Source organism: Chelmon rostratus, chromosome 2 (assembly GCF_017976325.1).
Source record: "Chelmon rostratus isolate fCheRos1 chromosome 2, fCheRos1.pri, whole genome shotgun sequence".
NCBI classification, from domain to species: Eukaryota; Metazoa; Chordata; class Actinopteri; order Chaetodontiformes; family Chaetodontidae; genus Chelmon; species Chelmon rostratus.
Window position 1 is genome coordinate 21,410,649 of NC_055659.1, and position 69,890 is coordinate 21,480,538.

A 69,890-nucleotide genomic window follows, 5' to 3' on the forward strand; every position below is an offset into this window, starting at 1 on the left:
AAAAAAAATCTCACCACTCTTTCTGCTGCGTGTCCAGTAAGGCACGGCTTCGATGGTGGAGACAGCCTCGACAGCTCCGCCATTTACAGGCACAGTGATGGTGGTTTTGGCCACTATGGACTCATTCATCTGAATCATACAAAAAAATATATAACCAAACTGGTGGGCATCTGAGTTGGTTTATACAGAAAATATTTTTAAGAAAGACAGATAAAAACCCAAAGCAGTTTTACGGACACAGAATGTTTTCTACGGTTTGTGTTATATTGCACATTCAGCTGCAGAGGTCAGCATTACCCTGTCTGATTTGCGTCCAGTGGAGCGAGGTTTCTTCACTCCCTGTGGAGGAACCTCCGAGAGTTTTCTGGAGGAGCGCTGTGGATTAAAATGTACAGAAAACTTCGAAAACACTGGATTGGCTGCTCAAAACAGTACAACAAATAGCAAAACAAAGTTGTAGAGAAGTATAGAAACACGTGAATCAAACCACTGGCTACGTTGACACCTAACCTGAGAGAAATTAGCAAAATTACTTAATGCACGCAAGGAGGCATCTATTTAAAAACAGACGTGACTCACTCGTTTCTGCCGTTTCCGCAGTCTCACAGTCTTCATGACAGAGGAATCCCAGTCCTACAAGAACAGTGGAGAAACAGACCGCAGTATTTACAAGGTCAGTTCATTACAAGGGTCCCTGAATGAACATTGTTGTGCAACCATTTGATCCTCAAATCATCAGTTCTCCTAAAATATACAGTAATATACAATGAAATGGGGTCAATATACCAGAGAGTCGTCTGTTTGGTCATAGCTGATGTCTGACAGCAAAGAAGCCGATTCATCGATGGTAGTTAACCTGTAAAATCAATTCAAGTCAATTCAAGGGCATTCAATCTTCCAGTCTGAAGTACTTCCTGTGTTCATGGCTAGTAGGAGAATGACAATGTTTTGTTGAATTATACAGGTTTTAAGATCATAATTCATATTTTACATGTTTAACTATATTCCCTACAGTCTACAGTCTGTATGCAGCACAGGAAATGGCAGACAGTGTATTCACCATCTAAACAGTGCAACAGTACAGTACCCTTAAGAAAGGATGAGGCACAGTGGAGAGATGAACACCTTAAATTGTTATTTCTGTTGTAAGTACTGTCTGGGGAGAATAAAAAAACATAATGGTTGTTTCAGAACAAGACATGGAGGATATGACCTTCGACTGGAGTTGAGATTGTTTTTAGCAGCCTGTGCTGCCCTGGAGTGGGTACTGAGGAAGGCCAGGGCCGAACGCTGCTCCTCGCTCAGGTGGACACTGTTGCCATTGTTCTCAGATACAAGCAGCTCCCGGATAAGCTCTAGCTGACGTTCCTATTACACCCACAAACCAGCAGGTTAATGATCCGTAAACAAAAAATATAGACAAATGAGGAAAAATCCATTATTTAGTGATAGAGAACAACTGCTAGTTACGCAAGATGTACTGACATATAAGATGAGCTTTACCAAGTGTACTGACAAATGGCATTATCTGAAAATTAACTTCTAGCTTTTTCCTTTTTCTAACTCCCAATGTATCCCTTACACAACCCTGCAGCTATACAAGATTTAGTAGTGTTGCACCAACCAGCTTCTCATAGACTGCCTCAGCCTTCTGCCGCCGCCGGATCTCCACGTCCACCTGGTTGCGAGCATGCTTTAGTTTGACCTCCAGGGATCCCCTCTCAGTCTGTGCTTTAGCCAGCACCTCTTTACAGGAAACCAGCTCCTCATCTGTCTGCAGCCACTTCTTACGGCACTCCTCAAAGTTAATTGCCATCTGGAGGAACTCTGAATAAGACAAAAGAAGATTATTATATTTCCCACCCCGAAAAAACATACCACTTTTCTCTGCAGTGGGCATGTGTAATAGGCCTCCAAAATCCCACTGGTTTTTACTGGCAATGATGCAAATTAACTTTAGAAAGAGGACAAAAAGACAAAGTACTCTGCTGTAAAGTCTAAAGACAGGGTGCTCTGCTGTAAAGTGCACAAATGAGCAACAATGCTTTAATTGTTAGTTAAAATGCTGCATTATCTGGACTATTGAAATGGAAATTTTTACTACACCCCAATAGCTATTTCGACCCCCATTCGTGTCATGGTCTGTAGCATCAGTTTCCACAGCATGTTCGTAGTCCTGGTCACAGCCTGTACTTACTAAGGAAGAGGTTCTGTACTCAGTATTGCTTTTGCATTCACTGTCTGTGGCCATTATTTCATTGTACCAACAAACACATTTTGGGACGGAAACGCACCTTATAATGGTGCTGGTAACGTTAGCATCATGCCACCGCAGACCATCTTTACCGCACTAACGCTGCAAAGTACTTAAACTCCATTGTGTTTCACTGACAGGATTCTACAGAGGTGGCAAATACCAAAACAAAGTGTGGAAATAACTTACGTGGTTCAATGCCCTCATTCAGACAGTCCACCTGGGCCCTTAGACTCTGAAACTGGTTGTACAGGTTCACCACAGACGACTCCATTGTGATTTAGTGCAGCTGGATAAGCTAAAGTTGACATCAGCATAGTAAGATTAGTAGAGAGACATGGGTGAGTTGGATAATCGTGCTAGATGCGTTGCTGTTACTTTGTTTTGTTGAGGTTTTACATTGTTATTGGAGTTGAATGAATGTAGACCCGGTCGGGACTAACGTTTGCGTTGAACGAGCAGTAACGTTAATTTACAACAATTGTTACATGTCACGTAAGCAGGGTAACGTTCAAAACACAAATACTTGAAACTACAAAAGAAAAACGACGTCACTTATTTTAAGGTTACCTCTCCACTGTATTCAATACAGCTCCCAAGCGCGTTAGCTTAATTAATGTTACGCCAGGTTTAACGTTCCTGTGCCTGTGAGCTATCGGCATGCTAACTTTAACGTTAGCAAGTTTAGGTTGAGCTGACTTAGCTACCTATCGTTACGTTGGTCAAAACAACAAAACACACTTACCTGTGCAATATGTTTCCTGTTGCAGTGCGGCTGACATGGACTGTAACAACGTCCGATGTTAAAAGCAGAGGTTAGAGGTTTATTCCCACACCAGCATGAGCAGTGCCACACCTGTTTGAGTAAGTTTGCACATTCTTCTTCAAAGTTCAAAATCAGCGCCGGTTTTCTTCTTCGTCAGCTGCTGTGAGGGAGGTCAGAGCGCTCTATCGCCCCCACACAACCAGGGTTGTAACTGCAGCGGAATGTGGTTTATAAGTTTCGCCCTATTATGGCATCATATATCATTAGAGCAGATGATCTCAGGATGTTTAGATTATAGTAAGCAGAAAGTGAAATTGCACTGTATGAGATAAACAAAAATGAATTTCATGTCTCTATGTATGTATGTGTATGTCCTGAAGTTGCAGATCGTTTAGCTCTCAGAATTCTCTTTTTCCACGAATCACTGTGTGCCCTTTCTTAAACCGAGTCCACTGTTGCTGTGATCTGCTCATTGTAATCTGGCATCAACCAAGTGCATCACCAAGAGAAAAAAGGGAAATAATTCATTTTGCAAAACAAAGCAGTTGGTTTCAGGAGACATGACCTCAGGAGGCTTAGATTATAGGAAGCAGAAACTGAAATTGCACTGTACGATCTAAACAAAAATAAACATTTCGGCCTCCATAGGTTGACATATTAATTTGCTAGAAAAAAATACTATATTGATCTCTGTTTTTGTTGTCCAATTCATCATCAATTATTAAAGTATATCCATGTAAAGACTTCAGACTTTCTCCATACATTAGAAAACAACATCATGGTCTACATTATATTGCTTATAATGACCCAGTGTATCTATTAATCTACTGTAAACTGTTTAGAGAGACCACAAAACATTTTCAATAGGGATGTCAGAGGTCACTTTCTTTCAAACCTGCTTCTAACCTACTAACTGTACCGAGTAACCCCATTATTAATATCAATAACTTTGGTATATGAGCCATTTATTTCACAATAAATAGGACAAACAGCTTTGCTTGAGGTAAGTCAGTCCGGTATCTGTGCCTCCTGCTCTCCTTGCTGTGTGTCAAAATATGCAATACAGTATTGTGAAATTATGTGTGAAATCATAAAACCCTTTGAAACGGTCGGTGAGTGTGTCCTGTTGTCATGGCCCTGGCACATGGGCTGCACACAACAGCACCATTAATCAGCCATGGATGGCATATCTGGGTGCAGCAGCAGCTCAACTGTGCAACATTTAATGAGGGTAACACACACGCACACACATTCAAACACTAAATCAGTTGCAGTTTACATGTATGTGTCCATAACACTTTGAGGATTTTTAAGCAATTCAAAAAATAGACTATAAATGATTGGTGTGTGCTTGTGTTTTTATATTGCATTGGCAGTCTGATTTAACATTATACTTGTCCCAGGAACATTGTATATGCTTGTGTGTGTTCTTAATAATGCAGGTCCATTACAGCTGATTTGAGATTATAGGATCTGTCAGTCAATATGTGCTCTCTGTCTTCATCAATTATTCATCTCTCTATGTGTATGTTCTCCAGTCACGGATCATTTAGCTGTCAGAATTCTCTTTTTACACCAATCACTGTCTGCCCTTTCTTAAACCGAGTCCATTGTTACTGCTATCTGCTCAGTCTAATCTGGCATCAACCAAATGCATCAGCAAGAGAAAATATGGGAAATAATTCATTTTGCAAATCAAAGCTGTAGCAGGAGACATTTTTTTCATTGACCATTATGTTTTTGAATGTGATTATAACATCGTGCAATTAGATCTTAATTTATTGTTTATCAGATCAGACAACATATTGTGAAAGGCACGTTACCAATTTGCAAGTTTATTCAGAAAGGCAGCATAAGGCGACATACACTCCCACAATCATATAAAGCGTTGCACACCAGTCACTTGTACTGTAATACCTGCGCATATTTTCTTTGATTTACAAGCACTTTTTAGGACAGAGTGTTTACCTGAATAATGAGTTCACAGATTTGTAGCTGTCTGTCTACAAGGTGCATTGATACGACAACAAGATGGTTCAGATTTCATAAGTGCATCTCATGAGTGAACAAAGTATCAGGAGGCTCCAATGCACTGAAGTTTCAGAGGAGGCACCTGCAGGATGTGCTGACAACAGGGTTAGGCCTCCTCAGTGGCACGATTGGAAGGGTAATGGATGTACAAACAGCCTCATGGGGAACACTTGGCAGATATACATCTACTTAGGAGGATGTATTGAAGCAGAACACACCCTCTTATACATCCTGTGCGTGTTTGTGCTCACAAAGCAAAGGGAAGTTAAGGGTCTGGATACAAATAAAGCAAAGAAGCTTTTGATATAGTTTTCCCCAACATCCCCATATTGTTTCTGTCCACTTTGGTATTAATCCCATAAATGAACAAGTGTGCTTATCTATTATTGAACATAATACTAATTATTCTGAAACTGTGTCTCTGATGGGGTTGTATTAGATTACAATTTATTGTAAGTGTGTCTCTTATTCAGTTCAATTAACACCTTCCTGACAGAATCTTAACAAAAAGTGAACATTTCCAGCTTCACAAAGGTGGTTTTTATTGCAGAAATATTAGATTGACTTTCATTGTATTTTTAAAGTGTACATTTCCTTTTCTGTCAACCCCCTGATAGATTTGACAGTCTGGCACCAAAAGTCGATTTAAATATAATATGTCCGGCGTTAACAGGATGTTTTTATAAAATGGAATGGCACACCACTGGCAAAACTACTTCCATCATCTGTGTAAGGATGCCAGATGAATCTGTTGGTGCTAAGTGAGTCTGCAGATCTGTGGAAACGCTCTGGCCAAAGAGTATAGGGAAAAGATAATGTGCATAGGTGCACTCAAACATCCCATCAATTGGATTATAAGTGGAATATATCTCTCAAAGAGTGTTTACTGGAAAAAGGCTCCCTCTTTCCTTCACTGCTTCGACAACAACAAGATTTTCATCGTCCTTTTTTTTTTTTTTTTGAAAACTGACACTTAGTAAACACTCCACCCCAAACACATTCATGAGTGGATTAAAGACCTAATATTTTCCAGTTTGAAAAATGGGAAGGAACTCTATAAAAATATTTTTCTTGATTTAAGCTTGCTTTATATATAATACTTTGTTGCTTAAAGGAAAGACAAGAACATTCAAACTAAAAGAAAATAAAGATGCTGCTCCTGTCCACAGAATCCATTACTAATTATAAACTGTAGATGTAAAACTCTTATGTACTGATAAAACTATTATAATACATAGAAGGGAGATAAGCCCTGTGGTGTTCTCAAGGGAACAGCAAGGAAGAGTCAGGCAGTGCTCAAGGCTGAAGCCGTTTGACAATGCATTTGTAACAGTGTCATTTCCCAGAAAAGAGCTGACAAAAAGAGAAAATAAAAGAAATTGATGCTTTTGAAACAGCTCAGTATTATAGTTTCAACATATCCTCTCAGAGTTGTTTTAGATTTAAAACCTTCATCCTTATTGACTTCCTTTTGCAGCCACCTGAAATTATTAAGAACAAAAATCATGAAATAGGTGACAGTAAATGGGAGAAGAAACTTGGCATTGGAGATTATTTACAATTTGTTGTAACTGCATGAGGGAGTGGTTTCAAAGTAAGCTACAGTTTGAATCCTCCAGTTTTTATGGAGTCATAAATAAAGTTGCTGCATGCAGAGAAGTGTAAGGAGGTACTGAATGTTAAATGATCACTGATCCAACCTTAGGTCTACTGTCACAGTCTCTCATCTATTAGTCCCCACGAGAATGGCGTGCAAGTTCCTGGGTACAGCACAGCTGCTGATAATGAAGAAATCAAATTTTGTTTAACTTTCTGTGAGGGTCTTCACGACCCCATGGTGCAAATGGGAATGACGATGATGAGAATGATAGCCACTGCAGTGCCAATGAGTGCAAGCAGCTTGCAGACCTTGGCCCGGCGGAGGCCAGCCTCCTTACGCCTGAGTAGAGCGTCGTAGCCCGGAGTGTAGATGTCGTCCATCCAGAACTCCATGTTGTTGGGGTTCAGAGACTCCTGGGCCTGAGGAACATGATGCCATTTAAAGAATTTTAGAGGTGATATAACTCATATGGATTAAAAGCAAATTCTAATCTAATTCAAGAAATTTAAATATCAAATGCTCTTTCGTGCTGTGCATCGTTCATCTGTTTTGAGGTTATTTTAATTTCACAAGACTGCATTTTACTCTGTTTTTCTTGAGCTTGCATGATGTGTTTATCAAAAATATGTCTTAGTTGAACAATCCAGAAACCATTTGGCCCCATTTAGCCATGTATAGACTACGATCAATCACTGACTTTCTATAGGAGACATGGCAGGAAACAGAATGTAATTAAATGACAAACTGTAGCCCTTTTTAAAGTCAATAAGTCTTACTTGTAAATCCAAAGGGGTGACTCGTGCCTCTCTGTCGTCTACAGTCCATATGGGCCTTCCTCTCCCCTCAGCCAGTCTGGAGTCCATGATCTTACCAGAGGCGAGCCCACCTGTCAGACTACTGTCTTTGTGACGGAACAGGGACGAGTTAAACACTTGTTCCACCAGGTTGGAGGACTTTTGGGACAGTAGATTAGAGGTGCTGCCTGATTGATCTGCCTGGAAGAAAAACAGTCCAAACACATTTTATATATACTGTACATACAACAATACCTATTTACACTTTTACAATGTGAAATTCAGGCAAAGTAGACAATATTAAACAGTGGCCTGATTAGCTCGTCAACCGACCACATGATTAGACACATAACCACTAAATGTGTCTACCCAGCAGACCACAGGGCAAGCTACAGGCCTAACACATTATAAGGTTGCACAGCATGGATTTACACATGGTGCAAACACTGTACTTTTGCCGTTGAAATGGATTCTGTTTAAGAACTGATGCTTACATCGTGAGAAACCCATCTCTCATCTGAATTACTCTACCTGTCCATGTGAAGCTTTGCCATCTTTACTTCTCGAGAATGACACTGTCCAGTCTCTTGCAGAATTAGAAGCACTTGGCTGTTTGGCATCAGAGACACTTTTCTCTTCCGGCTGGGTTTTGGAGGCACGACGTGACGACGCATCCTTCTTCCCCTCTTTCCTCCCTTTTGAATCAGCCTGACTTTTGCTGCTTTCTATTTGCTCCCCAGGAGTGTTCCATCGGCTCCAGTCCAGACTACTAGTGCTGGTCCCTGGAAACAGATGCCCAGATGCAGACAGAGGCTGAGGCTCGGATGACTCAGACGGGGTTAGAGGGTGGCTCATAAAGGAGGAGACACCGCTGAGAGGCTCCAGCCATCTCCCACTGGTGCCTTGTCCACCACTACTGATAGGCTGCTGGATCTTTTCATCCAGTCGCTGCAGAGCAGACAGTACCTGAGATATCTCAGACTTAACATCATTCAGTGATTCCAGTTGTCTTTCTATCTGGCTCATACGGAGCAGCAGCTTACAGACACTGGCCTTGAGCCCATCATCACTGCTTTCCAGAGAGTGGAACAGCCTTTGGAGTTGACCTAAGCGGCCACGTCTGGCCTCAGGGGTGTCCTGATTAATGGCCGCCGATCCATCGCTGGGGTGCAGGACTCCCGTCGAACCACACATGCTTATGTCATCTAAGAAACGGAAGATGGCACTGATGTCATCCTCACCAAACTCAGGGTCGTCTAATGAGGTCATGAAGGAGAGGCGATCAGCATGCACCAGGCTACGGAGGCGCCGGGGGTCCGGTGCATCTGTTTGGGTTCCCTGAGCCTTGACTGCATCTCCTCCACTTGGCAGTCCACTGTCCCCACTCTCACCTCCTGAGGACTCTCCCAAACTGCTGATAGCAGGGGTTGATCGTCTTGGAAGTTGCCCCCCTTGTGATTCCATCCCCAGTCCAATGCTTTCCCGGCTTATCCGGTCTTCTAAACTGTGACTCTTGTTGCTCCAGATGGGTCTCTGGGTCCTGGGAGGTTGAAGGTGCCGGGGGGACCACTCTGGGACTGACCCAGGTCCAAAGTAAGTTGAATCCTGTAGGTCGTCAAGGCTCTCATGTTTAGCCCGCTGCTCTGGCGATTGGTGGATTGTTGTTGGTGAGGGGTAAGGATTTGGGATCATTTCAAAGCTCTGATTGTCGAAGCCTTTCTGCCCCGTGCTGGGGCTTGGAGAGTCACTGTTAATGGTCACCTGGGGGATCAGAGGCGGCTGGTTATGGAAGTCCTTTCGAAAGATGTTTCTCCTCTGGTCGACAGATGATCCCTGTTCGGGTTCGAAAACCTCCACAGGCGCAGAATCTCCACTAGACTCACTGTCCGTCTCCAGGGGCAGGTAGATATTCTTCATGACTTCGTTGGGGATTTGACCACTAGGGTACAAAAGTGTTGTGTGAGGCAAGTCGAAAGACACAGCCCTCGCCCGGATTGGAGGGGAAGACACGAGTGAGATCGGATCGGGGGGAAGACTTGCTCGCTTGCGGGCCGAGTAATTAGATCTTGGAAACAGCAAGTGCTGGTCGATAGGCCTGCCACTGGAGTCAGAGTGGGAACGTGTTTTTTCTCGACCATAAATGTTCAGCTGGTGGATTCCAGGCAGGCTGGGGCCTGGAGACTGGTCGACAGGGAGGACCGCTTGGGCTCTCATTGGTTGGCCGTCATCAGTGGCCCCACCCGTCATCTGAATAAGATTGAATATAGTTACAATGTCAGCAGCGACGCCTATGGGTGATAGTCCCTGGCCTCTGGCGGAAACCCGGTCTCTGAAGAGAGTAGCCGGGAAACAGGGGTCCCGGCTGGCAGCAGCAAACAGCAAACTCCTGAGCTCGATGAGGTGCTCCAGGTCAAAGCGGGTGCTGACCATGCGACAAAGGTCCTGGAAAGTCAGAAACTGGCGCATATTGGCCAGTTCCTCCAGGATCCCCAGAAGGACCCCAGGGTATTCCTGCTGCAGGTTAGCCATGGCTGCTCACCTGAGAGGGAGGAGAGGGCAGTTAGCACAGCAAAGCAACATTATTTGTACAGCAGCTTTCAAAAACAAGGTAATTCAAAGTGCTTTATAGAGCACAGAAAAAGTCACTAAGACAAGATGTGAAGACACAAACATGATTGCATTAAAGTCCCACATCCAATCTGAAGTGAGATAATAATATATATTAATAATAGTATGTTGTGTATTATTGTGTATTAATACTACACATTGCTAAGAATAACTAAGCAATAATGACAAACCATTACTGGACATTATCCCTCACTGTATAATATTTGTTTATTTATTCATTATTATATATCATTATCAATGCATTCCGTGTATTACTTAACCATACAACAGTAGTAATAATACACACATAAATTTGACTGTCTTAGATGAGAAGTTTCGCTTAGATATACCATCAGCAGGGTTTCAGATTGATTTAGTCCGCATAGAAATGGACGGAAATATATCAGTCAAAGCAGACTTTTTCCGCTCGGATGGAAAAAGCCCTTTGAGGGGGAATCTGGAAAGCGACCTTATTTTTAGGCCCTAAAATAACCGATCATCTGATCTGATGACGCCGTCACATTGCGCACATCTTTGCCTCACTGGACGTTTTTCATCTTCTCGTTTCTACTAACAGCTTCAGGGCAAACTCGCCACTTGACTGAACAAATGCAGGATGTATCGATGAATGCATTAATATGCTTTTAGTAACTTTATTCCAGGCTCCTTTGAAAAGGAGTTGAGGATGAAGGACAGGACGGGACATTTTCTTGGAAAAGGCGCATCAGTCTGTCCTGCGAGTCCCCTGTTGTGTTTGCGCACCAGCTGCGACAACATCAATCACAGTCCTGCGAATGAAATCTGGGTTGTAAACATCTTACTAAAGGTGTAGCTCACACGAAGGTGAACCTGGTCGCATTTGCACTTACCTGAACCTATTGAGAGAAAATAACAGTCACGGCTGCGTCCATGAAAAACGACAAATAAAATCCTGTTTTACGCAAACAGCGAGGCCATATTCCAGATGGATCCGGGTCGGCTCATACTGTCACACTCCTTTCGTGGGCTTCTCCGTTTGTAGCAGCGACTAGCCGAAAGCCCAGGCAGGAGAGGAGAAAATTAGAAATCAGGTCATCTTCCCACAAGTCCCTGCAGGCCCCTAAGGGACCTTAAAATACATCCAAACGGTTTCCCCTCGCCACAGATCAGCGACTATACATGCAAAGTCAACAGTGCACCTACATTTCCGATTGATACATTGTCGACTGACACACACTCCTGGCAGGACACTCCGGTGTGTATGAGTGGGTCTGGTCCAGGAGCATATTTTCTCAGGGTCCCATTGCAATAATTGGTTATGTGTGCAAGTTGAGCGTACGACTAAGGGTCAGATTAAAAATTGATGTTTGCTAATTGACACTCCTAAAAGTCCAGACTGACAGTTAACCATAAGGTCTAGGGTAAATTGCCTGCTAGACTGCTGGCTTCATGCAGAACTGTCTGCCAGACTTCAGCCATCCCACACTTTTCACCATTACTCTGCATTATCATCCATAAAGGGTTGTACTTAAAGCCCCATTAGAGCAAGAGAAGGGCAAGGCTTTCATCGCTGAGTAGTAGCACTCTGCTACAATCAGACTGGACATCTCTAATTCACCTAACAACTCACAGAGCACCGCATCCATCATCCCCTGTACTCAGGGATCACTGGGAATCAATGCAGCGAATGAGCCGTGGTATGAAAAGCAATGTAGGTGTAGGTGTGGGGAAGTAATGTATTACTGTCAGGCCTGTAGCAGAATACTCCTGTATACCAGGTGGAAAAAGTACAAAAAAATGAGAAGGCTTTCATTATTTAATAGTGCATGGTATTTACATAAAATACTGTTTTTGTTATTGTTGCAACTTTTCAGCTCCAGAAACATTTCCAATCAGACTGAAGAGTCCATTTACACATAAATTAGGGACAGATCCCTCTTGCATAATGCAAACAAACCTAGGGCTCCATCCTAATAACAAAACTGGTACAACAGACAGGTAGTGGTAGTTACTTTATAAGAGTAAATTCTTTTCAGGGCATTATTGTTGGAATATATAAGACTGTGTTAAGATTTCAGATGAGATGAGATTCTCGTTCCCTTTTCTTCTTTGGTTTTGACTTCACAGCTGGAGTTACAACTGTTGGAGTCAGCGAAGGATTCAAGGCTGGATCTAACGCTGGGTTCAGGGAAAGCAGGTCCAGTATAGTAGCACTCTCATTACCTGTGAAAGAATTAAATCATGAAGGACAGACACAGACACAGGAGAGGCGTGTATGTATTTTTACTATATGAGGTAAAGGTGTTCACCAGTGTTGTCCTCGTCATCGCTGGGCTCTGGATCCGGACTGTGGAGTGGAACCCGGGCCAAAGCTGCCAGCTCAGTTATGAAGCTTTCTTCTGCCTCCTAATGGACACAGAAACACAGTGCTGACAGACAATAACAATGCAAGCTTGTAAACCAAGTCATAAACCTATTATCAGGGAGAAAAGCACAGACGACAGGAAACATACTAACCAGCAGCTGGGCTTTAATCCTTTCCGTGGTCTGATCCTGGGCTACTTTCTTCAGCCTCAGTTCCTCGTATATCATTTCCTGCTCCAGATCATACTGCTCCAACACCTTCCTTTTGTGGAGTTCAACCCTGACACATTATATATTATTACCACCAAAAAAAAAAGGAAACAACCAAAATTGCATGTATTTCATCCATTTAAGCCTGACAAAAGTGTGCAGTGCAGAAAGGTAGTGTAGTGCGTCATTGTCGTACCTCTGTTGAAACTCAGCAGAGGTTGGTTTCTTGCCCCAGTTCACCAGCTCCCTCAGCAAGGATCTGTTCAGCTGACTGCTGCTGTCTTGTTTCTCATTCTCCTCTGAAGGAAAGGTTTACAACAGAAAAATGAACACAAGGGAGTCTTTGTCACTTCTTGTGTTTTATCTACTCAAACACTATACCATTGTCCAGTTAAATCAAGCTGCCTTAACAGCTAATAATGACATAACTCAGGTTATAGGTTATAACTCATACAAGATTAATAATTTGCTCCAAATCTAACAAAATGCTAGTAATCTAGTCTGTTAACTTACTAATGAAATACTGTGAATGTAGCATCCATTTGTGTAACAGCTGACATCTATTAAAGTTTGCAGCTGTAACAACATCAAAGTCAGAGTGACAGAGAGTTAATACAGATGTAGACATGTGCATACGTGCTGTCATCGTCTCACCATAGTTAATGTCTGACTGATCCTGGTGTAGTTTTTTGATAACGTCCTGCATGTGGGAATGGTAGCTTTGGACCAGTGCGGTGAGAGAGTCTTTGGTCACATACACGCTCTCCGAGGCAGCCTCTGTCAGGTGGTGCTAAAGAGAAAAACATGTTACCGTAATGTGCTAAACAAACATACCTAAAGCAACAGAAAGTTGATTCTCATTGATGAGTGATTAATAAAATAATCCTCAAAGAGAAATAAAACAAACCCTACCTTCAGGCCGTCTTCCTGTTTGGGGGAGGTCTGTGACTCGGTGGGCGGGGTCTCCATCATCTGCTGGATGGCGTGGCTGAGGGCGTTGCCTAGCACCAGCTGCGCATGGCTCTGAAGAAGCTCCGTCCCTGTTTCCAGTTCAGACAGGAACTCCTGCTGGAAGCTGTGGCCCACCAGCTGACTCTCTGGACCCAGATGCCTCTCAGCTAGGCTGGCGTTGCTATTCTGTGACTGGTACAGAGCAAAAACAGTGTTCAATCTCCTGTGAACTTGAAAAATACTGTACTTTCTAGTGCTTAGCAACTTGGTTTTGTTTTGGGCTGCTTAAAAAAATGTATTAATAAAAAAATACATTTTCCCCACCTTGAGATTTGAATTGACACATGGCTGGCTTTTACTGGGATCTTCCATCAGCCCAGCTCTAAAATCAGTCTGAGAGAGTGCCTTCAGCTTGGACAGCCTCATCTCCTTCAGCATGTGCAGGCAGAAGTGCCTGACCACAAAGTACCTCTGCACCGCTGCCAACAGGTGCTCATGTTTCTTCTCTATCAACCTCCCCACTTGGCTGAGAAGAAGATTGCATTGCATCATTTCTGAGTAACTCATAAAAATTGATTTAGATACTGCATAAGTGGATAAGGCCAAATGGAAGAAAGCCGTACTGTAAATCTGTTGTTAGTGCACATTTAATTGTTGTTTTCTTCCACACCCTCAATATGCCATAAATACTTTTTGGCCGAGGTCTTGCAATCTCACCTGTTGAGAGTGTAGCTCTGTCTGGCCACCATGACTCGGAGGATCTTCATCTGTTGTTCACTCAGATGTTTGAGACATGCCTGCACCAGAGCCATCTCCTCACTCCAGACCTACAGAAAAAGAGGCTCACTTACTGTAGAAGCAACGGAAAGCCTTTAGTACAATTTAACTCTTAGATGGACTTGCTTTTAATTTACATGAAACAATGTTTAAAAATTAACTTATGACGATTTGCCAGATGGTGTGTACCTGTCCATCTTTATCCAGCTGAGCCCTCATGTCCTCCAGCTGTAGCTTGGTAATGCACTCGGCCTGCTGCAGCTGTGCAGCCAGCTCCTGCTCCAGGTCCAGCCACAGCTCCTCACAGCGCTGAGTGGAGAGCTCTGACTGGGCAGGGACAGAGGTGAGAAAGACCTCCTTGGATAGCTCTCCAAGCCTCTTTGACCAGTGAGCACGGAGTTTCTGACGATACAAAAACACACAGTAATACACTTGCACAAGTATATGCACACATAGAAAATAAAGTATTCGACCGCTTACCTTCCAGTGATCACAGAGGGCCTCAGCCACCCTGTTGTCCTGCTGCAGCTCCAAGTCACAAATCTGCTGCCTGTGTTTCATCAGCAGCTCCTGGTACACCTGGAGGAAGGTTACAGCTCACATTTAGACAATAGTGGACTTACTGTATATGCGCCTGATGTTTTTCTACCTTGTTTGCTTTTTCATCTACTGCATATATAATGACTGATAGTGAGCGTAGAGACTTGAGAGCCAAAAAAGACGATTAAGCAGGAAGTAGTTGCTTGGCCTATGTACTCCCTGATCCCTGATCTTCATACTGAGGTAAGGGGAAGCAAAATGTTCAGACCTTGGTGAGCTGCTGGATGTCATTGTGAGCCTGTCTCAGTTCCAGGGCACAACTCTTCTCCTTGGTCTGGCTCCTCAAAAGCTTCTTCCTCTTGGATTCCATTCTATTGCACTTGTCGTTCAACAGCTCCTTTGTCTTCCTCGTGCACTCTGGAACATAATCCATCACCTTTTGGATGAGCCATGGCTTGTCAAAATTACTGCAGTTTGTAAAGCCAGCTGGATGACTGTAGTCTAACTGTTCATTTATATGGATTGTTCTTGTAATAAAAAAGCAGCTGCACACCAACTTTTTGAAGTATAAATTGTATCTGATTTTAATGCATCTCACAAATTATTTTGTGATGTTGAATTGCGATTAACTTTATGGTCAGGTTTATGCATGTGGTTACAGACGGCAAAAGCAGATAGATTTTTCTGATCTATAGTGACACCTCTTCTTAAAGGTCCTGTTGTTGCATATTGCTTTATTGTCTAAAGGGTCTACTGACAGTGAAAAAACACCTCTTTCCTATGAGGTTCCTGAATGTGAATGCAAATGCTCATGTCTTTGATTCTAACAGACATTAAAATATCGTTAATTATTGTTTTAAATAGTTTCAAGGATTTCATTTCTTCATTATCAATCAACATTTGTACTAGGGCACAAGTCCTCTGAGAGAGAGAGAGGCAGCATGCTAGCAAGAGTTCATCACCCAGCAAACCACCAGAACCACACATCAGTCAATGAAAGACACAAGTTCGTTGAAGACTTTGTGGGTGTTAGTGCAAAGACAGATATTCTGTTGGAAAAATGAAAAAGCTATGCCCTGTTCTGGTCAGGCATTACAAACAGGAGGAGCATTATCTCAATGTGAGAGTAGCCTCCATCAGACCCTCTTACCTGCTGTGTTTAAGCTGTATATAGAGGCTGTCCGGCAGAAGATCCATTGATAAAAATAATGGTGTGTGACACCAAATTCATTTATTATATTTATTACATTTTGAATGTTTTCTTATTGAACTGTTGACGTTTTATTCATCCATCACATGACTAAACACTCCCCCTGATGACAAAATGTCCTTAAATCGTGAAAAACTGAATTCAGAAAAATGGAAATGGAAAACATGGAATTTGAGAAAAAAGAAAACGGAATGTGGAAAAAATGAAAAAGGGCCCTGTAAGAGGGAAACTGTTAAATCAAACATGATAAGCGTGCCTTTTATCACACAGTAGATCAGCAGCAAAAATCTGTGTCAAGTGTTACAGTATGCTGAGAGGTTGTGCATGAGAGTCTGAGATGCAGTAATAGAAATGATATTCTATTCTGTCCTGAAAGAACCTGACCTTATTTAAGGAGCTAAAGAAGATTGCCAGAAAATGGTCTATTTTGAGAGAGTACATCATTTAAGTCTGATAAGTAGGCTAGACATTGTCCACTGCTACCTGGCACCGAAAACTAGTTGAGTATAATGTCAGAAAATGGCACACATATTTGGTCAGTATTTGGGTAAATGTGTTACTACAATCACCTTGCTTAACCCACAAAAAGCTTACTGAAAAATTCCAACCATCTTTCGTCTATTGTCTTTTGACCTGATAGTGCCTTGCAGTGAATTTCCTTAGATGAAACTGAACTTTTCACTTCACTTGTCTTACCATCCGTGCACTGCTGAAGGCCTTCGGTCAGAGTTGCCTGAACCTCTGAAAGTATCTTTTCCATGTGGCTAAAGGTCAAGACGTCATCGCTGGTGAGCTGCTCCAGTGTTCTTGCTATCAAGCCCTGCCTCAGAGACACTTCCCGCTTTAGCAAGGCAGGTTGGGACTGAAGAAGCCCCGTCAGCTCCTCCCACCATAGCAACTTCTGCTGGATCCTCTAAGAGAAGTGGAAAATAATAAATACAGATCAACATTTTCTTTGCTATATCCAGTTACTGACATGATGACACAAGTGATGATGCAAAATGATTGGTATTCCAACCAAAAATTCCTACTGCTTTACTTTTAGATCCGCTTCTTGTGAGTTCATCAGGTGGCTATCTACTAACACGAGAGTCTGGATGAGAGAGAGAATTGAATCCAGGGCTTCATCTGGAGAGAAGATGCTGGTCTTCCTCAGCAGATGCTGGCACAAGTCCTCCACCTGCTTGCTGAAACGTTTGGACTGCGAAGAGACATGAACATTAATTTTCCCTTCAGAACTATCAGTGTAAATGAATGTGGTCTAACACTAATATGATTAGTATAGTTGTTAAATAATTGTCTCTCGGTTGTTACCACTTGAAGGCCACGTTCAAGAAGATCTTTCTGAGCTCTCTCTATTTCCTCCAAAGTACAGGGAGCATCATCATTTTTCTCACTGGCAGCGTGGCCTGTTGGCAACTGGTTCTTCAGCTCATTCAGTTCCTGAAATGAGAACATACACTTTCACATGGTTTAAAATCTAAATGTAAGTGTTTCTATGGACAGTCAATCAAGAACAGCAAAAAGAATGTATTCTGCATACATAATACTTCAGTAAAAGATGTCTGGCTTCACCTTTTCTTGCATTTGAAGAATATTCTTTGAGAAGTCAGCATCATTTTTGTCTTTTGGAAAATGGCAGCTAAATATTATTTTCACCATTTGAAGAAAAATCTATAGCAGGAAAAAAGTAATAAGAGAGAATAAAACAGCCTCATGAACGTTGACACGCTTAAAGAAACATACTTAATAACTGTTTTCTTAGTGTGACAGACAAAAAAAGTCAAAAACTCACCAGACATTTTTCTTCCTGAAGCTGGGAGCAATGTTGTTGTATGTCCTGCAGGGCCAAACAGTAAAGGCTGATCCTACCTTCAAAGCTGCAGAGATAAACAAGAATCTTAGGACTTTCAACACACTTGAGTTTGTGCATATTTGTTGTAAGGTTAAGGAGTATCATTATGGTTTAACATTTACAGACTACTAGCTCCTACCCCGGCTGTGTCAGCGTGTGAAGGTAGTGAGAGACCCTGGTGAAGCTCTGGTTCTGCAGGCTCTTGGGGACCAGCGAGGAGGAGATAAACTGACTGCTGTCATCGTTGTCCTGCTCTTGGCTAAGAGACTCTCCATCCGAGGAGGAGGACGATGACTCCTCGTTAGGCACTGCTGGCAACTTGGAGTGCTCGTGTAGTGATGGATTGGACGCTCCGTCTGCTAAAGGCTGACAGATACAGCGAAAGGTAGTTGGTAAGATTTCAATCTCATTTCAGTGTTTGGAAAAGTAAGACAGCTATAATCATAAACTAAATGATGGCAACAAAGTATATTATACCTTAATGATGCTCAATCACCTATGGATTGGATTGGATGTTAACCCTTTGATTAAAAAGTGCTGTGGGCAAATTATTTAATACTATTTATTCTTCTAAAGTCAAAGTACATACCTTACACAATTATTTGTGCTTAACAAAAACATAAAAAGGCCTCATAAAATAAGTGACCCAGGTCTACGTATTTAAGCCATTATTTCTGTCATTTTTAAGGAGTCTTTTACTATGTATACCTGGCAAAAGGTGTGTGGTTATTGTGGTGAGATGTTGTACAACTCGCTGTAAAATGTAAATAAAAACAGAATGCAATCGTTTGCAAATAAACTGTGTTTACCAACAACAATGGTTTTACGAATGTGTTCCTGTGCCCATGTGGTAACATCCTTTTTACAATCATTATTTGATACTCCTGTCCCAACTTGTTTGACTTGTTTGTGTTGCTGGCATCCAATTCAGAATGAACATATATTTACATAGAAATCAATGAAGATGATGAGGTAAAACATTAAATATATTGTCTCTGTACTGTTTTCAACTGGGCATATGTCAAAAAAAGATTAGCACGTTATCACATTCTGTTTCATTGCTGTTTTACATAGCCTCCCAACTTTTCTGGAATCAAGGTTGTACATTTATGACAGACTTACTCTGTATTTTTGATTGATGGGATAAACCACCTTTGCTCTAGATGCAAATGCAGCCACATCACTGTTCATGGGTGGCTGCCTCTTCTCCTGGGCAATGAGGACACAGACTTAATAGGTTAGTGGGAAGTTAATTAGTAAACATCAAAAATAGGCAACCCGGAATGAAGCATCTGTTTGGCAGTCATTTCCAGGTATATGACATCACTTTGATAGTATAGATTTCATGGAACTGTGACATCCACCTGTGTAAAGCTACAGAAAGTCTCAAACAGTGTGGACCTTGTCTTGGATGATAAAGAGAACAGTACTTTGTCATTAATGGTGCCACTTGGAGCTTCCTTTCTGCCGTTGCTGATACAGTCACTTTGGTTGTTGTCTATTTCCCCATCATCAGGTTCAAGCAGCCGCCTTGCGTTGTAACCCTTTGGGATGATACAGGAGAATATAAACATTCGCATTGAATAAAGTGTCTCGATGAAAAGTGATGAAACCGAGGCTGCGTGCTGTTTGCTTACTTGTCTCGTCAACAGCAAAGGTTTCAGGCAGAAGACGTACAACAGCGCAGCAGCTAATATTCCCGAAAGCCCTCCACACACCGTGGCCACTGTTAAAAGTCCCGTGTATACGTGCAGCGACTCGGCGAAACTAACCACCACATCTGTGCCGCATCCCGGTATCAGGTCCTGCTCTGCCATTTCTCATCAAGCTGCAGTAAAACTAACGTTTTAAGTGTTAGCATTTTGAGGGCGACATCCAGCTAACGTTAAACGTATCTACTCGACGAAAGTAACGTTAGCTCCTGGCAGTTCTCACTGTTTGCTTCGCGTACGATTTGAAATGTTTTTCTGCTTAAAATGTTTTTACATTTAGAATTATTAACCACCTACGATTCATGAAATTTCGTCAAGCAAAACCCCTTTTCCCCCGAAACGACAAACTTGGTGTATATTTGAGCCAATAGGTGGACGAAGATTTCGGAGGAGGACCAAACTGCGTGAAGACAGTTTAGCTAGCTAGAATTACACCGGAAGCTAGATGAATTTCCCTTCAATGTTAAAGCGCCGTAGTGATTCGTGGTAGAAAAGGAGATAATTGTTCTTCACAATAACATCGACATAGATGCTGTGTGGAAGTAGCAAAAAACACTATATATTCTTATTATTTATTAACATATTTATCTATTTTTAAGGTATCTACGTGTTCTATGCCGTTTTAATTTGAAAGCCAAGACCAGAAACAAACTTGCTCTTAACTGCTCTCGAGGACTTGCCCGTTCTTCCAAAGTTTTGGAAACGTTTTCTGAAGTTATGCTGCGACAGTGATTTTGGACTTTGTGTTCGAGTATAAACCTTTTGAAACGGCGTCCATACTTACTCCTGAATTATTAGCACACAAGTAAGATGTTCTTGTTCGTTCGAAACGCTGCTACAGTTGTTATTTCTCAAGGCAAAGCTGTGGAAAATGTTTTCATCGCGGGTTTTTAACCGTGGCAACGTTCAGAAACAATGCAGCCCGTTAGCTAGCGGCTCTCCTTGGTGAGGGTGGCACTGCAATATACGAATGCTTCAGGTACATTTCATCGCGAAGAGGGTCACGATATGGTCATTTATCTTAAATGTTCAAGTGTCATGTTTGCTTCCACCTCCTTCATATTGGTGTCACAATGTAACCCGGCGCGAGACTCAGCATGCCGTTGTGTTGGAGTCCAATGCTCCACATCAGCCGAGTTATGACGGTACATCTGGGCAAGCATCATGGCACACAACACTACCACCTCTTCCGTTCTCGGAGCCACAGGAGGTGAGAGGCCTATTGGAAAAATATTTCTTTTCCAAGTCAAGAGCCTAGAATTGGTGTAACTTCAGCCCCTAATCTCTCTTGTTATGAAGGTTTAGTCTTTCAGTCATCACCTGAGATTTTTTCTCAGGTGCAAGTTTTTTCAGTGTAGACATATTCCTTCGCCTGGAAATTGAAATGAATTGTTCATTTTGTTGTGTCCCTGAACCTTATTATAGCAACCAGTATTTTGAATGACTGGTGATGAGTAGATGTGGCTTTGGCTCTGAGAGGTCCCCTTGTTTATGCACGTCTGTAGGCTGTCATTGGATAAAGCTATTTAAATAAGCAGTTAACATATAAAATATGCAATACTAAATGCCCCTTTTCTGTTATTCAGAGGCTCTCCAGTATTCATGTGAGGAAACATGACCCTGGTGGGAAAGCAGCAGCTCTAACATTGCTTCACATGGATGGTTTGTTTGGAATTTTATACATCAGCAATGCAGTTAATAGCACAACTCATATCTGTGCAAACACCAGCTGAACAATTGTACAAACAACTCCATGATAGATATTTAGTCTGATTATCTGATCATATATTCCAATGTTGGACATATACACATGATTGAAGAAACAGTTTTAGATCTGTAGTACATCAGTAAGTACAAAATAATACAAAAGTTTTTATTTTTGCATTAATTGTCAATTTCAGCGTTTTTAAACTGTGTTGTACTCAGACTGTTCAAACACATTATCTTTAACCTGACAGGTATGATGGAAGTCATGGGGCCCACAGTGTTTTGTGCAGAGGGCCCACTCTCTTCTTCAGCTCCTGCTGATCCATGGGGACACTCCTTTTACACTTTGTTTACCTACATGACAAACATCTTGCACGTGCGGAGCCGCAGAAGCACACTCACCAGATACAACCTGGGCCACACTCTTCCTCAGGTGTGTTTCTGAAAGGTGTTTTGGTCATTGTACACAGTGACTTTTCATGGAGTGTGCAGGTATGGTACACAATTCAACTTTAATGCAAGTGGTAATTCATGAGATTTAGTTTATTGAGAAACCTTTTATGTGCATTGTTTTATCTTTCTTTTGCATGGTTTTCTATAGGATAGATTTTTCCTCATGTGTTTCTGTTGGGTCCCGGTTGTTTTAAAAAATAAGGTTTTATAAAACGAGCATTTGTTGAATCGGCACTCATATAATAAACTGTTGCATTATTATATCATATTACATCCCTTCCCCACACTTATTTCTAACATTACTTAACATGATTCAAATAAGGATTATCATGTCGGAAGAAGCTAATTGTACATTGTGTTGAATGTTTCTGCAGATTCAGAGCGTGCCCCCTCCAGCTGCATTTGGGGTTAAATTTCACAAGTGTGCACAGGTATATCAGCATCACTGTTTGAATACTGCCCATTTTATCTTTGTGAGTTTAATTTCAACATATTTTGCTGGGCTGATTTTAAATTGCAAATGAACATGCCAAAGACCATCCAGTGATTTACATTCTTCCTGCTCAATCATGTGGTCCCCAGGTGAAGCTTGACACGGATCCACCTCAGCTGACATTCTCCCTGCTGATTCATAACATGGGCCCAGTGGGTGGCACCAACTTGTCTCAGGTGGCTATCCGGGACTCCATATCTGGAATAGTACCCCTAAAAACTGAAGGCAGGGTGGTGGAAAGAGGCTACCAGACATTTGCCATTGATTCACTGTCTGGTATGTTTGGGATTGAAAAATGTTTTAAAAGATGATTCTACCACATGCCTGGTTTGAACTTTGAAAATGTCAAATATTAGAATTTTCTGCACGCTGCATCCACGAAGAATAACATTACTGATTTTACTTCTTTAGCTGGATCCCAGGTTGTTGTCAACTATACTGCTCACATAAGGAGTCATAAGAGTGAAGTCCTGGACCTTCCAGCTTTTCTCACCTTCTCTAACGCCTCACAGGTATTTTTTCTACTGCCCTATTTCTGCCCTTTGTAACTTGAAAAGCAAATAGACAACTTTGCTAAACCCAAAGATTAATCTGTTGTTGTGGATATTTTCAGTATAATAAGAACATTTTCTGTCTTTTGTGTATTGTTCCCTTCACTCCATAGAATGATGTCAGTATGTTCGGTCCACTGACAGCTAATCTTACTTTGAGGGTGAATTCCACTGACAGAGTAAGTCGTTTACAGTTCCGTAACTAGAAACACACCTGCAGCTTCTAGCATCTCGTGTTTGTTCTTGTACTGTTTTCGAGAAGTCTGATGTTTCTGTCCACTGTTTTAGATTTATCCTAACCATGGGGTCCATTTTGCTGGATTTGTTGTGGGGTTCTTGGTCACATTGGTGCTGCTGTCACTGGGATTTCTGGCCTTGAACCTGATAGGTCCCAGAACCAGGCTAAACCTTCTTCAGCAAAGGGTATCACAAATGCAAAAATCTATGTGTGTTGTTCCAGTTAATCACAATAACAAAGTGTCATTAAAAGAAAAAAGTAGATATGGTATGTATTTGTGTTGTCAGTTTTATGTTAATACACTTTGCATATTTGGTCTTGCTTCAGAGAAAGAGAGCTGATTCAGACCCAGAGTATGCAGACTGCAACATGAGTGAGACGGTAAAAGATGAGGCAACATTTGAAGACAAAATGGTGGACACTATGGTGCTGGAGGATCCCCAGAACATGTACCAGGCTTTGGAAAAGTGAGTATATCAGTCAAGAGGGAATTAAATATCTCTCCATAAGCCTTGATATCCTGTAATGGAAGAAAAACGATCAAAGAAATGCTTGTGGAGAAAACATATTCACATATGAACACAATCTATTTAACAGAAGTCTGCCCTTTAATTTAATATAGTTGGTTTATTTTGAGGCCAGCATCTAGCATTCATAAGACTTAATATAAAGGCAATTGTGTATTGGCTTCAACATTCAGTTACAATGGTTGTTGGTCCTGGCACTTGCTGAACTACTGTTTCACCCAAATAAGTATTCGTTAAATCATCTAATTCCCTCACACAACATTGTGGCATTTTCTGATTTAAAAATTTTTATTCTCACAAATGTTTAACATTATAGTCAAATCCACCAGGGAAAATGAATGTTATTAGCTTTTTGCAATGCACTTCAGCAAAAACCAGCTTGGTACAAGTTTACTCTGCTTGTTCTACCTTTTTATTCCCGTAAGCCTTGAAATGTCTACTCTGCTGCGTGCCACCAATAACCTGGAGGCCTCCCGGATTCAGATCTATAAGGACATGATGTCCTCCCTGCTGGGTGGCCTGCGGTCCCGGGGCCAGGCCAGTGTCCAGGCCCAGCAGAGGCTCCTCAGTGTGCTCCATGGACAGCTGCTGGGTATGGAGGGTCGGCTGAAGGAGGAGCGAGGGGCCCGCATGGCTGCTCTGGCCGACCGGTGTAACCTAGAGACTCGCGAAGAGATGGAGGCAGAGCACCGCAGAGAAGCTGCTGAGAAGGCCCAGGCTGAGCTGCTGTGCCAGCATGCAGACCAACAGGTAAAAATGTCATTTGTTTCAAGATTTGCATTGTGTATGTTATTTTTGCTTTTTCTTACTTAAAGAACAGCAAGAAAATAATTTTCAAGTGTCAACAAAAAGATGTATTTACCTGTAAAATAAAATAGAAATATAGAGATGATTGAACTTTTTTGGGAAGTAACAGAGATCCAAGAGAATCCTCTTAGTTTATTGCTTTCATTACATGCCAACACTAAGCAGTAAACCTCAAATTTTAACTTAACTAGGAGCTCCTCCACTGCAGCGTCCTCCTGGAGAAGTTGCACAAGCTCAGCCAGAGTCAGCTCCAGCGCATCCTGCTGGTCCGACATGAAGAAGCCTCGGCGAAGGTCCAGAGGGAGATCATCGAGTGGCGCCGGGTGGAGCTGCACAAGATTTTCTCTGAGGAAGTGGAGGAGGCCACCAGGATGGGCGAGTTGGAGAAGAGCACAGCCAAGAGCCTTCAGCACGATTACTTTGCCTGTCAAGTGTGTGACCAAAATTCTATTATTTTCTTTTTCTTTTCAGCAATCTGGATTTGTGGTAATCAGTACATCTAACATAAATGTGAAATACATTATGAGACATGTGCTTCTCCTTTCTGTGCAGGATCAGCTAGAGGAGGTGCTGGATGTGGTCCTTGCCAACCAGCGCTATGTGCTAGCTGAACGCCATGCTCAGAGAAAGTTCTTGGTGCACAGCCTTCACAGCCTCAACAGCCTGATTTCTGACACCTTCTCTAGCACCTCCAGCAATTTAGACAGCTGGTTTACTCACATCAGGAGGTTGGTGCCTATTGTAGTTACCAGTCATTTCACATTGTGCCATTACACCACCCTATAAATGCGGCAAAGTAAGCTTCTATAACGGTATGAACACAACATTTAAAAAAAATAATAATCTGACCTGCTTCTGTTTATAATAACAAATCTAGATTTGAATAAAGCTTGAGTGTGAACACAAATATTTGACATATACATATTGAAATATAATATTAGATTTTTTAAATATATAAACAAAAGCAGGATCAGAGTTGTGTTTTAACCTGGCATGGCTTTCTTTCTCCACCAGAGGGAGCATCATACCTTCAGAGCAGATAGACCAGCTCCAGGAGACAGCCCAGAAAGAGCTGGTGATGGTGAGGCAGAGACTGGATGAGGCACTGAGCCAGGAGAGGAGAGCCATGCGCTGTGGACTGATTAAGAAGAGGCGGGAGCTCATCTCTGACATGGTCTTTTAGGATTTTAGTCCAAACATCTGCAAAATATATACATTGTGGATTGATACCACAAAACCTATATGTACCAGCTTTAATCCTGCTTCCTGCCTTCTCCAGCTGCGGGTCCACAAACAGAGACAGAAGGATCTGTCAGGTCTGTCCAAGGGTCTGGAGGGAAGGATAGATGTAGACCAGCACCTGCACTGTTGGCAGAGCTTACTGACAGCTCACAGTTTGGAGCTAGCAGAGCTCATCAACAACCTGGATGAGGAGGCTGCCGCTGACATCCGCAAGGTGCCACTCTAACAGTCCACATCAGGCACATTCATGACCTACTTACCTAAACCTAAACCCCACACAGAAACATACCAGTGAGCTTGATTCAGTTTGATTAACACCCTGTCTTGATCATCAACCTGTTCTATAGGTGACCATGCGTGTGATCCAGGGTGCCATAACAGAAGTAAAAGCCATCCAGCCCTCTGCAACCCAGGCCCTGCTAGCACTCTTACCTACAGGGGCGCAACGCTCGGTGCTACTGCAGGTAGAACCAGAGGCGGGACAAGGAGCAAGCACTCTTCTGCAAGGCCAGGAAAAGTTGCACCAGGAAGGCAAGGCGGCCTTACGCACCCTCAGCTGCACCAGGGAGGCTCTGCAGAAAGCCATGGAGAATGAGCTGCAGGTGCAGAGGGAGCTCAGGGCGCGCTGCAGAGCTTTCTTCAGGTCTGTGATATAATAACAGCTGCCATTTCATTTCAGCAGATTCCCATAAAGGAAAGGTCTATGTTTGTGTTCTCAATGACCATGGATTTTTTGGGAGACGTAGATGGAGAATATGGATAATTTGAGACTATATTTTTACCACAAGTTCAGAACATCCGATGGTGGTATTCTCCGTGGTGTGTTAATCTGTCAGTCTTCCTTTTCTCCTCCTGTCCCAGTTGTTTATGTTCATCCCAGTTAACTCTGTGCGAAGACGACCGGCTCAGGATGAAACTAGAGTTCCAGAAGTGTCTCTCTGTGATGGACCGCTGCCTGGTGCTGCCTCACGCTGTCTCCAGAACCAAGCTCCACACTGCTCTGGCAGCTTGGAGAAAGGAGAGCGAGCCACAGATGGTGAACCCATAATCACACATCATTGAATTCAGTTGTTATTTTCTGAAAACCTCTGTAAGTAAGGTTAGAAAAATGTCTGACTTTGGCTACTGCTAGTTGTAGTATTTACTAAAAGGTCACAGTGGCAGACAGCAAGGCGCACTGCTTCCTCATTACACTCCTAATGGTTTATTATTTTAGTCACCAGTTTTATTGCTCATAGCATCTAATTGATTCAATTGAAAATGCAGGTGAAACACTCTAAAATACTAATGAAGTGAAAAGTTATCCAAAATGATTTCCTTTTCCAAGACATGAGCCAATGTAAATCCCCCATGTTCAACATCCACAGATTTGTCTCTGTGCTAACTTTGATGATGCTTCTACATTTCTTTGTGTTAAATCTCCTCATGATATGATTGTAAATGTAATTCAAAGGGAGGATCCCATTTGTAATATACTACAGCAGGAGATAATGGTGCATTTAATGTTTTCTCAAATGAATAAGAAACAGCGACCACCAGTGCAAACCACACTGAGATCAGCCTCAATTGTGTGGCTGCTGGACGAGTGCACATTGTTATTCAGAAATAATAAAGGGCTCCACAGAGTGGTTTTATTTCTAATCATCATAACAGCTTAACTGCTTGGAGTATTTTACCCAACCACCTTATGGATATTGTGGTTTTTGCAGATGAATATGCTATCCAAGGGGAAAACCAGCGAGGCCAGACAGAAAACAGGCACATCTGAGCTGCTGCTTTTCCAAAAAAGGCTCGAGGACAGAATCCAACTGTTTGAGAAGGAGAAGGAGATGGAGAGTGGTGTCATGAACAAAGTAAAGCTTATTTCTTGGTGATTTCTTTCTAGTTACCCCTTTAAAGTACACTAAGACCAGTGTATAAAGCTCATTCAGTAGCAGAAACTATGCACCAACTGTCTGTGTTAAAGTTCAGTGTCACACAGGGGGGTTTGGGTTCGTACAAGATAACTGAAATACATCCATTCTGAATTTGGCAGGTAATGGAGGAGATGCAGTTGGAGAGAGAGGATGATTTGCGCTCTCAGGCTGACAGCCTGGCCATGCAGATGGCCACCATCCACTACCAGAAGGCTGAGAGGAGGACCAAAGTCTTGGAGACCTCCAGAGCAATGCTCACTCTGCACAGCCTGCTCATTCAGCAGCTGCGGGAAAGAAAGAGCCTGGAGAGACAAGACATGGCCCAGAGTATACAGAGCCACTGCTTGGTAGGCAATGTCTGACTCCCAAGTTAACTCCTGTGTTGCTTTGGGTTTCCTCTGAGACTTCTCGCTAAACTTTGTAGGCTTTAATTAGAGTGTCATTTGACTCTTGCCACAGGGCCTAGAAGAAGCAGAACAACAGCTTCAGAAGGAGAGGACAGAGTTGGCCATCCTGCAAATGTCTCAGTGCAGACTCAGGTCAAATCCAACGCAGAGAGAGGGCTTTGATGAGGGCGAGGAGGAAAGCAAGGAGGAGCGGCTGTTTCAGCTGCAGCAGGATTGCAGGATGACGTCCATCCTCCAGGAGGCACTGTACAAGTGTGAAGAGGTCATCGCACTGTTGGCTGAGAGGTGAGCTGTCATGCCAGCGTCATCTCAGGAGCAATGAGGAATGTTGTGGATTGACACAGACCGTTAAATTTTACAATGTTTTCAGGTCTCAAGAAATGACTGCCAACAGTCAAGCCATGGAAGATTTAAAAGAACAAACGGGGCTCAGGAGACTTTATGCAAACTGTGACCAGGTCTGAATTCATCAAAGCTTTATTTTTCTAATGTTTTATTTAACAGTATGTTAAATAAGTGTATTAATGCCATGGAAAAATACAGGGACATCCTCACTACTGTGTGCCAGTGGAAGTAGAGAGAAGCTGTACTTAAGGTGGCTCTGTGGTGACTCTGTGTCCTGCTCTTCGTCTCAGGATCTGGAGTTTGCGTCTCAGCTGGTGAAGCAGAGTCAGGTGTCTGCCGAGGTTCTCCTGGAGGCCCTGCGTCTCCTCCTGCCCACACTGCCTGAAAGTGAACTCCTTTCCATCACCGATGCCCTCTGCCCCAAACAGCACCCTGTTTCATCATCTGCAGAGCAGGAACATGCAGGGTAAGAGCCCGGTTCAGCAGCTGTCTTTACACATGAGTGTGTTGAGAGAGGTACTAATTATTGTTGGTGTAATAACAATAAGGATATATTTTGATTTGTAGTGTATTTTTTTCTACGTTAATCTTCCTCTTTTTAATAATAAAAAGAAAAGAATATCTGCACAGAATATATCTAACTCCTTTTAGACAACTGAATTTAAAATCTGTAGATTTGACGAACAGCATCATGTGTTGCCAGCAGATTACTTCTTAGGATGATTGATTTACAGGCAGTAGCATGCCAAGTTCCAGCCCTTACAATCCTCCACTCGTGCATCCCACAGAAGATGCACTATATCAGGATTTAAATGGTGCTAGGACTTTGTTTCATGCTTACAAAGCTTTGGTCACTGTTGTCACTTCACTGCACGTCATGAAACTCAGTATTTATTTGGCTATTACTATACTATTTGGAGCATCACATAATATGAACTGTTTGGATAAATCTGTCTATCACCATCTATTACATATGACTTAGAAGGAGAGTGAAACTCTTGCTGAAGCCAGTTGGGCGAGGAGTGAAAACATCTCTCCCATCCAGAAAATCCTTTAGTGCTATTCTTTGCTCTTCCTTCATTTAATAAATATGCTCCAGTACTGAATAACTGATGCTATAGCAGCATCTACGCTAACCTCTTTAGGAAGTGCCATTGTTGTTTTCCAACAAACAGTAGCTTTTCTTGCTGTCGTTACATCTAAACCACACCCAGAGCTGCCAGTAGTTCCTTATAGGACGATGACTGGTCCGAACAACTGTGGTTCAGCCACAAGTGCATAACTTGAAGCCTTGCAAGATGGATTCTCATGTTGCATGACCTCGTGTGATCCCGTGATCTTGCAAATCCAGCTGCCTTGCGAGGTAACAAATTACCCTTCATTATGCAAAATTTGTCTGGCTCTTCCAACTTGCAGACGGGGCTTTGAGTTGGTCGCCGACTTTCTTTCCCCCCTTTTAAAGAAAAAAGAATAAAACAACTTGAATACGATCAAAATCTTTTTGCCCAAAGTGCGTGGCCACAAAGTCAGCGATTCAAGTTCTGTGGTTTAAGAAAGTCGTTTTCTGAGTGAAGTCACTGATTTAATAAAAGCAGCGTTGAAACACAGCAGCTGGCTCAAGCAAACCCATCTGGAAGCATTGTCTTAATTTTAGACAACAAATACCGTTTGAACTCTGTTCCACAAGGGTCCTTCTCCCCAAGCCAAGATGGAGAGATAAATGATTTCACTCATCATTTAATTTCCTTCTCTTCCTGCTACACTGGAACACTCTTGCCCCCGCTGAGTTTGGATTACTTTACTGATGAATAATGTCTCATGCATGAATCTCTTTGGATTGGAGCTGTCTGGCCAAAGGACAAGGGAATGAAAATGCTCAGTTTGGAATAATAAGACATGCCTTTCTTTTCTTTCTCAGCTCTTTTGTTTTTGTGTTTTGTTTGCAGAATAGACTTTACTCGTTCTTAAAAACTGCTTTAAGTCTTTAAATTCAAGCAGTCGTGTTTGAGAAAATGCTCCAAATTTGCATTTATATTGAACTGATTTAACCTCTAGTTTTGACTCGATTTATTTTAAAAAATGCAAATGGGCATCGGTTAAATATGTTTTAACATTATAAACATTCACACCCATACTTGATAGAGTACCCCTAACACACTTCTCCGTTCAAATGTCTGCCTTGCTTTGGGCAAACATTAAACACTGTTGTCAACTTGTAAAATATCAAGTTTTAGTTATCTGAAGAAAAGCCTCAAATGTTTATTCGTAGTGTTTCTTTCATTCACTGCCTGTCTCTGCCCTCCTGCTCCTTGGCATTCACCAGTTTACAGTGTGCAACCTCACAATTTGACCATTTACACACAGCCTAACATTTGTAGCTAAGTGTGGTCAGAGGTAATGCTTTTGACATCCGGTCCATATGTAATCAAACACCAGTTATCTGTGAAATAGCCTGAGTGTAAAGAAATAGCATCTGTTGGTGCTACTGACAAAAATGTACATTTCCGTTCTGCTTTTGTGAGCATTGTAAACAGTTGCCAGGTACTGTACTTTGTGTGTTTTTAAAGTCAGTAGAAGTACAAGAAATTCATATAAACTGGATGATGCCCATGATTTACTGTTCTGATCTGTGTCTGAATCTGAAATGTTCGTTCCCCTGGAGAAAAAAAACCTTGTGAGATTTTGCAGTAGGAATTATCTGTATTTATTAATTAACTTGACCGGCCGAACATGCTGTACCCTACAAGGAACAAGATTAAATATTTAATCTGTTTTACTTTAATGGAAAAGATCACAAAGCTCTCCCTCTAAACTAATGAAAAGTCATTACAGCGTATCAGATAGCCAGGCATCCTTGACTGTTTTTTTAATCAAAGCCAAAGCAGAGATCATATCGCGGTTACAGGCTTTATAATATATTGATGACTCTTTGACCAGGTGTGCTGGGGGGTGGAACAGACTTCTTCCCATCAAACTGAGAGAAGACGTGGTGCATAAAAATATGCTAAATATGCCGAGCTGCACTGTGGAACGAGAGAGGTGAGTGCTACTCTGCTAGCTGCTATATAAAGACTTGATGTTCCACCATCATCAAGACTAATTTGTAGTTCAGTGGTCACCAACATCACAGACAAATCCTTTATTAACTGTCATCAGTTACATGGCTGGGCTGCAGTGACCACATGCATGAGGTAAGCACTTCAACAAGCCAGTCCCACTAACAACAGACCCTTTGTCCTCCAAATCTCACAGACTCCAGGAAAAGAGGCAAAGTCTGATGGAAAAACTGCTCCCCAGATCCCGTCTCTCGGTTTCAAGAGATGTTGCCCCACTGCTGGTTGAAGAGGAAGGAAAGGAGGCGAGTTTTACTAAAGCACAGCAGCATATTTATAAGTCAAGCACGGTTACACAGCAGCACAGTGCCACTGCAAAGCAAAGGGCCGTGGACACACAGAATGAAACTTTACACAGCACAGCAGAGGAGTATGCGACGCAGCGTCACACTGGAGAAAGGCTCTTTGTGTTTCGGGATCCACCTGAATCATGTGACCGCGTGGATGCTCCTAAAAAAAAGAAGAAGAACTTCCTCAATCTGAAGAAATGCTCAGTGGCTCCAACAAACCTACCTTGAGATTTACAAACATTGTGTTTTTATGCTGATATATGATCATACTAATATCCAAAATAAACTGGTAGTTGTACGATGTAGCAAAAGGTTTTCTGTGCCTTTCTGAATGTATGTAAGTAAGTTTTATGTAAAGGCAGCTGATTTGTCTCCAGAGTTGTTTCCTTGCTTCATACAAGTGTTGCACCAGTTCATCACTTACAATGCTCTTGTCTAGAATGGATGTCTTTTAAAGTACAGATTTACTGAAAAGGTTAAACTTTACAGATTAGTTTTTTTTCCTTTTCCTTTATGTAGTCTCAGTGTGTACAACATTAGTGTCAAAGACTCTTAATCATGTGAAAAACTGCAGATATTGGGATATTTTGTGGTTTGATGTAAAGATGGTAAACATTGAAAATGCACAGGCACATGAAATGTTGAATCTTTGATGTGCAACAGTTGAAACTCATTTTGTAAAATAAACACTTTTGTGTGGCTGGAAACCCTTGGTTCCCCCTTGTTGATCTTGTGTTTTTGGACAGGTGGTTGACTGTAAATGTCTGGCTGTTATCAGCGGGAGCAGCTCAATCATCCCTGCTGCTCTGAACCCACATGAACACAGCATTTGCTTTCCAACAAACAGCAGACCCCCAGAATGTTTTCCTCAGCCTTTCTGCGCTTCCACGTCATCGTCCATCCTCCCCCGCCCCCCCGATCACTCCATCCTTAAAACTGCAGCACGTCTTCTTCTTGCTGCGTGAGAGACTGGAGTGACCCAGCCGCTGGAAGCAGTCCTGAGCACCGTCAGAGCCGACATGAGGCTGGGACCGGCCACTCTCCTGTGTTTCTTCAGCTTTGTGTGGCTGTCGGACTGCGCGCCCCCGACCTGCTACTCCAGAGCGGTCGGCCTGAGCAAAGAAGTCATGGCTCTGCTTGATAAGATCCACACCTACCACCGCACGGTAAGCGCTCTCACCGCCCGCACACATGTCAGACTGGCGCTCCGCATCACGCTTTCTAATGATGATGTTTGTCGGCTTGCAGAAGACGTGTGCTGACGTTCTGCCCACCATCTTCCTTGACGTGCATGTAAGTGGAACCAGCGGGGTAATGCATACGATGTGGGGGGTTTCAATTTCAATTAAAAACCACTTTCATTAATTCCAGTTAGATAATAAGAGCTATGGGGGTTGACCCTTGCAGTCCCAGGCCAAAAACCCCCTTTTCTCCTATACTCCCAGTTATGTTCCTTTCTCATGTATCCTATTAGCTTCAAATGTTGATGTATTGCTCGTTTCTTTTGCAGAATAACCAGCAATGTGTTATAATAAAGACTTATTTGAAGTGGATAGTTGCTGTGAAGATCTATAATAGATTATATACACATGTACAATTTAGGTTCCCCCAGAAAAATATGCTACAAAATGCTTTTTACTAGAATTGCGAAGGTGTCAAATATGAGATGTCTCATTACAGGAAAGTAACCCAAAGAAACTGTATAATCTGGTTAAAGTGATGGCAACTCTGAGCTCTCTGCACCCTCGTAGCCAATAAGCAACACAAGCGAAAACCGATGAAAGTTTTACTCACTTTTACTCAGATCAAACCTTGCCACTAAGCTTTCTCACTTCAGAGGGGTCAGGGGTCAACAAATGTGAATAATTCACCAAAGCATCACAGTAGTGAACTCTGTATATCCTCATTTTCCACTAAAATGAATGGGATATAAAGCCAAAGGTGATGCTCAAATGCTGATATAACAGCATGCATTAGGGGGTTACAACCTAGCATGATAGTTAATTTTATTCATAAGGTCCAGGGCTATTGATCGACATCGGTGCGAGCCTGCCTTAAACAGTGGGCGGGACAGAGGTGTTGTGATGGGACTGATCAGCAAGCTGACAGAACGATCTCGGTTAGATAAGAGCTAAAACTTTCACTCTCGCCATGCACTGGAAGCTAATTCAACACAAAATCAATCAAACCAATGCAAATGAACTTGTACTATGATTTCTGTGGCAGCATCGTCGCTGATGTGAATCCAAGGGTTTCTGAGAATATTTGACTATCACAAAAGGGTCCAATCAAAGTAGTTCACATGACCTTCAGTCGAGATGCTGTCATGCAAAAGCAAAGTTTTATCTTTCTAGAACGCGTGCATCACAACCAAGCTCCGGGACTTTCTGTATGTGGTGCTGAACCATCCTAACCAGTACTGCAGAGAGCGTCCCAGGATGGTGCTGCTGAAACGTAAAATCCAGAACTTGTACACCATCATCACCAGAATGTGTTATCGGGTAAGAAACATCTGCGCTGTTTTTCACCTCAGGATTCTTGTTTTCAGGCGTGAGTGGCTCATACATGCATACATGTCTCCGTTTGGTTGGCAGGACCTGGTGTTTTTCACAGATGACTGTGAGGCTATTGATACCGGCCACAGCAGCCCTTACTATGCCGAGGACAGGCTCCAGCTGCTGCAAGAGGAGAGATGAGCAACACACGACAGACACGCATTGATCTATTCATAAAACCACATACTGTATGCTGAATGGTAAAGCGTGCACAATACACACAGCAGCCTGCACCGCATTAGATGCATCATAAGCAACACAAACAGTGCTGTTTCATGTCGCACCCAGTTGGCTCAGCGTTGGCTGCACACTCATGTTAGTGGACATGTGTGGCCGCATTCCAGCAATGAGTGCAGAACTTTCCACAGGAAATTTGCTGAATGCCAACCATGCCGAAGAAAACCTTGGACTAATAAACCAATAAGAGATGCTTGTGAGCCGGGCTTAACCGCTGCTTACTTACCAGGGCTGATCAAAGCTTCATGTGTCATTAAAAGAAATATGTTGTGTTGCCATAACCCTTGGTCTGACTAACATGTCTTAAAGGAGCACTGTACAGCGTTTTGTAAAACACGGTGGTTGAAAATGTTACGTAAGAAATAGATGTTCCAGGCGTTGCTTTCTCACACTCGGCCGTACGGTGCGTTCCCTCAGAGGTTTCCCACACAGAAAGTTGCTTTTTTAACTTTTGTTTCATATGAAAGATGTTAGGACAGTGCTGCTGCTTGTAGTGAGGCTGAACAACATAAACACTTTCATGGCTTTCAGCAGATTGGATATAAAGTAACAGTGCCTTCACTGCACAGACATATAGAAACTGCTGTTCTTATGCAGAGTTCATGACAATCTATACATGTAATAAAACCTCTCTTTATGTATCAGCTTGTCCTGTTGTCTGAACTATTTGTCTGTCTATTTCCAAAGTGTCTGCGAGTCGACTCTGGGAAACACCACACGAACCATTTAGAGCACACTGGCTCATGTCCAGTCTGTGAATCAGCATGATTCCTTTTCTGAAATTTAAAACAGGAGTGAGGTTATTTTCACCCCGACTGACACCCAGCATGTGAAAATTTTATTGTTATAGAAACAGTATGAAGTTTTCGAATGTCGCTGCGGGACTGGAAGGCAGCTGTATTATAAGTAACCTTTGTTTTAAAGTGCAAAAGCATTTTGTCTCTGCAAAGCAAAATAAGCTGGTTGCGTCTTGAAAATGAAAATGTGATAAATGAAGCAAAGTGGGTCCTACACAAACCACAGTCTCCACTCTCTCATTGTGCATTCAAAAGACAAAAACACAAAGAAATAATAACTCGCACAGTGAGGGAATGTAGATGTTTCTTTGGCGTCATTATTTCCTCCACCATTCGAGCTCTCTGGAGAAGTAATGGCGCAGCTGCCATTATTTTCAGAACAGAGTTCTGACTTGTTGCACTTGGCAACATGTCAGCCTCTCTCCTTTAATGTGTGGCCTCTGCTGCCCTCCCTTGGCCACACTCTGATCTGCACACAGAGGTTGTTCTCAGTGTTTTCCATGCAGACATATTCAACGTGTTCTGTGATTTTAGGCCCATTTCAACCTAAAATATGGAACAAATTTACTTATTTTTCTGTTTCTTTTTATATCGTGTTTTGCAATAAAGAAAATATTCCTGTTTTACCTGATATGTGCTGCATTTTGCTCTGCCCTGGATATCATTTAATCCTTGTTTTGAATACATCTGGTTATATGAGGCCGTGATGTCAGAGTTAGCACAGTTCACTTGACTTAAACTATAGCCAGAAATGAGTCAGTCTTGGGTTTGGCCCTGATGGCCCCTGAGCAGCAGCCACACTGGCCCCGTCAATAATCCCTCCTTTCCATGGGAGACACTCGTTTCCCTCCATGTCAACTAGTGTGAATACCTGCATGTAGATGACTTGTAGAGACTTGAATTCAGTTGTGAGAGGTAATCTACCTTGGTGAGCATTCAGCCAGCCCTTCTTTCTGTCAGACGTGGCTGTTGTGTGGCGCTGCTCCGTGTTGGCTGCCAAACAACAAAATATTTACTGAAAGAAACAATCAAAAACTCACAGTGTGTTTGTGGTTGTGGATTTGCCTTCCTGACAACACACAGAAGATCATTAATGAAAGGTTTTTAGCAGCTAATCCTCAGAACTTCATGCACCACCGATTGTCAAAATGGCACCTGTTCACATCTGCGTTACCTCACAATGATGACCAGTTGTTTTCATATGCTGACTGTGATCTTCGACACATATATTTGCTGAAGGGAGCCACGGTTTCTGTTTTGGCTTTGCTGTTTGCTTTAGTGCTGCTTGGACCTGGTGCTGCCAATGTTGCTGCCATAAACCTTCAAAATACCATCAGCTGTGAAACCCGATGCTTCACGTTTGTCCTGCTGAGTTTGCATGTGGCTAAGTCATCTTAGTCAGCTTCACACGCCTTGTGCAGGACGCAGGAGGCGCGAGTACGTGCCTGTATTGAGGCTTGTTGAGGTACCAGTCATGCAGGAGCTGAGCTGCTCCTGGGTAAGGACCATCAGGCACCTCTGAAGGCTTATCCCCCATGCAGAGCTACATGTTCAGGGTTAATCCTCAGAGGGAGTTTGGCAGTGCCTTGATCTGTCACAAGGTGGCGCTGGATGTATACTTCCACATTGCCACATCAGATGAGGATGGTTTATCGTCATTACATGCTGCTGACCATAGACTGTATATAAAGGTGTTTCACTGCCTGTAATGATCAACAATTTCTAGATTAAATTTGAGGTTTGCAAGGGTGTGTGGATTCACAAAGATTTCACACTCGTGATAATGCTGCAGAATCTTAATCAGCAGCCCAAGAGGATGTCCAGCTGTCATTAGATCATTCTTTAAACGCTGCCTAAAAACAACACTCACAGCTTCATCAGGCCTGAACTCAAGCTTCACTTTATCTTACAACACACACTAATCTGTTTATAATCATTTAACAGCCTCCATGTTGCACTAAGCATACTTTTGTTTTTGTGCCAAGAATCAAGTCCTTGCACTTCTGAACCATCAGGCCTGAAGCTCTCGCTGCTAATTAACCAACCCTACGAAAAAACGAAAAACATTTTAGTCAGCAGCATGTGGCTTGTTAAGAAATCAGCCCACAGTGTGGTTATAAAGCTTAATTGCTTTGCTTGTTGATCATCATTAGAGGGCCGCAGAATCCAGGTTATTTTCTATCATTAAGGCAAAACGAGAACAGAACATTTAAACCACAGGCGGCCAGGTAATTTAACAATTTTAATGTCCTGTGACACTGCACCAAAAATGCTAAATGCTGCACAATAAAAGAAACAACAACTTAGCCGAAGGGTGACAGTAATCATTCTCTGCTTTGTTGAAATAAATTGCCTTGTAAAGGACAGATCAGAAACCTATTTACATGAAAGCGTCGGTGATGCAGTTTGTGATTCACTTTGGTTTATGGGGTTTCCAGGCAATTTTCCATCACATTTAGCATTTTTATTGCATCTTAAAAGAAATGTTGCCTCATTAGTCCACATAAGAAAATGTTTCCCCCTTAATTTCCAATAGATGATTGGCACTCTCTGCACGCTCTGTAATTACGCTGGATGGAGGTGTGTTTTAGTGTTCAGTGAGATTCAAAACTCTCACATATTAGACCAAAGCTTCCCCTCCTGTCAACAGTAAATGTACCTTATAAATGCACAATTGTTCCACTGATTTCCACGTTGAGGTAATTTTTTCAATAAAGGGTCAGAGGAGGACTCCTGTGAATAGGGACTGTTCAGCAGGCTAAAGGCAGCTATTTGTAATCAATTCAGGGGAGATGACTCTGCCGGTGTCCCAGTGATGACTGCAGGGACTTCAGGTTACAGCATGAAGTGACCAAAGTCCAACACCACCGCCCTCTAGTGGACACGACAGGCCACATAAACACAACATGAGGAGGTTCAAATCCTGAATTCTTCATTAAGTCATCCGATTTCACTACATCTGTGTGAAGAGAACAGTTCAACTAATAACTCAGTAAGTCTCAATAACTCAAGCTGACAAACAATTCAGAGTGAGGATAATGTACCGTTATAAATGGTATGAGCAATGTGCATTCTTTCATATATTCATATGACTTCCATCCGCTTGAATATCAGCATGTAGGCCTATTGGGGCTGAAAAGCCCAACTAAATATTACGCAAATATGGCTTCATGGTGAGCTCACTGCATTTCATTAAAAAAAAAAAAGCTCTAATATTTCTGTAACTTCCCTGCATGAGAACATCTGGTTTTGTAGGAGTCTGGTTTTATAAGTCTTTTTGGGAAAGACAGACGCAACACATTGCTGGTGATGGTTTGCTGGGAACCGAACACTGATTTACAACATCCCCGCTGCATTATTATTATTATTATTATTATTATTATTATTATTGTTGTTGTTGTTGTTGTTGTTGTTGTTGTTGTTGTTATTTACAGCATGTTGCTCTGACTGACCGGTAGTTCAAATCGGCTGTTTGCAGACTTCGTGTTTTGAATGAAACTATGAAGCAGTTTTCTGAGTCTGAACGCATTTATTGTCTCTCAGGTCTTCTCTCACATCTGTTGTCTGAACTCTGAGTTCACTCTGAGTTCACAATCTGTGAAAGACAGATTTAAAAATCGGATGAGTTATTTTATAATTTCATCAACACTGTGCCTTTTTTTTAAGGCGTTTTCACCACAAACACTCAACACGTGAGCTCGTGCAGGAAGTGTCTCATTATAAACTGTGACGAGGGTGAAATCACAGCATCCTCAAATTATCACAGGACCCGGTGACTTCAAGGTCTCCCCCATCATGTTTTTTTTTAATTTTATTTTGTCCTAAAACGTTTTAAAACAACTATTATTGTGTTTTATTCGCTCACTGTGAACAATTGTCTGAAAATGATGGAAAGGCGCACAGCCTAGAAACAGGCCTCGGCCTCCTCAACTACCATTTCTAATTATGTGGATTCACTCAGGTGCAAAGTTTAAAGATTATTTTTACTTATGTAATATTGAGTTTGATGAGCTGCTTTCTCTCTTTCCACTTTCACCTTTTTAATCGAAACTGAGAGCTTTTTTTAATGTTACCGAGTCCGGACAGAAGGTGGTGGTGTGGTATCTGACAGGAAACAGAGACACTGACTCCAGCTTGTGTGTTTCATGGACTCCTCTTGGGTTGAAATGATGGTGTCAGGTCAGTTTTTCCTCCCGCATTTCACGAGGATCATGATAATGGACGCGTTTAGAGTTTTGTGCGCGGATATAACATTTTATGAAAGGTTGATTCATCACCAACACTTGGATTAATACCTGATTAACCTTTGAAACTCAAATAAAATAAAACGTGCAGACGTTTATCGACGCTATTGCTTTGAAGGAAAAAAAAATCGATGCTTTAATTAATAAAAAACCCTAATTTATAAAGAACGAAACAGAACATTTCTAACAGCAACTTCCTTGAAATAAATCATCGCGTTTTTTTACTGAAATAATTGCTCAGTTTAGAAGAAAACCTCCTTAATGATCAGCACGTTGAATAATATATTTTTTTGGTGAATATAAATTGAGGCACAATATCTCGCAGAGATCATCCTGCAGGAAACAATCAGCAACATGAACAAATCACATGTGGCTTAAACTTGTAATTGAATAAAAGCGTGTCGCTCCAACATGCACATAAATCGTCATTTAAATTTTAATTGCATTATATTTGAGGAATAAATGGCGGGTTTTCTTCAATATCCCATATTACATCTGCTAATATAAAGTCATGTAACGTGTCCTTTACACGTCAGAAAACACATCAAATAAAGGTTAAAGGTGCAGACGACTGCTTTAGCCATCATTTATTCGAGCTGTAGGCCGAACAGCCTCCTGTGATCTTCTGGATGATAGAAAGCAGCGCGTTTTGTTTTCTCTTTGGCTCCTGGCGAGATAGACAGCCGGGGACAAAGCGGTGAAAGGCTTTAAAGGATGGACGGCTCTCTTTCTACTCTTTTGTGTCAAGTTTCTCTCCTTTTCAGGCGGATCGTCCATCCGTGTGATTTCAGCTCATTGTCGGTGATTCTGTAAGTCACACATCGTGGACGAGATGAGGAAAACACACCACAGAGCTCCATAAATCAAAAAACAGTCAGGCCAAATCCGCCATGAACTGAACTCAGATAAACGTTGTGCTAAGAGACGCAGTGATAAAATAAATGCTGTTGGGGATTAAAAGGTGTCTGAATAAACCCCAGCTATCTGCTGGCCTTGTTTGGGACAGCAGCAGCCTGTCGGCGCACGGAGGAAATCGCTGCGCACAGAGCACAAGTGTTGCCCGTCCCAGTCCCCCGTTGACATTTTAGGAATGATAAAAGTTCCGCCTTGCCTGGAGCTACAGCCTCGCTGGAGCCGGCCTCCGTCTGCGGCAGATTGCCTTTGCTCATTACAGCAATTATTTTACTCCAGTTTAACCCCTGCGTGAGTGGCAGGGAGCAGCAGAGAAAGCCTTTAAAAGCGCCGCGCACTGGCCTGTAATTTCCCCTCTATCTGATCCTGGTCCCAGTTTGTCATGGAAGTCTCCCTGATGGCAGAAAATGACTCCTGCGTTCACCACAAGTATGAAATATTTGCTTTACGCGCTCCAGTCAGGTAATACGCTCATATGTGGAGTAACACATGGGCTCTGAGCAGCCTGTCCTCTGTGTGATGGGGTGTCACCCGGCTCATTTTACACCCTAAACACTCCATAATGACACTCAAGTGGATTGTTTACAAGCAATTTAGCCCAAAGAACCAATCCTCAATATTTATCGGTGTGTTTTGAAGTCAGCACAACTGGTTGCGCCCCCACCCCACCAAAAAAAAAAAAAAAAAAGTCTTCTGGCGCCAACAAAATCTAGGTTAGTTGTTTCAAAGCAATAGGCAACAGCTGTAGCAATACATTCCAGCAAATAACATGTGACAAGTTTAAACTGACAGTGCGCAGCAGCGCTGAAAGGCTGGGATATCTGCGCAGGAGCACACCAAGTGTCAAGGGTTTAACTCGTCTTGTGAATAAATGTGATGTGTCAGTATTGTTGTGCATGGTGTGGCTCATATAAAGTCCTCAGCCTTATCAATGACAAACCAAGCGCATAGCATTAAAATCAAGCTGCTCATTATTCCGATTTTCTCTTTTATAACAGCAGGCCTGAAAATAATTATTCCCTCCTGCCTTTCTCTCCGTATAAACTTGTTTGTCTTAAAATGTTGTCCAAGAAGTTCCAACCCTCACAACAGGCCTAAACTTCATCCTGCAAACAGATAAATAAACGTATAAATATTTAAGTATTCCCTGTAGTTTTCACTAAACATTAAAATAATTCTTTTCTCCCTCTGCTTCGTAAAGGGACCGTGGAGTAACATGGGTGCTGCAGGCGCCGTGCAAGTGTCAGTCAAAACGAACAACTGCTTAATGAAAAAGAATAAACAATTTATTGTTAAGTTATGTCACAAATATATTCATAATATAAATGAGGATATTCTTCAAATATACATTATTTTACAGTACACATATCCCTTCCGAAGGGAATCATTCCAACAACAGACAGTGCTGTTATAAAAACAAATGCTGTGGTTCTGCAGATTCACAAAGAGCATTTATTGACACTGGATTCAGTAACCCACTGTAGTTACGCATTGATATGAATGCAACAAATGAAGAAGTATGGTTCTTGCAGTGTGACAGCAGCCCGCAGACGTGATGGAAGCCCAACCTAATGTCTGACTGACTCCCAGGAGCTGCGCGGTGTGAAGGCTGTTTTACCTGGCTGTCAGCAGGAGGGAGCACACTGTGGCACTGCCCGGTGTCCATACTTGACTGTCCAGTCGTGATTTATCATTGGCTTACAGGTACTAAATTGTTTTCCACCTCTGCGCCGCAAAAATGTCCACCTTCAAGTCATCTAGTCTCGCGCTCAGGTTGTTTCTTGAATTAACATTTCTAGCATCAATAAAAATCCCGGATTATTACTTCAAAGTCCACTGGCAAAATCAGATTTAAGACTCAAGATTAAATGACTAGTAAAGATGGATTCTTTTTGCAGTGTGTGAACTTACTGGCGAGGTCAAGAGAAGTGGATAAACTTCAAGGTCCTCAGAAGGGTCTCGGCCCCCTGACAAGATGTGACACTGAGCTCACCGCCAGGATGCCTCTTTATTTAATTCAGCGTCACCTTCAGCTGTCCGGAGGGCCCTGGGGAAGTATTCTCAACCCCCCGGTGTCCCACTGCGCTGCCCCTCGTCCTCCGTCCCTGTCAAGCCAGGTGGTACATACTGTATCCGACGTGAGCGGCGTACAGTCCCACGGGGGAAACCGGCAGCGAGTGCCTCTGGAAGGGGTGCGACCCAGCGTAGGACGCGGGGACGTGCGCACCGAGAGGAAAGGAAATCCCGAAAGCTGGAGGCAGCATAGGCTTAGCTGCCATTTTCAGTTTTTCAAGTTCTGCCTCCTGCAGCCGCTTGGCTTTGGCCCTCCTGTTCTGAAACCAGATTTTGACCTGGGTCTCAGTCAAGTTGAGGGAACTGGAAAACTCTGCGCGCTCGGCGATGGAAAGGTACTGCTTCTGGCGGAACTTCCTCTCCAGGGCCAGCAGCTGGGACGTCGTGAAGGGGGTCCGGGGCTTTCTGTTGGTCTTGTGTTTTCTCAGTGGACAGGCAGGAGGACTCAACCTTCCTGTAAGAGGACAAAACGCTTTCATTTAAAAGCTTGGATTGAAACGCGCAAAATGCGCAAATCCACACGAGACACAGTAAAGGCTATCGTGTAAAACACGTCGGGTGTGAAAGACACACGAGTCCGATCATTTATTACAATACGAACATAAAATTGCACATGTTATAAGGACATCTATTATTTCTACAATCTGGACTTACGTGGAGGTGTCGGAGAAAAACGAGGGTTCTGTATCCATGAAGTCCTCTCTTTACTGTCCGGGCTCTCGGGTTTAATCAACACGTCTTCTGGCATGTTCATGATGTCGCCCACCGAAAACGAGGAGCTCATGGCTAAACCGGGAGCTGAAGTATCCAGACTACCGAAAGCACCCATCCGTGCGCCCTTTCCCAGCGCCTGGGACGTCCCGGGAACGGACGTGGCATCCGGGGATGCCATCTCTCGGCTGGGTTTCCTATCAGCCATCAGTGCCTCGACGCTGAAGGGCAAAATAGCAACTTTGGGCTTCCCAGTCTCCTCTGCGGGGCTCAGGCTGGTCTGCATGTCGCCTCTGCTGACGAGAACCGAGCGGGGAGGAAGGTCTTCAGTTTTCAAACCAGCAGTCAAAGCTGACATGGCGATCGATGGGGCCATACAGGTCCGACTGGCACGGGTGAGGTGACTCGTTGACTCTCGTGGATATAGTGGAAGGAGTTACGCAAAGTTACTGCTGTGCGCCGTTGGGTGACGGTATCCTCATGTTTATGTGACCAAATTGGAGCGCAGGGCTATAATAAGGCAGGCGTGGAGAGAGAGGCAGCCAATCAGAGGCGAGATGGGCTGGTCCCTGCGAGTCTCTGAAAAAAAAAATCAGAGTGGGAAAGTTAACAAAAGTTACTTTTTTTTTAAAACAACCCACTTTAAATAAACATAAACACAACAAACTCTTAATGGAGCGTGATTTCATCAAGACTAAATCCCACAAAATCATGTCTTTCCAGAAACTAGACTCTATAATAAACCTACAATTAAGTTATTGACATTTTATAACTGGGGCCGTGAGCATTCTGTCTATTATTAACTCACTGTGTTTATAACATCTTTGATAACTTCTCTGGCCCAAACATTTTGCCGTGCTGTATTCACATGGAGCCGTACGTGATGACTGACTTTGACATGCGCTCAGCTTGCTGAAGTGCGTCTTGATTATTGCACAACAGTTTGCTGGCCTCTCTTTATGTGACGAACCTCTTGCAGCGCGCTGTTTATTGATGGCTGCGGGGCTCTAATCAGATTGAAACACACAGGCCTTCGCAGTCATTTAGGGGTAATTATCGGGCTTGGGGGGAGGGAGGGATCACCGGGATTTTTTCTTCCCCCTTTGACTACATCCATTAAAGTCAAAAATGATGTGGAGTCGGGGGGTAAGAGGGGGGGAGGCAGCGTGGAGCCAAGGAGAGATTTAACCCAGGACTGTCATTGATTTACCTGCCATACCTCTGTGTGCCTTCTCATTATCTGCACTCCATAAAAGGGGGGATTTCTTTTGTTATGGGCCGAAAATATGTCACCGGATCTATGTTCTGTATTTCATTTAGAGTGGAAAAGTACAGAGTTTGATTTCATATCAAAATAACGCTGCTGCTTTAACTTCAAGATAAAAAAAAAGTTTCATAAACCTAAAGTAAAGACATAAAAATTTAGCTCTTTTTTTGCTGTGTAGTCAGTTCTCAGGAAAAGCGTCTGCGTCGCTAATTGCCAAGCATAAACAATCTGTCACGATTTGTCAGTCTCCCTAATGGGCAGACAAGTTATGTTGTTTTTAGGCGCCAGCATTGCCCGGATCAAAGCGCTCGACTTTAGGGAGACTATTGAAAAAGCTGAACCCGCACCGTGAGCGCAGCGCCGCCTCCTCCTCCACCCGCCCTAGCCCAGGGACACTGAGCCATTCAGCCTGAAAAATTTACTTTTTCTCAGCCGTTCGCACGCCAGTCCCATCCATTCAAACGGGCGCTATGGTCGGGCGTAATAGCAGGCTCCTCGGAAGAAAAGGTCAGCGCCCACTGGCTACTCTCAGAGAGCCTCCGACTGAAAAGGATTCCTCGGTGCCAGTGTTTCCCAAGATACACACCAGACCGCAGCTCCCCGTCTGAGGAGGTGTTTGTTGTTTCGACTCTGCGCGCGAGTGTGTGTGTCGTTAAATCCCGATCATGTATCTGTCACCGCGTCATCCCTTTAGAAAGAGACATTAACAACCCCAAACCCCTCCGGGAGCCGGTGCCTCGTGAAGTCTGTTGTGGTCATGGCTGACTTATTAAATGGCCTCCTTCACTCGAACATTGCAATTAACATTCAAGGTGACACAGTGATTTAGCAGGTACCTGCTTTGCATGATCGAGCGATAAAGATAAGGTCAATAATTTGCTATTTGTTGAAGCCGGTCGGTGTTCATTTAGGAAATATTCCACGAGCTCTTACATGATGCAAATTTTGAAGGTAAGGGGCTCAAATGAAAGAAACTGGGGTGTAATGTGAATTGCTTTTATACGGTCATTGACATCATTTTAGAAGCACTAGAATTAAAAAAAAAAAAAAAGTAAATAAAAGTCCTTTCAGTTATATTTCTTGCACAACAGGTAGAACTGGAGTGACTTCCGGTTGACACGTTCATGTTGAACTCGCAGCCTCAGGTGTTCCCTAATTGTTGTCTTGCATTTTTACAGCAGACAACCTGGTTCCAGTCGCTTTATAAAAACTTAACACACAAGTCTTAATTCATCGTTTCCTTAGCAGCACATCCTGTGTGTGTGTGTGTGTGTGTGTGTGTGTGTGTGTGTGTGTGTGTGTGTGTGCGCGCGCGCGCGCGCGCTGCGGCGTGTTTGGAAACACTTAAAGCTTCTAACCTGGAACTAGTGGCATTGCCCCGAAAGCTTTGAAGTCACCGGAGTCTCCGGGCTCCCACGTCCGTCTGAAGTCCCCTCTGCTTGGGGCTCAAACACTTAACCCTGTACCCCAGCCCCTAACTCGTTAAACGGGCCCGCGCAAAGGTGAACCGGCGAACCAGGAGACGCATGAACACGCGCCGCCTCTGTAAAGGTGTTGCCACGCGTCCCGGTGATGCGTTCCGGTTCAGACACTCATAAAGCAGGTGTGCTTGTTATCCCCTCATGTCGGACACACTGATTTCTGATTTGATGAACAGCACAATTATCTTGAACTGAGCCCAAAAAAGACAAATGACTTATTAATTAATGGTGTTAATTATGACTTAAGGCCAGAGTTGATTTTAAAGAGTATGTGTTTAACCTGACAGCATGCCTCGGTGGTTTGCGTGTCCTTGTCTCCGGTTTATTTGTCTTGTGGACAGAGGGGACGGTGGTGCTGGAAAACAATGTTGCTGGCAAATTAGCATCCCAAACAGTTGGCTTTAAGAGGACCGGCATGCCACGGAGAGGACTGTTACCATGCAGTTTCATTCAAATCCCGAGGCAACAAATGTGGGCCGAGCTGAGCTACTAAACAACTGTAAGGCTCATCGGGCCTTTATTTCACTTTATAAACTACTTTGATTCCCCGTCAGGAGGCAGGCACTGCAGACAAAGGCCCATTGTTGCCTCCCCTGAAAGTTGTCTTAACCCTTTTCATGCAGGGTCTGTCAGTTTAGACTGTAAGGACATAAAAGGGAGAGTCGATGTCAAAAGGCGTTTTCAGGCAAAATATTTGCACTTGGCGCAACTAGATGACTTTCGTCTGCGGACGATGGCATGGCGTATGTGAGTAGCTTTAACTCCTGTATCTTGGTCACGCTTTAGATTTATAGCGGCATTTTCGCCTGCTCACACTTGCGGGAGCCACTGCCTGATGAAGCTGACTCTGTTAGCCAAAGCTGTGAGGAACCCTTTCATGTTTGGTGAAATAATCTGCATTTATAGTGAGTCTCTGTCAATTTGGAAGCGACTTTCTGATGCACCTCAGAGAGAGATGAAAGACAGCAGCCGGCGGTCCAGCCCAGAGTCTCCATAATTATACATAATGTGTCCTATTTCAAAGCAATTAGCGCAATCGGGCGGATCGGAGCACTTTGCTGCCAGTAAGTAACAATGCCTCACGGTCATTTAAGCTTCGAGATGCCATTCACACCGTGGCCTCGCAGGTCCGCCTGCAGACTTCGGGCGGCTTGGCAGGTGTACGAGCGTCCAGAGTCCAGAAGTCTTCACCTCGTGTTCTGAGACAGTTTGTGGTCCGCTAATCTAACAGGAAAACATCAAAACTTCAATCTGAAATACTGTCAGGAGAATTCACAAGATCAGGCTGTGTACTGAAAATTAATTATGGGATGATATGATTATAAAGCATTATGTAAAATAGAAAATAATACATATACTTTTTATATTGATGTATTGATCGTGCTTTTATTTTTTAATCCTACTATGATCATTTAATATAATAGCATATATTTATTATTGTGTCGCTAACTCAGATATTATTAGAACTGAGTCAAAATTGCGTTGATTGCTTGTTGCATGTGAAAATTATATACATAAAAAATATTTCAGTGTACCAGCTGCGGTGTTTAGCACCAAACCTTTCGACTCTCAGCTGTGATGTTTGAGGGGGACTCAGCAACAGTTGAAGGCGCAGCAGCCGGCTGTGAAATGTTCCAAGCCCCGCTGAACAGCAGGAAAACAGCAGCTCCGACAGAAACAGAGTCCACATGTGAGGGCGCGCCGGATGACGGCGAGAAAGCATGTGGACGGTTCGCCCATTAAACGAAATCGTGCGGCGTGGAGGACAGACAAGAAGGCGGAATAGATGCTTTTTGATTTTGATTCCCCACCCCCGAATCATTAACTCTCTGAATCAGACGCACCGCTGATTGAACCCTGCTCCCCACTCACGTCCCTCACCTTTCCCCCAGCTGACAGGCAGGATGGACGGGTCCCACGGTGATGATGAAAACCCGGTCGCGGTTCAGAGAGAGAAGCGTTGTCGCCAGCGCTGCGGGGGGGCGACTGTCAGAGGAGAGTCTCTGAAAAGAAGTATTTGCCCGGCATCGCCTCAAAATCACCCGGAAATGATGGATGGATGGATAAAGATTGATAGAAAATATCGGCATCCGCCACTCTTTTTCCTCCGATGCCTTCAGTGACAGTCGGAAATACTAATGTCCTCTTTGCTATGTTGTTTTTCAGGATAGGACGTCAAAAGGTTGATCCGTTTTTAGACATATAACCTGAGTGTTAAACAGTTCCCGTGCTCGGCTGTGATTGGCTGGTGAAACCGCAGCAGCGCACACCTGTAACCGCATCACTGTTAGTTTAAATCTTAATGCGCTAATTGAAAAGCTCCACCGCTACTTCAGAGCCACTGAACTTGTTCAACAACTGTAAAGCTTGTCGGAAGAAAACCATTCAAGGCAATTAACTACGTAAAGATTTATAGAACAAACATATTAGGTTACACGTGGCACGTGCTTATTTGCAATGTAGTGTGTGTTAATCGTTTCGCGATTAATCACTCTGACCTGTTCTAAAATCAGTGGCTCATTCGCTTGATTTTGTGTTGCATGACACAAGATGTTTACATAAAAAGCCCAAATGCACATGAAACCTGCCTGATCTTATTTCCAGTTATTAGACATGATAACCTGAACTGAATTTCATCTCAGCGATGTGCATTTCTTCAAAGGTTTGTGGGCTGTTCAATTATTTTCATTTTGGTTCCTTTGATAACATTTAAAAATAAAATCAAATGTGTCTAAAATTGCTACATATTGGAATTTTGCCAATCTTACATGTTATTATTATTATTATTATTATTATTATTATTATTATTATTATTATTATTATTATTATTATTATTATTATTATTATTATCTCTTTGTGGTACTTATTCAAGTGCCTTTGTAATTTGTAGAATATAAACTATTCGTTTATTCCAAAAATGCTTCATGAGCAGTCTGTACAGCATTTCCCTTTTTTCCCCTCCGTGATTCAGCGCCCCACACACACACACACACACACACACACACACACACACAGAGAGAGAGAGAGAGAGAGAGAGAGAGAGAGTCAGATAGGATCACTATCCCTCACACCCTGACCTCTGCATGACTTTAAAGTCAAAATAATTCCATCATGTGAGCGGCGGTATCAGTTTTTGTGCCTGCCGTTCACTCCTCTGTAAAACTTAGATAAAACTGCGCCTTTTAGATTTACAACATTCCACCGTTCAATCAAAGACATCTCAATTACCCGAGGTATTGGTGTGAAATTGAATTATCGCCCCTTTATTTCTTTCACGCCATTAAACAGGACGCTTACTAAAATCATTTGCAAATCACTGGCCTGGCTAATATGATATAGGCCATCTAAATGGACTGATTAACTAATGACTAATCATGGAATTTATTTTGATAAGTCGATCATTTGGGCTTTTCAAACGCCGAGTGTGCTTGTTGATTAGAAACTAAATAGAGTCTTAAATGAAATGCTTAATAAGCGCATAACAAGCAATAGTCATAGCAACAAATCATTCCTCTAATCGGGATTTAAAAGATGCTTAATGATGAGCTAAATGATGTGGAGCGTCTGAACGCTGCCGCCCATATTTCCCAGCACCCAAAACAAATTGCAGGAATAATGAAAACATGCTCAGTCTTATTTTAGAACAGAAATGCTGCTGCAATCACTGTTTATGCTTTTGCCACAGTAGACCTCAGTAAGCAGTTTGTGTATTCTTATTATTATTTTAGTGTAATCTGTTGTTAAATAATATATCCTTCAAATTGGTAATTTTGTGTTTTTTAAAATGTGTTTGTGATCATATTTATTACAGCAACTGCAAACAGTATATCACTCTTTTCTGCAATTTGAATAAAATCCTCAAATGTGACATTTTTAATGTTGCAATAGAAAATAAAAGAAAGATAATAGGACCTCTCAGTAGTTATCTTTTTTATTTGACAGCACCAAATATAATACCACAAAACAATGACTGAAATATCAAATAATTACAAGTTATGTTTAAACAGAAAACATTTCCCCTGAAGATACCATCAATAGTTCCCATCTCCAATAAATCAATTTTCCCCTTGAAAAACTATAACCATTTCCTATTTTCATCAAGATAGGCAAGAATAATAACTGTAGGTAATTGTGCTGGGAATTAATTCTGTGGGAACGGACATCAGATAAAAAAATAGGTTTTGAAATGCAATCATAAGGATTTATACAGCGGTGTGTGGTTCAACCATTTTAAAATATCACCGCAAAATCTCTGCCTTGCCCTTCCAGTGACACCATGTACATAAACCATCCTTCACAAAAACCTTAAGCCCATCATTTTGGGCTGTTCCCTCCCGCTTTAGATCTGGCCAAAGAAAAGCAAACCAAAACAACAAAGGGGGCAGAATCAGGGGGCTTGTCTGGGAAGTCGTACTGTGGACGGCGAGCCGCTGCGTGCCCTGTCCTTCAGATCACAGAGGAGCAGACTTGGCTCCATCCTAATCTCACAAGTCTCAACAGTCTGCAACTCAAGTTTATCCAGAGGGGGCCTCTCGTAGCCCCCCATCACCATCCCATCTCGCCTGCCCCTGTCCTCCGCCTGCCTCCGCCCAGAGGAACACTCTGTCACTGACCCTTTTCTGACTCTAGCTGCCTAATCCTTTAAATGTGGGCAAAGCCTGAAATGATGAGGAGTCGGGCTTTCTTTATACAGGTGATGTCCTTTGCCTCTCCACGTTTCCCCGTGGCCAGCGGGATCAGCCTAAAGACACAGGAGATCCTCCGGTTGTAATGAGCCGGGCAGCGAGCCCCACATGGAGCAGCCCGCAGCAGGAATGCAGGAGGATTTGTGACACATTCGGGCAGAGTAGGGAACATCCCCTTTTTGTTTGTTGTGAGCAAATCTGTAAGCAAGAGGGTCAAAGTTCTAACAAATCAGAAGTTTCATTGACCTCTTGACACTCACACAAAGTGATACTTGATAAATGGATTTGCAAGATACAACGGGAGGAAACTAACACTGGTTTGGTCTCTCCTCGTACTTTATATCTGTTCAGTTTGAACTCAATGTTCAAGTCATGTCTTGGTTGCACGGTGCTGTGACTCCTCGCTGAGATATAATAAAGATCATGGTGTTTCGTGGTTGCCTCTCTGCGTTGTATTGTGCTGAGGGCCAAGAACCCGCTCTGCGTTGGATGTTGGATGAAGCTGCCCAGTAAATGCCTGAATGTCTGAGCCCTCAAACAGTGGAAACACAGTGAAGCTCTGCCTAACTGGCATGGCTTTAGAGCGTCCAAAATGTGTTCAGATTTCACATGAGCGCCATGAATGCAAGCTCCCTCCTCAAGTTCAAATTGTCTTGTGCTGCCTGTAGTTTGACATGACAGCTTGAATTCTGGAAATTTAAAGCTAGGGTGGTGCAAGTTCGCGTTCGTTTCTGCTGTTTGTATTCAAAGGTCAGGAGAAAGCTCAGTAGGATACCACATTTGCCACCGCCTGTTTAATGACGTCATAGCATGTCACTTTATAATGAAATCATTTGCCATTTCGGGGTGTTGTCACCCACACCAAAGATGCCCCTGCAGTCATAGCTCCTTTAAACAGTGAGCTCACTGGGGCAGCAGCACTTGTACCCACCTCCTTGCACAACCCCACCCCTCTCCTATGGGAGACATATTTAATTTAATTAAGGCCTGTCAACACTATTGATTTTGGCACTTTCAATTATGGCCCAGCCGTTTATGGGCTCCATGGGCTGTGGATCTACTGATCTGTGATGAGGGGGGCCCTATCAGCGCAGGACCACATGGACGAGGAGCCTCTCTGTCTTCCTTATGGCCCTGCGCTGTCTGCAGGAGACACTGACGTATGGCTGCTGCCTCGGTCCCACTCCCCTCCTGCTACCCATAATTAATCCCTCATTAGACAGGTCTTTATTGTTTAATTTGTGCCGTTCGTAATCAAATTGGGCAGATTAATTGCTACAGAATTTAGAAACGGGAGTGAAAAATAACCACTTTTAATTGCCTTCAGATTTTATGATGCCCGAGGCTCTTTAGTGAGCCATCAGTGGACACGGTGAAATATCTCACACCCTCAGGAATTCTCTCGGCATCGGGTTTTGAGTGATGAACCGTTATTGGGGTGCTCTTTTTTAGAAAGCACAGCTGCTTAGCAGAGGCTCATTAAAATGTTTATCAGAGATATATTTTCTCTTGCAGTCCTAATTGCAAAAGTCAACATTACAAATTCTGGTGTTTATTTATGGTCGTGGCCTTTTGCTTGTGTTCTGTTTGTCAGTGCAGGCTGGTCAGCGTTTTGTGTGTGTGCGTGGAGGTGTGTGTGTGTGTGTAAAAGACAGAGGTTGAGTTAAGTGTTTCAAGGAGGGAGAGATAGTGTATATAAGGAAATATTTATGAACAGAGTTGAATGATATGAGAAATAATGTGAATATGAGACGTTTCTGTTTGTGTTTAGAGAGTGTGGCCTTACCATTAGTGCTTCTCATAGTGGAGTTTCCTCAGAGTGCAGTGGAGGAAAGGGATTTGGATGAATAGTGGTTAGGTGTGACAATAAAACTGTAACAAGCTATTTGCTTGACACATTTTTACAGCGTATATTTAAGTGGTGACTAAAACACCAGTAGCTCCTAACACTTAATAATAAAGAAATACTTTTTGTATGCCTTCCACAGGCACCTTGTAAATGCAGTTCTAAGTCAGATTTAAGTGAAAGCAGAAATGAATATTATAGTCACTTTGAATGGGTGAAGGTTCACAGAGTTGACTTGCAAAAGCTGGAAAAAACAAAGGTAAACCTTTGTTCTGTGTGTGCTTTGGAAGTTTTGTTATTGCAAAAACATGAAATATGTGCACAACTTAAAGCTGCACTGGTTCTGGAGAATGATTTCAGGCTTTAAAGCCTGAAATAATTTATATAAACCGCATATATGGTTTTTATTTGATTTTTGGCTTACAAAATCTACTAAAAAATTATTCATAATATACATTCCAAACAAAGCAAGAAAATAAGGTTTAGGAACCAGAAACAAAATGGAAGAATAACTCAATAAGTTCATGTAGCACCAGTTACAGTGAAGCAGTTGTTTGAAATTCTTAGCTCTCAGGCTCCTGCTAACTATGCTCTTACAGATAAAAAAAAAAAATTGATAAGGAAAAATCAACATAAGTGGAACAAAATGCAGTGAGAATCTAAGAGATAAAATAGTGCAGCAGCTAAAACAGAAGAATAAAATGTGATATAATATAAAGTAAAATATAACAACGTGGTAGCCTGGTCAGCAATAATAAAATGTAAAAACTGTAAGAGTAGCATGTAGTTTGTATATACATGATAACAACAAATTGTAGATGCCATGAATACAACATTTTTAAAATTATATATGTGTGTGTGTGTGTATATATATATATATATATATATATATATATATATATATACTGTGATGGATAAATATGTACCGTGAAGGGTAAAAACCGTATAAAATAGCAGTAATTAAATATATTCATATGTTGACATGTAAACAGATAAGTAAGCAGGTAGAGCCGGTGAAGTAGATGTATGTACAGTATCAATAATTTTAGTTTAATTATGGTAGTGGTATGAAGGTCCTCCAATATGAATGATCTTATTGCATAAAGAAATAAAAAGGTTGCTGCTGATTTTAACTCAATCACAAAGCTGATGTTTGTAGTGATGAGTGTAGAAAACACTCAGACACTCTTGAGAAACTTTTTAATACAGTAAATGCACTTTTTGTAAGTGCATATAAGCACATAAATACCTCTAAACCCTTTTACACTCTGTGTTCTATGTGTATGTGTGTACGTGGGTGCAAATGAAAGGCTGGCTGTGTGTGTATGTGTATGCAACGTGTCATGTTTCAATGACATCATTTAATGAGAGCATTGATGTCAAAAGTTGGGTAATTGCGTCGGCTGTCGTGTCACCATACACCTTTGCAATTATAGCGTCACTCAACGATTATGGTTCATTATCTCCCTGAGAGGCCGGCAGTCCAAACAATGGAGTCGCACAAACCTATATACTAATTGCTAGCAGACACAACGAGACGTGTGGAGCCAGCTGAAGTGGTATATATTTAGCTTCTGTTGAGTGTATGAGAATTAGAAGGCTGGGTTACACAAATATGATTATTAAATTTCCCCTGATGGACAGATGAGCATAGCGAGACGTACAAGTGTTGTATTTAGTGATGGATCTAGCTGTTAACTACAGTGTAGGAGGACAGGAGTGGGTGGTTTAGTGGAAAATACGAAGAGCCGCTTGAACTGTGGAATTAAGGGTAATTCAGAAAAGGTTATCGGTTCCTATGCTGACCCGCTTTTAAAATGAAAAGCAGAAGAAAAGTTTACTTTACCTTGGATTATTAAATCCAAAAGGGACACGAGTGACCTGTTCATGAAGGAATCTGTTTTGGATGTGTTGTCATTTATCAAACTTCTCTTTGTTCCACATTCATGGGCATTAGCTTTCTCATGGATGAGCTGGTACTGTCCACCTCTTTGTGCCCTCACTAACCCCTTTGCCCTCTCTGCACCACTTGAGCCCATATAAGGCAGTGTGGATTCCTCAGGCTTGCATGCTTCATATTATCTTCACATCCCCCTTATTCAATATCTCTGATGATTATCTTTGTTGAAGTTGAGGGCCATGACCAGGAGCCTCAGCCCTTTTATGCACAACTGGATCTCAGTTTATGTTTTCTGTGTCATAGTGTAACATTTGTGTAATTGGTTTAGTTTCCAGCAGAGTTTGTTCATTGTTGCTGTGAACTGCTCTGAAGTGATTGTTTGAAGTCATGCAGATTTAGTTAAAATTTATTGTATTTCACTGTAACCGGTTCAGATGTTTTACAGGAAGGCATGCTTTCAGAGTTATGGTTGCACCGACCAGGTGATGACAATCAAACTCAGACGGCATTCATTCAATAACTTTTATTCAGCCACACTTCATTTAGTCTTACGTCATGCCATTCAGCTCACTTGGCCTGAACCTCTCCAGAGAAGTTGAAAGCAGTTTAGTGAGTACCAAGTGGCAATGACCCAGAAAATTTAGGGCATGGTTTAATTTTTGCTTGACTTGCTAATCAAAACAAATATCAACAGTATTTTTCCTCAATGAGTCACTATGAACAGCACCTTGTTAAAGTTATAATCCTTAAAATTGCAGTCTTGGTTGATTTGGTTACACCCATGGTTACTGGTGGTGTTTTAAAACTACAGGTCCCACAATTCTTGGGGCAGCAAACGTTCAGTGTGCAGCTGCTTTGTCAGAAATGCAACAAAAGAGCATCTGGTGCATCAGTTTGCAGTGAAACAAAGCGAACAAACTAACATTGTGTTAATGACGAAGTTAGCCATGCCACAAGCAATCATGATCTGATTTCAAGCCACACACGACACGGATAGTTTTGGACACAACCTTCGCTTCTTGTTCCATCGCTCCCTGCGATATTTAAACCTGACCCGATGTCAGAGAAAATGGCAGAAAAATAGATGAGTTGTTGATAAAGAGAACTGTCAGCACTTCTCTCTGTGATAAATACATTGCATTTCCTACTCCATAATAAAAGCCACTCCCAGTTTAATACTAGTAGGACAAGTTAAGGTAATGCAGCTGGAGCAGACTAAAGAGTAAACAGCGAGGCTGATGTCAATGAGATCAAATTACAAACAGCAATGCTGGATTACATGCATACATTTTGAATCACTCATGCATAGTTAGGTCATTTGAAAGCAGCACGGGAATGGCGGACCCCGCCACTAACAATGGAAACTACTATACAGAAAGGTAATTATACAAAGTCACGACAATGAATGGCTATTACAGAAAAAATGCAAATCATAAATCGTATCAAAAATGTTAGATGATTTCATGAAAATTTTAAGAATTACAACTTCAATTTTCCATCCCAACACATACACACTTGAGCAAATGCATACGTGGAGACTCATTACGAGCCGGGTTGCAAAGCTAATTATAGTAACGTCGGGCTGCGATGGCAAAGGCGCGCTCCTCGCTGTGTGGTGGAGCCACAGAGGCTGCACAAACATCTCCTAGAGGCCCCGCTCCTTGTTTAATGAAACATCGCAGGGGCCCTGCGAATACACACAGAGAGGCGCAGCACAATCTGACGGACAGTGTCACCGGGGCCATGCCAATTATGTTTTCAGCAAAAGCCCACCAACCCCTCTCTCCCCCCTTCATCTGTAGCCCCCGTTCCACACCTCCTCCTCCCAGCCCAGACTAGAATAACAGGACAGAGATATGATTACTAATCTGCCCCCCAAAAGCCAAACACTAAAAATGTTGGGATTTGTTTGTTCAGTCATCAAGAAGTGTTTCAAAACTGAAGTGTGGGTCTGGAGGGGTGATGGTGTAATGAGAGTTTGCAGCTTCAGATGTTTGTTTTCGTTCTGATTGGATTGCGTGAGGCTCGATGCGTCTCTGAGTGCTCCCCGCTCTCATTATGGGTGCAGCAATCTACTTTTAATAGCAGCAATTTGTTGGGTATACCAGGACTGGTGTCATGGACTGTACACAGGATCGCAAAGACACACTTGGTTGTGGAGAAGGTAATGTAATACAGCGATCATGTTTTCTGACTTGCTGGCACGGTAATGTATTGTATGTCATGTCTGCTGTTTGGGAGAAATGACTAGAGGAGCATCAGAACATCCCTCCTCCGCCTTGTGCGTCTCCGCTCACAGCTACAGACGATAACTTCTTCCTCTCTCCACTTGTGATTGTCTCCATCTGCCGCTCTTTCCACATGGATGAGGATCTGATTAAGTGCTCGTCTTATGGATTCATTCAATTTGCTGGCAAAGGTATTACATCCACCTGACACGGGAGGATGGAGATTTCATTCGTCAAATTCCATAACTGAAAAGAAGTGAGACATCAGTGTAACTGAACAGAGAGCAAGAGACAGGGGAATAGAAGAGAAAGCAGGCATAGAGGGGGGCTTGAAGGTGATTTAGCTTCTGGATTGAATGTAAATGTGATAAGAAGAAAAGGTACCACGGGTTATTGTCTGCCAGAATACGATCCTTAGACATTCCTGAAATCATTAGCACGGCATTTATGTGGCACTTGCGGCAGCACGAAAAGTGATTGTAAAGCCTAATTGTCTATTTATTAATTTGCTGTATTATTGTATGTCAACACAATAAGGATATTCCTAGTATCCAATAATAAAAAATATGAAAAAAGACAAAACAATGGTGTATGTTCATAAACATTATGGTAGTATTTTTAAGGTTTTTAATGAGGCTCATACCCATCAGAGAAATTCCTTAAGCGTCAGGGGTAGAATCGATATTTGACAGTTAAAACTTCCTTTCTTTTTATTCTCTTGTGCAATGCAGCAGGGGACCCCCTCAACCAACAATGGTGGATAAACCTACATGTACGCAAAGGCAAAAGGGCCTGTAAATGAACAGCGGAAGGCCTCAGAGTGAGAGACGTGGTCATGTCTTTATTTTTGCGAAACAGGATTAGCGAGCTGATGAAAGGGGACAGCGCGCAAAGTGACACGATTACGGTCGGTGTCAGTTTCACTTTACAATTTGAAGAGTTCCCTCTTCGCCCTTCCAGGCGAGGACACTCAGGGGGAACCCTGCCCCCGGAGACAAGATCGCCCCAGTTGCTCGTGAACCCGTCAGGCGTGGCTTTCCATCGGGCTATTCGAGGCTGACGAGAGGGCCTCTTCCACTCCTCCACCCCCTGCAGCACACAGCTCATTGGGCATAAGAAACAATTAAATTCAGCTAAAGCACGACCACTGACTGCTCGGCTGTAGCCTAATAGGCTTAAGAGGGGAAAATAAATCTAATTGCGTGTTATTGGTCTGAAGTTAATCCCCCATGGCTTGACACTAGACTGAGTTTTGGCGGGTGCGTGAGGCTTGCTCCGTGGTTCTGGAGCAGCTCAACACTGACTCACTGAGAAGAGTTTTGGCGGTAACAAAGCCAAAGGGCTGCACTTGACTCCTGTCAGGGGCTGAAAACCACTAAAAAGCTTCTTAAGTGGCCTGTAAGTCTTATCAAGTGCACACTCTTGTATGAAGAGCGGGCCCTGCGAGAGTCCACACCAGTGAAATGATGATGTCAGGACCACAGTGCAGAGCGATATAAGGTTGCACTTTCATCTGGCGTGAGGGGATTATGAAAGCTTGACAACCATCCAGTGACTGCAGGCGTGGGAGGTAAGAGGCTGTGTTAGGAATTAATTGTTTCATTACACAGTTTTGAGACATATTAGATGGGATTAATATGCAATTACTCTGTCCACTAATGACACCTGATCTGATTTCTAAGGCCTACGTTAAACGAACCAAAACGATACAAAACACTTAACTTGCTGTTTGGTTTCTGAAATGGTTTCCAGTCCTGAAGCAATCCCGTGAACGGATCGTATTTTTCTCCAGTTCCACCATAATTGGAGCCTCACTTTTGCCCTTTTGTACATATTATTAAGTTGTTAAAACTATCAAGTCAGAGGTTGGGCATTTAACCGCATAGCCACACGCATTGTTAATCCTTTCTCTGTTATTTCAACTCGACAAGATTTGGCCTCTCTCAAGGTTTTTCTCTAAGTGCACAATACCTTTCAGCTGTGCGTATGGTCATGGATGTGCTGGTGCAAGATGGCCAAATAGCTCATGGTGTAAATAGGACCCAGACGATTGAGCTCCAAAGTGGATGGAAACAGTTTTCTAACTTATTTACTTTGGAGCGATCAAGAAAACCACCTATTTACTTCCAAGCCCGTCTTCTTTGGAAGATATAAGTCTGTCTTTAATTTAGCGAGCACTTCAACAACTCACTTTTCACAACGAGTACTAATAGTTCTCCCTTGGATGGCGGCCCTGCGGCATGGGAGATCCGCAGCATTGTGACGGCCGCCTTCGCTGCGAGCAAACAACACAGAGACAAGCCAGTAAAAGTCAGACGTCGCTGGATGCGGCTCTTCGCATGAAGGCCTCAGCTTGTTCCACCACGCTGTTTAGATACCATCGGTGGCCGCTGGAACTCCAACCAGGCCTAACCGTAACTTCCCAATGGTGGGACGGCAAGACTGAGTGGTGGTTTGTGGTCACTTCCAACATGGATCTTGGCTAAATCCTGGTGTGCAAAGACATGGAACTTTCAAATTAGAGTCTTAAGAAAACATATTATAAAACCTTTTACTTAGCTGGCACAAAGGGGACTCATGTCACAAAGACTGACATACAGAGATAATGTTCTTACTTTAAGGGGCAAGGGAAGGAAAAAGTGATTGATAGTGGTTGCTTATTCAATACTCCCACAGATTGCAGCATTAGCCGAGATTCAACGGCCATACTGCCCAGTCAGTTTTTCTCTCCTTTCATCGTCGTTATCTGTTGATAGTATAAATCATCTTACACTTCTCACTTCTTATTTGTAATATCAGGTTGTGTTTGCCTCGTAACTGTGGCACAAGCCAATAGCACATTTATAACGCTGAGTCTTCACTTTGTGTTTAATATGTAATTCTATAATAGCACAAATACAGTTTTTATTCCTCTGCAAAGGAAAAAGAATTAAAAACTTTCATGGCTGAATTTGGACCAACAGAAAATGGCAAAACAGACTGCACGTCAGCATAATTAGCGTTATGGGGCACATCCAAATTCAGTTTTTTGAAATGCTATCCAAAAGATCATTCCACATTCTGGCACTGCCATCATGTCTTATTGTAATTTGACATTGGCTTTCACCCATATGTTTCGATTGCATGCGATCACACAACATAGTACGATGATATCAAATCCAAATTTCTGCGGATGCAGAAGCAGCTACAGTTCATGGAGTCATCGCTGACTGAGAGAGCAAAACATGTGCCGAAGCTCCGACTCTTCCCTCAGACATCACATACAGATGGAGCAGTACGTGCTTATCCTGTTGAATGGGAGTTGGCAGGCGGTAATTAGCACAATCAGTTGTGTTGTTTTAAAGGAAAGAATTTCCTTGGAAGTAATGTTGAGCCTTTGATCACAGCCTGATCACCTGTCTACTTATCTGGACTGTTCTACACACGAGGCCTCTGTTTAGTGTTCAGATAGCGTCTTTGTTAGGCGAGAGGCTTCTTCCTTTGTGTGGTCAAGCATGGAGCAGATGAGCCTTGAACAGAGAGCGGTTGGACTTATGTGGCGAATGCGCTGAACGTCAGTGAAACCTGAAGAGCGCATCAGGATTTGCCGGAACACTGATAAAACCCTGATTTAGTGCCGCTCATAAAACACAAGGCAAATTGTGCGCTTATAGTTATCTACTGCAGGACCTGGTAATAGGGTTCACTAAATTTCCATCTCAAATACCACAGCCAACTGAGGTGGATTTTTTTACCGTTTCAACTCTGTGGGTGGGTGGAAGTTTTGCTCTTTATTGCTCTTCCTGAAAGAGAAAACAATCCTGGATTTTTTCATTAGTTTTGGACTTTCAACACAAGTTTGTTTATGGAACAAACAAAAAAAAAAAAACTATAAACATATATTGTGTTGTAATTTACACATTTTAATTGCCCAATAAGAACAAATGCATTTAGAGGAATTCCTTGTTTTCTGTATTTTAAACAGTGCCACACATATAGGCTTTAATAGGGAAACGTATACACATGCATACTTCAAGACCAAAACCTGCAAGCTAAGGGGTAATATGTGTTATCATTGGATTAGCTGGTTCATAAGCCTCCTTTCCGCTCTCATAGGTCTGGAAGAAAAGTCCTTTCACATGCAATTGAACCCAAAGTTCATATCCTTATGCATCACACCAATTATCTCAATATCTGGTTATGCAGAGAATTTAAACTTGAGGAGTGTGGATAACTCCGAATCCAAACTATTGATTGAGTGTTAGACTTCTTACTCACCCATCTCAGAGCTTTATTGACCAGTTCAAATAAAGGGATGGCAATTTTGATAGAATTCATAAAATAAGAAATGCTTCTTTTCCTGTCAAAGCTCTCTTTTTGCAAAATTTACTTCAGCCAGTTTTTGTGTGATGGTTGTTATACTAATTGCACACATTTAAAATATTACTGTAGTTGCTTTGTATTTTTTGAAAAATAGTATAATCTGCAGGTATATTTTTTCCCCAGCGACAGCACATTTCCCATTGACATCTGCTGCAGCGGAGTCTAACACCATCATTTCTTAACCACAGTGCAACAGTAGCTCAGCAGTGATGCTTTGGAAACAAATGTGGCAACAGAATCAGCCCGGGGCTCAATTTATGGCTCACTGAAAGTACAGGGGGAAACGACAGCTGCACTTCCTGCAATTCCATATGAAGCCCCAAACTAAGTTAATTATGATAATTACAACTTTCATCAATTTACTGTCACAGCATTTGGATTTCCTTGCTTTACCTCTATTTCTGAGACAGATTTCCGCAACAGTCTCCATTTTCTCCCCTCTCCCACTCGTTGTTTCTCCCCCGACTCTCGTGTTTCACAAGAATAAGGGGAAACAAGAATATTATTGCAAGTAGTCAAGCGGGTAACTGCAGCCGCATTTTTTGGACAATAAAGGGTAGAGTGTTTTGTCTTGACCCTTGAAAATGGCCTACAGTAAAAAGTAAAGTGAAGGAGGAAAAATGCCAGTGAGAGTATTTATATGCACATTGAACAACTGAAATCAGTTTAGATTTTAGTCTTTGTGTGTGTGTGTGTGTGTGTGTGTGTGTGTGTGTGTGTGTGTGTGTGCGTGTGTGTGTGCGTGTGTGAGAGGGAGAAAGAGGGAGAGAGAGAGAAGCAGGCCCCTACAGGCCCGGGGGCGAAAAGAGAGAGACACTGAGTGAGAGAGAGCAGGGACGTCCTCTGGTATCTAAATGATTACAATGAGTCCCTTTCAAGCTGTAGCGCCCATTGCTGTGACTTGATATGATTTTTATCAGATGCTGAAATGCTACATTACCAAGTGGGCAGTAAATTATGTCTAAACCAATTACAGTGGGACCCTGTGCGGCCCAATGGCCACAGAGGGCCAAGTGGGAGGGGATGAAGGAGGATGAAGGGGGGAGGCAGGAATGAGAGAAGGATATGATAGGGTGGGTTTTGCGGGGTGAGGGGAATGGCTGGAGTTTGTCTTGATTAGTGGAGTCTGGGGGCACATGAGAGTCTGGCGATAAGGCCACTTGCAGGGTGTGTGTGTGTGTGTGAGAGAGAGAAAGAGAGGGCATTGCAGGAGAAATGCACATAAACAAAGGTTAGCATGTGTGTATATGTTTCCTTGTATGTGTGTGGATAAACGTAGATTTATGTGTGCATTTAGGGAAGGTGTGTGTCTGTCAGAGGTCAGAGAAATCAAAGCGGGGAGTCATGGGAAAATGTGTTCCAAAGCTGCCCCCAATAAAGCAATAAATTAGCCTCAGTTACCTACTGCTGGTCGAGTTGAACAGCCGAATCGGTTTCATATCTCTGGCCAGCGAATGAGTTCATATACCCTTTTTTATTGTCTATAAAATGTATCTGAAATAAATCAACAAAAATGCCTGCGTTATCTCAGTATTATCTCACTTGAAAAAACACAGATGCTTTTGCTTAATAATGGAATATAATATCTGTCCGATGAATTCTGTAACATTTGCTCAACTAGAAACTGGTAGTTGCAGAACGTTTAGATTTAAAAAATATATATATATCATGCTAAATCAGCAGCTGTTTTGACGGTTTAGTTAAAAAACTATAATTGAAATTAATTTTTGTCAAGAAATCCGTAGATATAAATCCTTGGTGTTCGTCTTGACTTGATTAAAATTCAAATCACCAAAAGGACAAAATTATATATAAAATTTTATTTTATTTTATTTCTTCTATGACAGCACACCTTACATTAGTGTTCTCAAGAGGACATGAATTTTTGCTTGTGACTGACAATGTACCAGAAATTGGATTGGTGCAATATTTATGTACCCAGGCATTAAAAAAGCTTGTAAAATCACTTCCAGGAGCCATGCAGGCAGCTAACCAGCCGGGGATCAACGCTGTTAGCCGCTACTTTGTCCCATGTGCAGTCTCTGTGCTACTCCATGACTTTATTTGTCAGTTGGCCTAATCAGGACAAACATGAAAGCAACACGAACGAAAAGTAACATCTAGTGGAAATCTGTGCTAACATTAGCAAGCCCCTGCCAAATGCTTAATGTTGTGAATGTGGAAAGATGGCTTCAATCGCTAACGGTAACTAGCACCATGTGCGCTAGCTGGTAAGCTACAGGGCTACGATGGAGAAACATCACCCTGCCAAGCTGGAGAGGGCCCTGCAGATGGAAATGACGGTACAGCGAGCAGTGAAATCTCTGGATAATGTAGTGATTAATTAAAACGACATTATTTTGAAATGCAGTGCTCTACAATTTTATTTTAACATTACGTGTAGGCCTACTATGGGTTGGTAAACCTAACAAGGTGTCAGTTAATTTGAGTTTTAATGTTTACATTTTGATAACCTTATGTAATGATTAACCCAATATTATCAAGATAAGATTAGCTAGCTACCTTCACTGAATGATATGAGCCTATCCAGTGTAATGCGTCGGGAAGCAGCTATAACTTAGGCTAGCTGGCTTTAGGACATTTTGCTCTTCGTGTGTGCAGTGTGTGTCGTTAACATTAAAGCTTAAACTGGCTGATGTACATCTAAAACGGCACATATGCAGACATCTAAAACGTTGGGTCTGCGCCCCTGCAGGTCGATGATATTTCTACAACGTGCTCCAGGACAGAAGATTATAGCTTCTCGCAGCACTGTGGGCTCTTAAACGTCACCTTCCGACCACTGAAAAGTTTGAACCTGTTGCCACAGATATGTCCAAATAAGTGAATCAATGTGCACAATAGCTGCAGCATCATTTTAACCCCTTAACACCGATTGTCACGAATTCGCATCATACCGCTTTAATCCACATTGCAGCCGAATCGCGCATGCATTCCTCTAATGCCGGTTTGTGCATATTCAACACACACCTAGGAACCTTTTGCAAGCGCTGGTTTCTCGTCGGACCGGTCAAAGTGGAAACTACATCTGTTGTGTTGTTGTTACAATGCAATGGTTGTAAGCCAATTTTGTGGCTGTTTTGATGAAATAAATGAATTTTGAATGGCTTTTATGATGCACAATTATGAATTTTGAAAAAAAAAGTATTTTTATTGCATTTAAGCATTGACGCCTGTTGTCGCTAATTTGCATCATACCTAAATTTATTTGTTGTATGTGCTACAGAAAAATTAACAAACTCCTCTTAATTTAGGATCAATTTGAAAGCAAAAACACAAATAATTAATTTTTAAATATAATTCTAAATAAATTCAGGCGTCAAGGGTATAATTTATATTTCTTTACACAAAAATAAGGAGAATTCAAATTTCAGTTTGACTTTGAGTTGAAAAGTTATGCGTATGTGTGTGCGTGTGTGTGTGTGTGCCTTATCCTGTCCATCTGCCTTAATTTGTTTATTCCCATCCTTTTCATAAACACCATTAGAGGGCAAATAGGTGATCATAAACTGGAATGGCTCTCCCTCCCATTTACGCCGACAATTAAGATAAAGTGAAGAGATTCGGCAGAACATCTTTGTTGGCCTCCGCCGCCTTGAAGACAGGCAGAGTAACTTTCCCTTCTCTTTTGTGCAGCTCACTCTGCAGAACTGGACAATGTGGCTCGCTGATGTATTCATTCAGTGGGTTTTGTTGTTATACAGGGCGACAATCAAAATCTCCATCAGAGCAAAGATAAACGGTGACAATAAAAGCAAGATCAATGGCAAAGTTTTTATGCAACTGCAGAAGTTATAATGAGCGATATATAATCAGAAACCTGAAAGTCAGCTCCAGCAGCATCCACGCTACAGTGCTCGTTACTGATATGATACACTTTACCCTTCATGCTTTTATCCCTGTTTATAAATTTTCTATTTCTGCACTTCATTTATTCCACTAAACTGCTATTGGCCTGTCATGTTTAATTACGTGTCCCATATATGATGAAGTCCAGTTTCCAGTTGACCCCGTCGCTGGCAGAGAATAGTTCACATGAACAGAAAAATGAATCGCTTTAAACCACCTGGGCCGTAATAGAGAAGAGAAATCTTTCATCCCACGGCCAGCATTTGCCTCTTTTTCTATTTTTGTGTCCACTCTCATTGTTAAAAAGGGGGCTTTAAAACTGAAATGAAAATCCCCTTTCTTTGTAATGTTTATTCTGCCTTTTCCCATATCCGCTCCCGCTCCGTCTATAGCCTCCCACCCCTATTCACCATATTCCCGGATGCGAGCGGCCCGGAGCCAGCGATAGACTGCAGATGAAAGGGGAGACAGAAGGGGAAGATGGTAATGAAGCAGAGGGAAGAGACAAGAGGTCCCTGCGGGGATTCTGTCCGCCTCTCGGGACTTGTTTCGCTGTCAGACCACGCTGGCCCCCACGTCCACAGCTCCCTGTAGAGAAGATGTGTCAGGGGATGTTCTGGGTCAGCCATGGGAAGAGACCATGTCTGAGCCGATAACGGCTTTCTGCCAAATTACCGCTGATGCTTTTGATGTCGGGCCGTGTAAATAAAAAGTATCTTGAACCGAGGCCTGCTGTTGAAATGGTCTGAAGCTGACTACAGTCTGAGCTGCTCCAGCGCCTGCATAACCGTAGGTTCCTAAACACACATGCGCTCACATACAGCCTTTGCAATGGCAGCCTAAAGAGAGAGACGTGTATTAATTAGATGAGCGATGTTTGGAATATTTCGGTGCACCCTCATCAAGCCTTTTTAAATAGAGTTAGCCCGACAGCTTCTGTGAGTGGCAGGCGGCTACATGCTACGTCATCCCATGTGCAGCTCTGCTTTTGCTCAACAATTTACCACTTTAAAAGGCCCGATGGCCAATCTGCAGACAATCGTCCCCTGTAACACTATCTGGGCCGTGCTGATAAAATGCAGATGTGGCTCCTCTCAATGTGAATTTGTGACCCATTAAGTAGAGCCCCTCCTCTTTCCTCACCACTCCATCCCTCCTCTTGGCAGAGACTCCAGACCGCCTTTTCACATGCATTCCCCAAAAGCAGGTATGTGGATAGTATCAGGCTAACGAGTCACAATGGTGAATTTGTTCAACAAGGAGCACCGCATTACTTAAATCCAAGTGTGGCTCTCCCTCTCTTTGAGATCTGCGGACTAGATTGGCGCGGTCTCCCCAGCGTCTCGTTTAGGGACGGACAAAAGGTGAATTCAAGCGCTCCCTTTGAGGTTCACGAGACCTGACTCTAGTCTATTGATGTCAAGTCTCCCCTCAGTCTCCCAAAATGTCTCCATCGGTCAGCCGTCGCTGCTGTGTCTCGGACAACCTTTGCAACAGTTTGCTTGTGCTTCAGTTATGAGAACAATGAAAACCGTCTTGAATAAAATGAATCATATTGCAACACCATGAATGTCAAAAAATAGCCTTATATGTATGATTGGTTGTGTATTGCCCCTCTTTTGCCTTTTGAGGTGGTCAGACGATCGTACAAACTAGTTGTTTTTAGCCCGTGGTCTAGGCTGCTGTAGCCTCAGCAGTGAAATAGTTGAGTACTTCAAATACTTGTGTTCTTCAGCAGAAGTTAGCAACAGCAGTGAAGCATTGGAGCGCGGCTGCTACTGAGTGAAATCCAGTATGTCTCTGTCTGTCTACTGCATGCTCTGTGTTTAAGTCAGAACAATACCAGTTTCATCCAAAATGAGTAGCACAAAGTCGCACATATACATGCTGTGTGCTGGTGGAGACGTGCCTATCACACTAGAGATGACACGAGTTCCTCTTTAGATTCATGAATAGTAAACTGTATTTCATGACTTCCATATAATTCCAGTAAATTTTGTTTTGACCACCCTGACCGCTTCTGATTTGAAAGCAGCCAAATAACAGTGTCTCAAACTGTTTATACTGACCTCATTGTTCAATTTGTAAAGATCCCCCCTCATCTGTGGCTTGGCTCAGTACTGCCTCTGGCTATGCTTTTACATACTCTGTGATCTAGCTCATTGCGCCACTTCACTGTGAATAGAGAGAGTTAAAGTCAAACCCCGGGGTAACAGAGGAGAGCATTATGGATGAGCAGCCTGTGAAAAAGGCCCATTGAAAAAAGGCCTTTGACAGTTTAATTGGTCGAATTAGTCACGATATTCAAATCGCCTCTGTTGACCAGCCAATGACTGAAGTGTGTACTACTGCAGGCTGGGCCAACCACAAAACTCTGTCCAGATTGCAAACGAGACACATTAGGCTTTGCCTTCCTGCCAGCAAACTCCAGTCCAGTGGCACAGCACTTTTGCCAGTTCAACTCCTTGAAAAAGTTTCGTTGCTACTTTCTGGCTACATGGAAAACATTGAAAACTCCTTTATAATATCTGTCAGCTCCCCCAGTCTCCAACATAAACAGGTGTTCCACCCAAGCCAGTGTATTTACTTATGTCAAGGCAGTGCTTACATATACAGACACTCAACACACTTTTAACATTCTCCTCAATGCTACAGTCGAGCAGCACTTGGCATCAGTGTCTGCGGCCGGCTACACTGTTTCAAGGAGACAAATTAAAGCCATATAATTTGCCTGCTGAAAGACTCGCTCTGTATCGCAGGTGTCACGGCCCAAAGCAGGCGTTAACTCCCTCAAGCGCCTCAAACACACACACACACACACACACACACACACGGTGCATGCTCACTACATGTATGTAAGACAGCTACAAAAAATACCTCAAGCAGTCACTTAAGTCCCCATAGCATGGTTAACGTGGTTGTAAAACATGCTGGCCTGCACATGGCTCCAACTTGTAATAACTGGCGATGACAGTAATATGAGTTTGTGTGTGTGTACGTGTAGATGATGTGTGTGATTGTGAAAGATGTATATAAACGTGTCGGCGCAAAGAGAAAGGTTGTGCCAGATTTGTATATGTTTTAAAACGATACTTTAAATATAAAGAGTATTACACTCATTTGCTTTTATTGGAGAGTGAGATGAATCGATATCAAAGCAGGAAAACGCTGCAAACCCAACACCGACGCACAAGTTGATACAGCAAACATATTAGCAAACCGTTGCCTATTTACACATCCATCAAATACGGAGCAACATTAGCATTAATATGGGGTCATTTCTGTGCACATCTGATTCATGTTAGTCCAATATTCACTCACCTTTTAGTTCTGTTTTTGGTTTCCACCAACTTGTGAGGAGGATTTCTGGCTCCTAAATGCTCCTCTATGTTCACCAGCTAGTCGCTAACTGTGTCTGATGTTTGATGCTGGCCATGTCGTGCGCTGTGGCTTTATCAGAACTTTTGCTGAAAGCTGCCTGCTGGGGCTGGAAACAACATTATGAAAGTGGTGAGAATGAACCAAAACAATGAAGTTGTACATAAACAGAAATGTAACAATGGCAGTTTGTGGTTTTAGGGGGAGTTACATTCTGTAACTGTTTCTTAGCCAGCAACAATGGGACGCAGTGACTGTGCACAGCACTCTGGGTTTGGTGCACTCAAGCTTGTGCAGAAAACTAGACCAAAACCTGATATGGTCGGTACCAGATCGGACAGCTTGCACTGTTGCTGGACGCAGGATAAATAAGTGAATAAATAAGCTGCTGTTTGCCCAAAAATAGCTCCAATCAGGGACCAAGTGTTGGCCAGGAGAGGCCATGGCCACCCTGATACAATTGTTAACCCCCCCACCCCTTTGTAAAATCTGCAACAACGTGCAACAATTGTCATTTGTACATTTCTGTTTATGCACAAGTTAATCAATCAATATATACTGTGTAAATAAACCAGCTTTAAATTTGACAGCTGTCTCCAGTCTTTATGCTACGATAGGTTCAACGTGCCCTAACTGACACTCATTAAGAGGACCGGATACTTTGTTCCAAGATGGCCCCCATTCCTTCCAATGAAAGCTGCTCACCAGTTGAGCCAGGAGACTTCCTGTTGGCTCCGCACACACATTAATAGTGCTACAAAAAAATTTACTGATATTTTTTTTATTGTATCTAATAAATCAATATGTCAAAGAGTCACAATTCATGCACTGCGTGCAGGAAAAAGTCTTTCCGGGCTTTTGAACACCACGTGAGCTGCAGTTCCAACTGTGGCCACAACACCAAAGTCACCGAACAGCCCAGAGCTGTTCCAGGGGCCCTGCTCCGACTCTGTACTGAACACATAAAAATGAGATTAATATCTTGTTATCATCTCACTCTCAGAAAAAAAAGGCTCCTGAATATATTTCCTAAAAAGTTGAACTATTTCAACGTGAAAGCTGGGGGGAACAAAAGTGGATCCAGCAGGGAGGGAAGAGGAGAGGATGAGAAAGTGAAGAAGGGGAGGAAAGCAATAGAGCACTGAAATGCCTAAAGTAATAATCCTTATGAGACACAAAGGCGTGCACTCCCTGGTGCTCCTATGTGTGATAATGTGGCTTGGCCTTCAGCCACTTCCAACAGTTGAAGAAAGCACTCGAGAAGAGAACAGAGGCTGTCCCTTCCACTTACCTCCCCCCACCTCCCTCTCTGACTCTCTATATAAATGCTTGGCAGTTTTACGCATGGCTGGGAGCAATTTCCCACAATGTGTAAATTAGTCAATCTCCCAAGTCAGTAAAGTGGCCTTTGATGGGGAGGACATTAATGAAGTGTACCATTAGGCCTCACATTTGTATTCTTAGGGGCTCTCCAAGCTTTTGATGTCGCGGGGCCCCATGGCTGATTATCCACATGCCAGCGCTGCATGCCTCTGTTACTTAGACGAGAGGGAGGGAGGGGAAGACAGAGAGAGAGAGAGAGCAAAGATGCAGGACGTTTAATGT

General features: G+C 42.6%; 6 protein-coding genes across 6 annotated transcripts in view; 2 read left to right on the forward strand and 4 right to left on the reverse strand.

Annotated features, from left to right (window-relative positions):
* The window catches only part of LOC121618538 (rac GTPase-activating protein 1-like), a 7,649-nt gene extending 4,520 nt beyond the window's left edge, over nt 1–3,129 (reverse strand). The window contains exons 1-8 of the mRNA XM_041954043.1: nt 3,000–3,129; nt 2,444–2,552; nt 1,625–1,827; nt 1,214–1,368; nt 787–856; nt 580–633; nt 298–375; nt 15–129 (exon numbers count right to left, since the gene is read on the reverse strand). Coding sequence (XP_041809977.1) covers nt 15–129; nt 298–375; nt 580–633; nt 787–856; nt 1,214–1,368; nt 1,625–1,827; nt 2,444–2,528 — 760 coding nt within the window. The 5' untranslated portion in view covers nt 2,529–2,552; nt 3,000–3,129. The remainder of the gene's footprint in view (nt 1–14; nt 130–297; nt 376–579; nt 634–786; nt 857–1,213; nt 1,369–1,624; nt 1,828–2,443; nt 2,553–2,999) is intronic.
* Nucleotides 3,130–6,875: 3,746 nt separating this feature from the next.
* Nucleotides 6,876–9,974, reverse strand: LOC121624622 (major intrinsically disordered Notch2-binding receptor 1-like). The gene is made up of 3 exons (XM_041962420.1): nt 7,977–9,974; nt 7,428–7,646; nt 6,876–7,070 (listed from the first exon to the last, which is right to left on the reverse strand). Exons 1-3 carry the CDS (start codon nt 9,972–9,974, stop codon nt 6,876–6,878), a joined length of 2,412 nt encoding a protein of 803 aa, XP_041818354.1.
* A 1,864-nt stretch (nt 9,975–11,838) lies between these two features.
* On the reverse strand, nt 11,839–19,991 carry LOC121621094 (ellis-van Creveld syndrome protein-like). The gene is made up of 20 exons (XM_041957412.1): nt 19,576–19,991; nt 19,369–19,482; nt 19,061–19,147; nt 18,078–18,304; nt 17,879–17,963; nt 17,659–17,757; nt 17,398–17,526; nt 17,123–17,284; nt 16,780–16,996; nt 15,142–15,290; nt 14,814–14,912; nt 14,523–14,735; nt 14,274–14,383; nt 13,881–14,082; nt 13,518–13,748; nt 13,260–13,395; nt 12,802–12,904; nt 12,549–12,675; nt 12,341–12,437; nt 11,839–12,254 (listed from the first exon to the last, which is right to left on the reverse strand). Exons 1-20 carry the CDS (start codon nt 19,753–19,755, stop codon nt 12,106–12,108), a joined length of 2,916 nt encoding a protein of 971 aa, XP_041813346.1. The 5' UTR covers nt 19,756–19,991; the 3' UTR covers nt 11,839–12,105.
* A 369-nt stretch (nt 19,992–20,360) lies between these two features.
* LOC121618021 (limbin-like) lies at nt 20,361–32,437 on the forward strand. Its single transcript, XM_041953262.1, has 23 exons — nt 20,361–20,860; nt 21,237–21,312; nt 21,609–21,790; nt 22,185–22,241; nt 22,393–22,579; nt 22,715–22,815; nt 22,968–23,033; nt 23,143–23,277; nt 23,420–23,559; nt 24,045–24,369; nt 24,618–24,857; nt 24,979–25,154; nt 25,441–25,600; nt 25,706–25,882; nt 26,016–26,311; nt 26,530–26,704; nt 27,378–27,521; nt 27,704–27,931; nt 28,044–28,276; nt 28,362–28,449; nt 28,627–28,802; nt 31,274–31,375; nt 31,589–32,437. Exons 1-23 carry the CDS (start codon nt 20,621–20,623, stop codon nt 31,965–31,967), a joined length of 4,083 nt encoding a protein of 1,360 aa, XP_041809196.1. The 5' UTR covers nt 20,361–20,620; the 3' UTR covers nt 31,968–32,437.
* A 246-nt stretch (nt 32,438–32,683) lies between these two features.
* LOC121622077 (cytokine-like protein 1) lies at nt 32,684–35,959 on the forward strand. The gene is made up of 4 exons (XM_041958904.1): nt 32,684–32,905; nt 32,988–33,032; nt 34,094–34,240; nt 34,334–35,959. Exons 1-4 carry the CDS (start codon nt 32,759–32,761, stop codon nt 34,433–34,435), a joined length of 441 nt encoding a protein of 146 aa, XP_041814838.1. The 5' UTR covers nt 32,684–32,758; the 3' UTR covers nt 34,436–35,959.
* A 5,789-nt stretch (nt 35,960–41,748) lies between these two features.
* msx1a (muscle segment homeobox 1a) lies at nt 41,749–43,743 on the reverse strand. The gene is made up of 2 exons (XM_041956668.1): nt 43,212–43,743; nt 41,749–43,011 (listed from the first exon to the last, which is right to left on the reverse strand). The coding sequence occupies exons 1-2, from the start codon at nt 43,642–43,644 to the stop codon at nt 42,593–42,595; spliced, it is 852 nt and encodes a 283-aa protein (XP_041812602.1). The 5' UTR covers nt 43,645–43,743; the 3' UTR covers nt 41,749–42,592.
* Between the last annotated feature and the right edge of the window lie 26,147 nt (nt 43,744–69,890).

What these genes read in the sequence shown, in the direction of transcription:
- LOC121624622 (XM_041962420.1), bottom strand. Translation starts at nt 9,974, where the DNA reads ATGGCTAACCTGCAGCAGGAATACCCTGGGGTCCTTCTGGGGATCCTG. An exon ending in GCAAAGCTTCACATGGACAG is followed by an intron (nt 7,647 to 7,976) that starts GTAGAGTAATTC and finishes TTTTTCTTCCAG; the next exon opens with GCAGATCAATCAGGCAGCAC. An exon ending in TCACCCCTTTGGATTTACAA is followed by an intron (nt 7,071 to 7,427) that starts GTAAGACTTATT and finishes CATGTTCCTCAG; the next exon opens with GCCCAGGAGTCTCTGAACCC.
- LOC121621094 (XM_041957412.1), bottom strand. Translation starts at nt 19,755, where the DNA reads ATGGCAGAGCAGGACCTGATACCGGGATGCGGCACAGATGTGGTGGTT. An exon ending in CACAAGAAGCGGATCTAAAA is followed by an intron (nt 16,997 to 17,122) that starts GTAAAGCAGTAG and finishes CACTTCTCTTAG; the next exon opens with AGGATCCAGCAGAAGTTGCT. An exon ending in AACAGGAAGACGGCCTGAAG is followed by an intron (nt 13,396 to 13,517) that starts GTAGGGTTTGTT and finishes TTTTCTCTTTAG; the next exon opens with CACCACCTGACAGAGGCTGC.
- LOC121618021 (XM_041953262.1), top strand. Translation starts at nt 20,621, where the DNA reads ATGCTTCAGGTACATTTCATCGCGAAGAGGGTCACGATATGGTCATTT. An exon ending in ATGTACCAGGCTTTGGAAAA is followed by an intron (nt 23,560 to 24,044) that starts GTGAGTATATCA and finishes TATTCCCGTAAG; the next exon opens with CCTTGAAATGTCTACTCTGC. An exon ending in ATCGCACTGTTGGCTGAGAG is followed by an intron (nt 28,277 to 28,361) that starts GTGAGCTGTCAT and finishes CAATGTTTTCAG; the next exon opens with GTCTCAAGAAATGACTGCCA.
- LOC121622077 (XM_041958904.1), top strand. Translation starts at nt 32,759, where the DNA reads ATGAGGCTGGGACCGGCCACTCTCCTGTGTTTCTTCAGCTTTGTGTGG. An exon ending in TCCACACCTACCACCGCACG is followed by an intron (nt 32,906 to 32,987) that starts GTAAGCGCTCTC and finishes GTCGGCTTGCAG; the next exon opens with AAGACGTGTGCTGACGTTCT. An exon ending in CCATCTTCCTTGACGTGCAT is followed by an intron (nt 33,033 to 34,093) that starts GTAAGTGGAACC and finishes TTATCTTTCTAG; the next exon opens with AACGCGTGCATCACAACCAA.
- msx1a (XM_041956668.1), bottom strand. Translation starts at nt 43,644, where the DNA reads ATGGCCCCATCGATCGCCATGTCAGCTTTGACTGCTGGTTTGAAAACT. An exon ending in TTTTTCTCCGACACCTCCAC is followed by an intron (nt 43,012 to 43,211) that starts GTAAGTCCAGAT and finishes GTCCTCTTACAG; the next exon opens with GAAGGTTGAGTCCTCCTGCC.